The 72,089-nt window shown below is 39.7% G+C and overlaps 1 protein-coding gene across 1 annotated transcript; it reads left to right on the top strand.

Annotated features, from left to right (window-relative positions):
- Positions 1–42,098: 42,098 nt before the first annotated feature.
- Positions 42,099–71,796, top strand: LOC109029716 (knirps-related protein). The gene is made up of 3 exons (XM_019040304.2): positions 42,099–42,834; positions 61,965–62,042; positions 68,264–71,796. The coding sequence occupies exons 2-3, from the start codon at positions 61,965–61,967 to the stop codon at positions 69,299–69,301; spliced, it is 1,116 nt and encodes a 371-aa protein (XP_018895849.2). The 5' UTR covers positions 42,099–42,834; the 3' UTR covers positions 69,302–71,796.
- Positions 71,797–72,089: the final 293 nt, after the last annotated feature.

Here is a 72,089-nt window from a genome sequence, read left to right as displayed (position 1 = left end):
CTCCAAAAGTTAAATGCTGCTTTTTTAATTACCCGCTGACTGCTACAGATCTTATCTTCAAGCTTTAATGCTGATTGTGAGAGAAGATTAATCCCATTCAAATAACAGTCGTATTGTTATTGTTCCTGGGGCTTGAAATGCATCAAATAGCGTGCATCTATCTGCGTGAAGACCTTATACGTGAACAGCTCGGACATGCCGTAAATGTTCATGCTTATGGTGTTTAATTATACTTGCTGGTCAAATAAAATTTTAATATGCACCATCTCCTTGCATTTGGTAAAAAAACAATAAGAAGAACACGTGATGCACAAAGCATCAGAGTAATAACTTTGGAATAACACCTACATGGGTCGTTAACTACTTATTATGAGATTTTTGACATTTTTATTTGAGAATCTGTGGAATTATATTCCTAATATTTTCAGAGGCACTTCATTCTGACAGGTGGGTTTTATCTGGTATCAAGACTGATGGGCATGTCCACAATGTGCTGACACTCTCTAAACAGAATTTCTCCAGAAGTGAAGGAATTGATATCTACTTTCTTTTTCTGTCTGATGGATTCAATGTAAAAAGAATAAGATCTTTAGGATTCGAACGAAGTTCCCGCATATTTTTTAGCTTTTCAAGTTAAATTTTTCGCATGATTACGAAGTATGAGATAATCGCGAGTAAAATTATTTGTTTTTGATACATTTCTATTTCCTGAACGTTTTTCTTAATTTTCTCCTTAGAACTTTCAAAAAATATTTTTTCCATACATTTATATGTCTGTTTGCGCCAGAACTAAGTAAAAAAAAAAATTAAACCTAATTGAATCAAGCTGAAAACGAGACGAAGAGGTCTCAAGTTTGGTTAAAATCGTGTAAATAATAGATTGTTATCTCTGCAGATCTACAAATCAAAGTCAAAAACCATCCAATACTTCACATTTTTCATCTGAAATAATTCTTTTGAAAATACGCTTTTTTCAAAGATCTCGTTAATATTCAGCTTTGACTTTCAACGATCAACCTCTTCAGAGTTCGTCCCATACCAATGATCTCATGATAATTGAATCATTTGGTCCGAAAGTACGCCATCTTCATTTTACCAAAGCTCTTTTCTTAACAATGTTTGATCAAGTTCTATGATTCTAACCGCCACTCACCCGCAGAAAAGTTGTCTTATCCTCTGACTCTGGATGCTTCTTTTCTGTTGGAATTAGAGATTGCAAATGATGGGTCATTCAAAAGATGTGTCAAAAGGACCGTTTCATATAAAAATGAGATGGCGCGTATTTAAAGTTTACAATTGATGTGCCTTACAGTTTATCATTCACAGTGTATAATAATTATAAGCTCCGTTGAAGTTTGAAAAAATTAGCCTGTTCGCATTTGGACCGCGTTAAGCAGAAAAGAACCAAGCTACATCAGAGATTGCCAAATTTAATGAGGCGATTTATTTTTTATATGAAAACGGCTATGCGGATTTTTGTGCAAATTTCGGTGAATTTTCTGCAAAGCATGGAGCAAATTCCTTAAAATTTTCAAAGGAATCCGCACAAACTTTCTCTTGTAAGAAATTAAATTGGATGGTTAAATTTGGCAATCGCTGATGTGGCTTGATTCCTTTTGCTAAACGTGGTCCATTTGATGAACCCTATGTTGCCCGACCAATTTCATTGTATTTTAAGACGACGGGTTTAGATGGTATGTCGATTGAAAAAAGTAAGAGGTGAAACCAGATCTGGCACTACAATAAAATGAGCTGAAGCCAAGAACACACCGCTAATAAATCAAACAGAGGTGAAAAAGGCGATGGAGGTAAGAAATAGAGTGAGGATCTAGTTTTAAGTGACGCTCTTGAACTGCGGCAATAAAACACCGTTTCGGGTTAAACCCACAACAAACAAGAGCCCACAAGTCAGGAGGGAGAATGATAAAGTCGAGAGGGCAGAAACAATAAACACTTTTATTTTCCTCAGCTTTTTTCACCTCCTTTGCATGGGTTGGAATTTGATCTCTTTATTAAGGGTTGAATTATTCATATCACCCCGCTCGAGATGGGGCTGCGTCTGTTACTCCCGATCTTGCATATTTGCTCGAACAAACATGCCCCATAAATCAGAATTATTTTACTGGATTTTTACGGGCCGAATTTGAAGAGCCAGAGCGTGTGTGTTTTGTGTATAGTCTTGTGGCTTAAGGGCCTCTCCACAACTGGGCGACCAGGTGACCCGCATGCATGTTTACTTTGGAACTTGAACTCCACAATCACAGCCACCCCTTAAAAATGTCTTCTCTTGTGGCCAGGTAGAAACCTTTTCTCGATGTTGAAGATCTCGCTATTGATACCCTTGGTGCAGTGCAGTGGCGTGGCGTGATTTGCGATGTATCGATTTTTATGCCATTTAAACCTATGGAAAAGGATCGATAAACAGGGTGTTCGCAGCGAACACCTTAATAATCGATTCTTTACCATAGGCTTAAATGGCATAACAATCGATATATCGCTATCCACGCCACGCCACTGGTGCAGTGGAGTTGTCAGCGCGTCCGGTTTTTGTGGGCTTTGGGGATTACCGTGCGCAATTACCATTGTTAAAGCACTCCAACGTTCATTTTAATGCGGAACTTGGTGTGAAATTACAGGGACACTCCTTTAAAATAAGATTAAACTCCCTTTTTCTTTCAAGTGAAATTTTATTTTCTTCTCCAAAGGCTGTTCTCTCAAAATATGTCGCCTCAAGTATCCCAGTAACTCAAGGCAATAAGCCTACAAATCTGTCAGCAATTCGCCGTTATTCCGGATGACGAGCGGTAGCTTAAATATTTTTGCGACAAAAAAGTGATTGATGTATGGGAAAGATCATTGAAGTTCCGTTTGAATCATTTTGAGTTTCAATTAGATCAATCAGAGAGTTGTAGGTGGTTCTGGTAGACTTCTGGCAACTGGTAACCTCTGGTGTTCTAGGTAACTTCTGGAGACCTTCATCAAAACAGTAATTTTCTTATTCTTTGGGAATCTATGGGAATTTAGACGGGAACAAAACCGATGTAACACCGTACTGCACTTTAGCAACGAGTCCAAACGATTCAAAAGTGCGGTGTCTGTAAACTCTGTCGCGTCATTACCAAGTTTGTGCCTGAATCTTTAACATACTTTGGTTTGAAAAAAATTAAAGAAGATGGATTATGTAATTTTATAGAACATTAATGAAGCAACAGCCTACTGCCAATGTGGTAATATGGTACTGGTTCACTGTAAGGTGCCATAAAATAAAAGGGAAGGATGCGACGCTAGTGAAGATCCCTGGAAATAGTCTCAGCCGCTTACTTTTCTATCTCTTCGTTAGAGTCTCCCTACCGTGCTAAAGAAAAACGCCGTTTGAGCTTTTAGACGTTGTCAAATTTCCTTTAATAGAAAACAAATTGGACCTCCTCATCCTAAAAAGATCCATTTGCATAGGATTTGCATGTTACTTTTATCATAAGTACGTCCAATATAACTATGAATACTTTTCTCCAAATTAACTGAGAATTTTATTCGAAAAAAAAATATTGAATCTTTAAATCAAAACCTTCTAGGGATAACTCTTTTATTAGGGGGATTTTGCAACGTCCAAATTCTCATATAGCGTATTTCGTTGGCATGGAAACTCTTTACTCATGTGTTCTTATATCTTGATCGTATGGAATCGATGAATCGTGCATGACCTTATAAAAAACCTTAAAATCGGCATTTTCGATGTCAATTCTATGATCTTCCCCAAAATTGTATTTGTTGTGCCCTAACAAATGAATATGACACACCTTCCTTCGAAAGTTTCATGCAAGGGGGGAAAGGTCCCCTCTGCATATGACAGCGTTGCCAAATCGAAGATTTAAATTAAGAGGAGAACACCGTAACACAGAATAGAAAAGTGAGCGCTTCAGACTTTTAACCTATCTTTAAAAGCCTTGCAACATTTTCCTTTGTTTCGTGAAACTCCAGAAAGTATAACTGTAACCTACCTAAGTATATACCCTCCAGTTTCTTCTCTCAAAATAAATTACCCCAAATTTCCATAAAAACGAGGTTTTTCCTTTTTGTTGATGGTAGGCTATATCTTAAATACTGCTCTTTATGAATGGGTCTCATTGGATTCATGTAGGTATGCGTGCATACTCTATTATTACATATAGATTTACTCTGTATTAAAAAATTACACCCACACTGTTTTAAAAAATCCTTACGAGCTCAACTTAACAATGCTGATTTTCACCCAATTGTGAACTCAACGCTGATCTTAATTAATTGATGAACAAATTTATTCACTCGTCATCTTCAAGTTTCAAATGCAATTCGAGAAGTTTCGCCGGGGAGGAGGAAGAAATGACGAACGACCTGAGATCGTTCGCACGGCTGATTAAAAGTTCAGACTTTCTTGGACGCGGAGCCCGGATAATATATGGGTATAGAGTAGCGAGGTTTGAAACGACGGAGAGAAGTAAGAATCCATCCCGGGCATGAATGGGGCTGAAATATGATCGACTATTAGTACCAACTAAACACAATAACGTGGAAACTCATACGGCGTTTATTTAATGTTGGCCTAACCTTTGGTATCCACTTATAGATTAACTGGTTGGTGACATATGATTAATTTAACACGATAGATCTCTCTAAGTACGCGGCTACCGAATCCTTTGGCTCTTGAATCCTCAACCGCCTGCATTTGTAAATTAGTCGGTTTCGATCTCCCTCCCCCCCCCCCCGCCGTCCCCCGCTCTCTTCTCCCGCTCTCTTCTCCGTGGAGTTATTTTGTATGTTTAATCTGTATTAATAAGATCATTCAATCAGTGACAGGTTAGCTTAAGCGCTTTATGATAGTCGAAGGAAAAGTTGCTTGTACGTCGGTTCGGGATTAATCTGTTCGAGTCGGCATGAGGCATGGTGCGTGGACCGCTCCTTGAACACTTTGATTTATTCGCTCGAATTTGTTTTAATTATCCGTTATTATGACGAAATTCGGACCCATTTAAGAGCTGCCTTCGTGCTTACGGCCGAAAGCACTTGTCAGCCAATAGCCATCTTTCGGATCATCCAATTTGAAGAATCCTCCAACCAAAATCCGTACCATGTTGCCTTGTGAATACAGTATAAATCGGAATCAACTCGGCCAAAACATGTTTGTTTTGCATCTACTCATAGTTTATAGGGAGCTACGCCCCCTACCCGCACCACAGCCCAGCCCCCTGAGGCGCTTCGCGCCTCTAATATACAGGTTCCATTGATTACTCTCATGATTTAATATTGTACGGAAAGATACAGCAACAAAGTGATCAAAGCCTTTGAATGAAGGCTTATTACATTTTTTATGGAAAATATCTTGACGAATTATAGAGGTCGAAGTTTGCAATAGGAGTATTTGAATATCGCAAGTTTAACATATTTAGTTATTGTTATCAAAATTTCTCACGTTTAAGATTTCTCTTGAAAATCTTGAAGCTTTGTGCATGAAAAAAATCAAAAAAAGGAGGGAACATGAGGGCTACATCATTTGATTTGGTTTAACCTTCTATTCTCGATTATCCGTAGAATAACCGAGCTGGTTCTAAAGGAAGTATATTTTATTCAAACTTTTGACATTTTGGATACATGCTTTCTCGGCGATGCGCGTTGAAAGGGTCGTTCAAAAGAAATACATAACGCTGAACTGGATTTTTCAACTCCCTTCTCCCTCTCATGGCGCCTTTGGGACGCAGGTCCCGGTCGCTATCCCTCTATTTTATGCCGTAACGTACTCCTCGACCCCCCCGCCTCGAAGAACGTTACGTATCTTATCAACGACCCCCAAAAGGAAAATCAAAATTTACTTTTTGGACTCTTTTTTGTGAGATACTACACTGAAAAAAAAAAAAAAAAAAAAAAAAAAAAAAAAAAAAAAACTCCGGGAGTTGAAGCCATCCTTACGGGCTACATAGACATACCGTCCGCATTCCGGGCTCAGAGGCCGAAAGTTCCGGGTGTAGCACCCGGAGCAATCAAAACTACGGCTCCAGCACCCAGAACTTTCAGCATTTGAGCTCGGAACGGACGGTAAGTCAATGCAGCTAGTAACTTTTTATTCAGGTTATCTTTCAAAAAAATCTGGGAAAATACCTGTGAGCCAAGATCGCCTCTACTTGTCAAAGAAGTAAGAATTAAAAACTGCTGGACAGTCTCGTTCTACTCGAAGTATTCTTGGCAACGCGACGCTATGGACATAACCGGAATATTCGGGGAGTCTCGGAGCGGAGGTCGCCGGCGGCGCCGCGGCGCGGTGCGGTACTGTGACCGGACCACTAAATAATCCGAAAACTCATCATTTTTAATTTTTGCCCCGGCTACGATTGTGACTTTGAGCCCCGGGACGACGACTGCGTCGCGTCGCATCGAATCCGACTGTCACCGTGCGCCTGCGCATTGCCACGCGGGCCCCGACGCCCATAATTCTTGCTCCCGCCACAGCCGCAACCGCACCGCGACAGTGATCGATTCAGTTTTAGAGTTCACTACCACCGGCCCCCACCCTCCTCTTATCAACCCTGCTCCTTGACCTCTATCTATGATTACGCAATACGACGCTTTAAGCGTGGTGGATCCTCACCCTTCCTACACTGAAAGAAAAATCACGGGCTCTACAGGCCTACCGTGCGTTCCGGGCTCAGAAGCCGAAAGTTCCGGGTGCTGGAGCCGTAGCTGTGACTGCTCCAGGTGCTACTTTCGGAATTTTCGGCATCTGAGCCCGGAACGCGGACGGTATATCTATACAGCTCGTAAGTACGGCCGGGCTTTTTTTTTTTTTTTTTTTTTTTTTTTTTTTTTTTCCAGTGTAATGACACTTGAAAGATGTTTTTTTTTTAAATATTCCAGAAAACAATGACATTATTTAATCTATTAAATCTATGTGCAAGGAAGCACGCAAAAGAATTGTATTTATTTTATCATTTGATTTGTAAAGTGTCCGGAAAGCTTTTTCTATTTTCAAGGAGAACCCAGCCAGGTAGCCTCCGGTGTAAACCTCCTTTCAATTCTTAGCGGCAGCGTTTTCCAATTCACCAGACGTTTGTTTCATTTGCATTAAATATAAAATTAAAAATTATTTATTTTGATTTTCACCTAATCTAGGCTCTTAGACAACAAAGCAACAAAATGAATCCAAACGAAAAAAATGTTGTTCTTCCTTAAAAGAACATTCACGATAATCTTCTTAGAACTCAAAAAATTGAAGAAAAAAAGTGAAAAGGAACGGATATTTGGTACACACACTCTTAAAATATCCCTCTGTGATCTCGTTTTGAGTTTTTGTGGAAATGACGAGTACTTTCCAAGCTGCAGCGCACTTCAAACGCGATTTTCTCGGAGTAGAAAAATTTCTCATGAGCCCTTCAACGAAAGAAAGCCTCGATTAAGTTGACAATGGTATGAAAGGATCATTGTTAAGCGGCCCGTTGAAATAACTCTGGCAACGAGCGTGCTCTCGGCATTTTTCCATCTACTGTTTCGTCAACACCTCGACGAGTCGGCTATGTGCTAATTTACAATTGTCTTGCTTCTTCCGCTCTGCTTTCTGCCCCCTCACGTGCGCCGAGTTTGTATAATACCATGCCACTCGCTCTCGGAATGATGTTAATCAAAGACAATCCCCAGGCTCCTCTCCGGAGCATGCAATTAAGGACCACATTACATGTTCCCCCATCAAAATTTCATCTAAAATACGGCCATCTATTTAAAGATTTATTTTAATTCATAAGAAGGAAAAAGAAATTTTAAAATTTTACGAATTTTAAGTATAAATTGTTGTATTGACACCTTGCGTATTCATTTCCATTTTCAGGTGTTTTTTCTATCCTTTCGTTAAAGTCTCCTGGCTCATGATGTTTATTTTTGTCTTCCCTGTCTTCTTTTTCCTCTTCATCTTCTTCCTCTTCTATTTTTATTTTCTTTTTCCTTTTCATCTTTCTTCTTCTTCTTCTTTTCTTCTTTTCCTCTTTTTTCTTCTTTTTCTTCCCCCCGGCCCCCTCACGTGCACCGCGTTTGTATAATACCAAGCCACTCGCTCTTAGAATGATGTTAATCAAAGACAATCCCCAGGCTCTTCTAAGGACCAGGACCACTAGCCGCAGTGTGCAATTAAGGACCACATTACATGATGTTCCTCCGTCTAAATTTCATCTAAAATACGGCCATCTATTTAAAGATTTATTTGAATTCATAAGACAGGAAAAGAAATTTAAAATTTTCCGAATTTTAAGTGTAAAATGTTGTATCGACACCTTGCGTATTCATTTCCATTTTTAGGTGTTTTTTCTATCCTTTCGTTTAAGTCTCCTGGTTCATGCTATTTGTTTTCGTCTTCTTCTTCTATTTCTTCTTCTTTTTCCTCTTTTTCTTCGTTTTCCTCTTTTTCTTCTTCTTATTTTTCTGATATTTGGTTTTTTTCTTTTTCCTTTCCTTCTTCTCCTTCTTCTTCTTCTTATTTTTCTTCCCCTGGAATTCTAACGTATTGAGCCTAGTGAACTGATTACCTGCAGCAAACCCTCGGTTTTCAAATTAAATAATTATTTGAGGAGTTACAGGAGGATAATATACGTTGTTTCTAAACTGATCCAGAAATTTTTTTTCCAAATTTTAAAATGAAATAAATAATAAATGGGAAAGGCCACTTGGTGACGTCTCAGAGCAGTACATTTTCTCACTCATAATTTTTCCTCCCTCCAATTTCCCACATGAGAAAAAATTACCTGAAAAATATTATGAATTCTACTGATCAAGCACTTTCATTTGGAGCATTGCCATTTCCTCCTGCAAATTCTCGATTCCTGAATATCTCAACAGCCCCATTTGACAACACGAGGACGACGTTGTCTCAATGAGAAGATGAATAAAGCACTTGCCACCGCTGAGCCGCACGGCCGCACCGTGATGCGACGCCCCGCGCTGGCGCATGACACCTACTTAGTTTGGGCGCAGACGTACCTCACCACTCGCACCTCGCCCCAAATGATTGCATAGCTGCCGCGTGGATCCGTCGGAAACGACAGATACAGCCGGCTAAATGCACTTTTTATAGGTCTTATCACACGGAAATTCCGTAAAACATACGCTTTTTCTTCTTGGATGTATGACACTGCTTAGTGCCCTCGCGTTGTTTTTCTGCCGATGGATGCGCGAAAAGATGCAAAATACACCACAGCGCTCGGATTCAACTATTCGTGCTCCATGGATGCGCGTGTTGCATGGAAAAAATCGAAGGCGCCCTGCTTTTTCTTAAGTTTGCTCGGGCCGAAATCCAAGCAATACGCATGTTACGCCGCGCCGATCTTTATTACCGCAGCTTTGGCAAAAATACCAATTGAAGGACCTTTGAGGTATTTGCTATGGTAATTTTGCTGTCTAAAAATGTTCACTCGTTTTTCAATTTATATAAAAACACTGTTTGCTTTTTTACACAAAATTTCTAAAGGGTGTCGTCAGAAAACAAAAAATAACAAATGCCTTGTTGGGCAAAAAAGTAAATCAGACTTTCTGTGGATTACGAATTGTGATAGGAAAAATGAAACGTCGCTGATTGAGATACGGGGTTTGGTAATTTCACCTTCTTCATCAAATTATCCTCTGTTCCCCTGGGTTTTGCAGCTGATAAATGCCCGATAGGAGCGCACGTTTCATCACAGCGCCTGGATGCAACTATTCGCGCTTTATGGATGCGCGTGTAGCATTGAAAAAATTGAAGGCGCCCCGAGGTTTTTCTTGCTCGCACCGAAATGCGTGCAATACGGATGTTCCACCGCACCGGTACCTAATAATCTCAGCGGTGGCGAAGATACCAAATTAAGGACGTCAAATAAAGTTAATTTCTTGCGTTTCAAAATTTTCACCCGTTTTAATTTTTTTAATGAAAATACTGCTTGACTTATTAAATGTTTATTATCCACACGTCAAATCACGAACATGTGAAAAGCGAGGCATATTTTCTTATGTTTTCACCGTTTCTGTTTCTTTATCAACACTAAGTTGATCGGAAGTCCCTCCTTTTTTTTCTCGTTTAAGCAACACGAGATCCACTGATTCACTGATCCAGTGAGATAGTTTAGAACGAAAATATCTGCGCATGATATAGAGCCTATGGGCGCTACACGTATACGCGTGCGCTTCACGGGTCTGCCCCACCGTGTCACAGCAAGCCACAGATGGCAGCCTAATTTTAGTACCTCCCTTCTCACTTGTACTATTTCTCTCGCCGCCTTATGCATGCATCCATATCATGTTCAGGAATGACCGTTATGAAAACTTTACGATATTGCCAAACTTAGAAAAAAAAATCCGAGACGAAAAATAAATTACGCAAAATTGTGCGGTGGCAGTTATCATATTTTAAATGCCGAATTCGCGTCTTTCTCAGCACAGTGTCTGAACGGAAAATCAAATGGCGCATGTCATTTAAAAACTGAGTCAAAAATAGTAGCTCCTCATTAAAAAATGTATTTCAAATAAGATCGATTCGTAAAATCTCAAATGCCGATGAGGAAGTTCTTTATAATTTCAACCTAAAGCCTCTTTTGTCATTCATAAAGGCTATATTGATAGTTGTTTCAAGCTCAAAAACGCGTTTTAAGCTAAAATTCACTTCAGCAACACCTACTTTCAAGGCAATTTCTGAATCTCGCAACATTTTTTTAGGCGCAGATAATTGATGATGCACGGACCTCGTTTGTTTTCAAAAAATAGTAGCCTCGTCCAGCATAAAACGTGGTCGACATTCAGAGGTACACATAAGAAGGTGACACAGGGGCAACTTATTCGGTCGAGAAATTCCGTTTTTATCGTTACTTTTGGTTACTTTTTTTCAGTCAGACCAACCAAAAGATATGGTTAATCGACCAAATGTTGGTTTGATCGATCAAATGTTGGTTTGATCGACCAAATGTTGGTTTGATCGACCAAATGTTGGTTTGATCGACCAAATGTTAGTTTGATCGACCAAATGTTGGTTAGATCGACCAAAACTTACTCTGAGACACCTGAGGATGAAGAGAGTGACCTATTGAATCATTGTACTCTTTGTGTCTCTCGATGTCCCTCATATGTTGCGACATACGAGTACCTAGCGTATTGGACTTTCATGCATGCGATCCAGATTCGATTCCTGTAGCTTGCGCCTAATTTTTCACGAAGTGACAGATTTTGAATCTTAAGATTTGGCCAGAGTGACCTAAAGATTTGGCCAATGGACCCCAAAGAAAAACTAACAACAGGTCGCTCTATGTTCTACTTCCTATTTTAACTTAAAATTACTTTTCCTTACTGTGTGGGATTATCTTGAGCGGAAAAGTGAGAGGTCCGGAATGACACGAAGTGGAGCGTTGCAGGCAGGCAACAGCGCCTCGCAAAAGCTCGTCAGATGAATCGGTAAGTCCCAGCCGTGCTCCTCCTCCCCTTGGTATTGTGTCAACTATATCCTTTCTTTTTTCCGTTCTTCCCAGCTCCCTTGATTTTTTCTGAGGTGCGAGATTGCAGCGTGCTATATGCGTAGGCAGTCGACAACCGGCCGCCAGAGACAATTACTCAGCCTGGTTTTCCTTCTTTTTCGAAGCTCTGTGAATATATTTCTAGTCCTAGTTAACCAAGGTCGAATGGGTGGTGCCCCGATCCCAGTCCGGAGCACGATTTTCGCTCTCGCGGGTCGCTTTGCAATCTTTCTAATCCGTCCGATTGCGTCATCTGGGCTGGACTTCTGCCGTGCTCAGGAAGAACGCCGTATGAGCATTCCGGAGTTGTCAAATTTCCTCGAATAGAACATGCACTTGTGCGGAAAGTATCGCATATTTTCCTTCAGATGTTCAGATATTTAAGGTGAAATCGCGAACAAAGTTACCTGAAATATTTGGAGAAAAATATTCACAATTTCCCCGGTAAATTTGACTTTTATTGAAGGAAATATGGCAACATCTTAAGGTTTATACGACGTTTTTCCATAGCAAGGTGGACTTGATGTTTGATCTTCACTCCTTTTTTTTCTGCCTTGGCTTGTTGCAAGTTGGATGTGCCGTGATCCTCCGATTGTTCGCCTATCTCCACCTGGTGCAGAATCATTATCGTCACTTGGTCAGGCGTTGGATTTTACGCGACTAATTTGCCTCTCCAATCGTAATCATGAGCATATCTTATTTTAGTCTAATCAAATTGAAAAGCAAAAACCTAACTAAATCATGAATATTCATTGATATAAATATTTGCCCATTCGTATATCATTACTTATTTGTTTTTATCTTACTATGAGGTCATCCCCATCCTGAAACGCATGCTCAAGCCATCAAATCACGATTCTATGACTAGCGCAAGTGACCTCCAGAAAAAAGGAGGTTAATTTTGTACCATTCTCGTACCATTGAGATGTAGGTAAGGCACCTTTCAAAAATAAAGGAATTTCACTTGTCAGTATGTTGGAGTTTTTTAGAGAGCGTGCGTTGAAAATTCAGCAAAAAGCGGAAAATTTCGATACAGAACTAAAAAACTCCAGCATAAAGCTGAAAATCTCAGTACAATGGGAAAAAGCTCATATGAGCACAATTTTCCCATAAGAGGACTGCCCTATTCTGTGTTGCGGCCCGTGCGTCCACCGCAATCAGTTTGTGTGAATTTCAAGAGTATCACTCTTTTCTCAAACTTCTCTGAGTATCTAACAGGGATGCAGGCGTGAATTTATGCCGTGGTGAGAATACTAAAGTCGGACGTGGTGGAGAGTATCCCAACCTAACGTCACGTCGGCGACGTCCCAGGGCTACCGTGTTACAAAAAAGAGCTGTAAGTGTATTCTAGGATGAGCCTCGAGTCCCAATAGAGCGTGTACTAACCGCGGCTCATACAGCAATTCACTCGATGCCCTCTTCCGTAACACGACAGAGGGTAGGGTAGAGACTTGTGGCGCACTAATGAAGAAGCGCCTTCATTGCGCGTATTTCACGGCTGCTCTTGTGTGTGTGGAAGCGAGGTTTATTCGAGTGTGAGTTTCGAGTCCAGTGACCATTTGCGCCGGGCCCCTGGGCCCCCTGGCCCCCGGTCCTCGCTAGTTCGCGCTCCGTGTTCTGGAGGTGCAAAGTGTTGGCCATTCGTAATGTATTAGTAAGATCAATTAACCGGGATCCCAGCTACCGATATCTTGTCACGCATATCTCATTAACAGTGGGCAAATTCAACTCAACTCCACAGTAAATCTTTTTGTGTTTGTATCTACGTCTGCGGGTGTGAGTGTGAGCGTGCGAGTGTGGTCGTGTTCCTCCCCGGGTTCTCCCTCCTCCCCCTGCGTCGCCGGTAACACTCGTTTTTCTCAACCGGGTAACACCGAATCATGTCAGCCGTGCTGCTCCCTCCCACTCGTCCCCCGCCAACACGGGTGTGGGTCAGCCTACCTCTCCGCACTTGACCGCTGGTCATTAGAAAATTTTTCATTTAACGCTCCTCTCATTAGTTTTGCACATTTCGTGAATCTTGGTGAAATTCGCTTCCTGCCTGGGCTATGAGTTGAGTATGGGGCGAGGGCCCCGCACCGATGTTCCTTTATCGTGACAATTTTTTAGTGGGATTTGTGTTGAATAAACCTTGAAAACCCCGGAATAAGATACAAATATGACCAAGCCAATCAGTTCCTTCCTCTTTAGAAAAGTGTATAATGGTTCTACTTTCTCTCTTTCCTTTTTTCCTTTGTTTCTATTGCCTTCTTTTAATTTGAGAAAAAAAAATTGAAAAAGCGCTAAAATGTATGTTTCGCTTACATCCTCAAAATATCTGGAATTATGTGAGATGAAGACCTCGAGTGTTTCTCGTGCTAAAACAGGAAAAACAAGAGAAAAATGGAGAGTAATTTTGAACATTTTAAAAATCTGACTTAGTTTTAAACCTCAAAATACCTGAAAACTTTTCAGGTAAAGATTTTGTTGGTCTCCTACACCCCAAAAATAATGTGACATAAGAAGAACTTTATCCACTCAAATCCCCAACTTTGTCTCTCGATTGAAACCTGCATTTTGCCCCTGACGCAAATAGCTCCTCTCTGAAGCAAGTTTGGTCGACAGAGTCTATAGATAAATGGCCCGCTGATCATCAAGTCGAAATCAAGAATGCAAGATGCATTTACCAGTCAGCATTTTCAATAATTTAAAATTAAATGCGTAAATTATCTTTTTTACCTTCTTTATTATGGTATTTACACATGTACGTAGATTTCGATGAGCCAACGGTCTTGCCGTTTTCCTACAGGAAGTGCAGAGCACTCATCCAATCTTGTTACTCATCCTTCTGTATGCAGTTCTGGCAACCAAATATGCTTCGGACATGTGCTGGTTGCGTCAGGGGCGAACTGAAGGGAAAAGTCATATTTTATGTGGTGCTACAATTCACCAATATCTTAAAGTCTGAATATCAATATAACGCAAACATTTTTATTGTTGTTCAACCTATTCATGCAGATTCTTCTTCCGCTATTGGGACACAGGCTGCAAGGATAAAGTCTAATTTCCTTCTCGAAAAAATGTCCTCTGTTATTGAATTTCTGTCATAATTTCTTGAGACTTGGTTAAAGTATTTAAACAATGACGCAATTTTACGTAACCATACTGATCGCAACTGGACGGAACGATTATAAGTAAAAGAAGATGAATATTTTTGGAACACAGCGAGACGAAAAACACCAGCTTTTCCTTAAATATCATACACACCGTAACAAAATCAAACTGATTCAATATTACACTGTATTCTTTATTGAATACAGGGCGTCATAAATTCGTACCTTTCAAATCAAACGAACGGAGAGTTCAGGGAAAATGAGCGGCCAAAACATGACGCTTTGAGACGCCGTATCATTCTGAAAGTTGTTAGATATTTCATATTCACATTTGAGAGAAGCTATAATTGGGAATGCGGTGCCCCCTCGGTTAGTGTAGCATTTTTAAATTTATGACAGCGACAGGACCAATTTGAATTCTTCGGTTCGGAAGAAGGCTTGCCCTTTGCCATCAAACGGGGAGTAAGCACAAATCGAGCTCTGGAACCGGAACGATATAGTGTGTATGGAGAGGAAGGAGAACTGTTAAGTGGATTAATGAACTAGTTTTTTTTTTCTTTCTTCTTACATCGAAAATTAAAGGATGAAGACCAGCGAGTGATTTCACAAACCACTTCTTATATCAACCAGTGGGGGGCATCGGGCGAACCTTCCGTCGTCGTTTTGGGAACACGAAAAAAAGAAGTATTTTAAATTATTTCGATGGGAGCGACAGATAAAAAGAATGCATTTTCCGCCATGGGTCCCGTCACAGTGGATCGGGATTCACCATTTACATGCTCAGCACTCCTTTAGAAGCATACGAGCTCGCTCGATTTATGAAATTCTGATTCTCCGCTGATGATTGGAAGATAAGAGGAAGAAAAGAAATGACCTGAATGGCCCACTGGACAGCGTAAGAAATTAAGCACAATGACACATGCTGCTCTTCCAAAAGTTTACGTCGATCACGGTGAACACGTCAAAATGTTCCAAATTCAACTGGGGAGTGTAATCAGCATTTAGGTATTCTTTGTATATAAATTGAACTTTCGCCTTCCAAAAACCCAAAAACACTCCGTATCAAATTTTCGATGTTCTGTGTGATGTAATATTCACTTTAGTTACGATACGTTCACTTTAGTTAGTCACTTTTAGTTAAGTTTATGTCGATCACGGTGCACACGTCAAAATGTTCCAAATTTAACTAGGGAGTGGAATCAGCATTTTTTTGTTTATAAATCGAACTTTCGCCCGCCAAAAAGCCAAAAACTCTCCGTATCAAATTTTTGATGTTCTGCGCGATGTAATATTCACTTAGTACGCTTGATTTTTCTCGAAAACGTTACAGCTACTTCATGAGTTCTCCAAAGAAACTCCAAAAGAAAACAAGGAGAAACATCCAACATGAATATGTTGGAAAAGCGTGCCGAACAACTGAAATTTCGGAGACATGAGCTTGAATGAATCGCTGAACCAAGAGCTAATAATATCAGCTGTTTTGTTATGGCATTCTATCATGGAGTAATGCATAGGGCTCATGTTGTATAGTCAATGGGTACGAAGCACCCATTAAAGTGCGGCGGGAAAAATATTCTAGATTCAAATCGCTCTAGCGTAAAAAAGGGTTTTTGAAGGATCTGTCAAATGAAATAATACGGTTTTGACCGGAAAATATTCTCAAGGGTTTCCAATCAGCAGTTCATTCAGTTTTTTGGTAAAAGACCACCAGGGCTTGGCAGTATAACGGTTCAAAGACAAAAAAACGGGTCCGAGGAAAAAATATTTGGACGGCCCGTTGAATAGCATTGGTTTATCGGTGTGCTGTACTATGGTACATCCAAGTAATTTCAAAAAGCGAGCCCTACTGGCACGCTTAAAATTTACGGACCGGACGAAAATTGTTTCCGCACAGCTTGTCACCAAGTAACTCCTTACGATCACATTTCGTTGGGGGACGGAGGGGGAAAGGCAGCTGTAAAAATTTTAGTGGATTCAGAGCTTCACTGTATCAGTAGAAACAAAATTAAAGTTAAAAAGAAAAACCAATTATTTCTTTAAAAAAACATGGTTTGAGAGGGTTGTTCGAAAGAGGAATAAAAGAAGAGAGCCATCATTACTTATTCAACTAGGAGACCGTGCGTTCTCTTCAACGATCAAAAACTTGACCCTCTTAAAAAATTCTGTTTAATGGTGGCAAGATAGGTTCACCTGTTTGGCTTGCATTTTCTGCATTATATTTGCATTTCTCGCCAAGATAGCTTCATATTGGCATGAAAATATCCTCCTCAAAATTTAGGCAATGCCAAAAATACGTTGGAGGATATTTGGACTGCATTTTGCAATTTGGAACCAAAAATTCTGGCTCTTCTGGAAAAACACTTATGTGCATGGGGAAACTAATGGCACATACGCTGTTTCTTTACCGGGCTAGAATTTATAGTTCCAAATTGCAAAATGTAGTCCATTTGTTTGTCAGCTGGGCAGATTGCTCTCCATAAAAATACTCGTTTGCTCGGATGCGTGGTCCTCTCTTAACAGTTGCAAAGACTATGAATTGAACAATTTTATGGTAACAGGAACTATGTGCACAGGGATTGTATGGAACTTAGTTCATTTGGTCCAACGTCCAATTCTATGGCTCGAGGTCCTACATTTCTAAAACTTGCCGCAGCCAGCGCATAGTATAAGAAAATTATTGCGAAAGAGTCCCGGCGATGTGACTCCGGTATTATTAAGTCAGCGAATCTAGATCGTCGGTTAAGCGAGCATTGTTTAGCGATTTCCCGTCCGAGGCTGGGAATGGTGGCTATCGCCCGAAGATGGAGCACTAAGCGGTCCGCGAGGGACAAGTTAAACTGTAAAGTTGGCAAAAGGAGTGAGGGACCCATTAGTCGAGAAGCGACTGATAAATGAGGTGGCTCATTCAATATCCACCCACATGCACAAAGGCAAAGGCAAGGGCCCCGGAGCTGCGAGGACCGAGGTGGTTGTGCACTGTGGTCCCTGAACCCCTGGCCACTGGGCCGGACTCCGGGCTGTGACTGTGTGTACTCGATGGGTGGTCCTGGGAATGTTGACAAGCGACAAGCGACACATCTCTTCGGCACGGCGCGCGGCATTCGGAGGCAGTTGTAGCTGAACCGCGACCCGGGGACCGGGCAAGCGCAAGCTTACTCATCCAGACGAAAACATGCTCCTATTTCCGCTCCAGATGTACCGATGCAGATTAGTAGATTGGTAATTGGGCTTTAAATACTTGGAGCCTTGCATGTGCGAGTGGAAGGCAAGTGCAAGTTGTAGCCACCTTTTTATCTGATACTGATACCCATCTCACTACTGTGTGCAACTCGGACCTCGCGTCTCTGCCTGTGCGAACCTCCACTAACTTGAGTGTCTCTGTCTTCGATACCCTTCTCACACCTTGGCCTTCGTCGGACTCTTGTCTCTCGCCTTCCACGCACTCGTCCGCCTCCATCACTCCATCCTGACAACCCCTCACCTTCGCCCTTCACCCTTATTTCTATCAGGAGCCGTTCAAGTTTTCCGTAAGGCTTTTTGGGCGACTTCGACCCTCACTCTCCCCCTGTGAGTCATCAGTAAAGTGTAAACCAGCTTCTCAAATCCCTTTTTAAATCACTTATATCTGATTTGAACCCCCACCCTAATTCTCCCCTGATAAAACAAAGTGACAGTCAGACAAACAAACTGGAAAAAAGCATAGCAGAAAACCTGAAAAATTGCTGAAAAAGTTATTTTTATCGGAAATATTATTAATAGGTATTATTTTTTTCAAGTGGGAGGCTTATACAGGGTGTCCCAAAAGTCCCTTCCACCCCCTGTAAAATTTTACCTAATTAATATTTTGAAACGAAACTTTGGGGATGTTCATCGATCAATGTAAGCTACTTTTGGGGCCCTCCAAAATTTTCGGGGCCCCCCGTGGAGAGGGGCTACGGACCCCAACTTTTTTTTTTCAAATGGCAACCCCTATCTTGTGATACCTCATTCGAAAGAGCATAAAAAACTAAGAATTTTGGCGCAAACTGCAGATCAATATCTTAATTTTTGACCGAGTTATGATAGGTCAAAGGTCAAATTTGACCTATTTTCAAAAAATCATAACTCTGGTTCAAATTATCGTAATGAAAAAAATAAAACGGGAATATTTACCACATTGTAAGCACTTTTAAGAAAAAATCACAGAAATTACTTCAAACTAATTTTAAGGGGGGTTTCGGACCCCCAAATACGCCAATTCAAGGGTCATTCAATTTTCCCCCGAAATAAGCCAATTTCCCCCAGATTTGCCTCCACATTAGTTCAGTAAGGTCAAAATCAGTTCAACATTACGTTGGCAAGTCCCCAAATTTCGGGAAAAGTTAAAAAAAAAAAATTAAACGGTCAAATTTAATCACCTTTAATTTTGTTTTTTTTTTTTAACTTTTCCCGAAATTTGGGGACTAGCCAACGTAATGTTGAACTGATTTTGACCTTACTGAACTAATGTGGAGGCAAATCTGGGGGAAATTGGCTAATTTCGCGGGATAATTGAATGACCCTTGAATTGGCGTATTTGGGGGTCCGAAACCCCCCTTAAAATTAGTTTGAAGTAATTTCTGTGATTTTTTCTTAAAAGTGCTTACAATGTGGTAAATATTCCCGTTTTATTTTTTTCATTGCGATAATTTGAACCGGAGTTATGATTTTTTGAAAATAGGTCAAATTTGACCTTTGACCTATCATAACTCGGTCAAAAATTAAGATATTGATCTGCGGTTTGCGCCAAAATTCTTAGTTTTTTATGCTCTTTCGAATGAGGTATCACAAGATAGGGGTTGCTATTTGAAAAAAAAAAGTTGGGGTCCGCAGCCCCTCCCCACGGGGGGCCCTGAAAATTTTGGGGGGCCCCAATAGTAGCTTACATTGATCGATGAACATCCCCAAAGTTTCGTTTCAAAATATTAATTAGGTAAAATTTTAGAGGGGGTGGAAGGGACTTTTGGGACACCCTGTATAAGCGTGGACCTAACCCCTCTCTCCCACTCGAACGCTCCGTGATACGAGCTCAGACCCCCTCCCCCAAAGAGGCGAAGACGATTCGAGAACGGCCGTCTCATACAAGGAGACTTAAACGCCAGGGTAAGAATGTAAACAACGATTTTCAAGACTGCTCGCTCAGGACTCAGGCCACCCTTATTGCATCAATGCATTTGGTAATCAAAACACGCGGGATTAGCTGTACTTAGAGGTATGTTCGTAGCTTTTACCTTTTTTTTAAAAGTCGGCAGCAACATACGTAACGAGAGGGACTGAACCGGACTGTGGTAAACTCTCTGCTGAAATGCTGAAAAATTTTAAATAAACAGAAATTGCAGGAATGTTTCCGAGTTAATTCCAAGTGGGATATTGACGGTATATCTCGGTTTACGACGTTGCAGACACCCTGCCATACTTTTTATTTTAAACAGAAAATGACTCAACTTCAATGCTTGAAAACTTCCGTGATTTGTCTTCCCTGTTCGAAGAAAGCTCTCAAATTCTCAAAATCTTCAATGTGTGATATTGATATGCTCTATTTTAAAAAAATAATATCGGAGCGGGGCTTTTTAAACATCGCGAACGACATACGTGGTTTGGTAGTTCATCGTCGATTTTTGAATTAGATCGAGAATAAACAAACAGAAAAAAAGAAAAAAAAAACTTTTGAAACTGTTGATTGCCATTTTTTCAGCTAGACTCTGTGTGAAAACGATTGGGCGTGAGTTTGAAACGGCCGAGGGAGTCACGCAAAGACGCGGTCAAGCCGCGCGGCGAGATGGGGCGGCGCGGGGCGCATGCGCATTGGCGCGGTGTAATCGATCCGTCAAAGACGGCGACGGCACGCACTACGTGAGGATTCCGAGTGAACGCAGCTTCATCTGCATCGAATGATTTCATCATCGACGAGTCGTCTTTTCCCGAGAATCCATGCCTTCAAATTGGCGCGCGCCCCATCAGACATATCGCCGCCACTGCCGAACCACCCGACGCTCTCCCAGCTCATCTGCAAGCAACCTCCAATGCAGGTGTCTGTTGCCACACTGGAAAAAAAAACCACATTGGATCGAGAGTCCAGACTCTTGAAAACATTGACAAGAAAAAATACTCTTGATACAATCAGATTTAAGCTTGAATCAAAAGGAAATTCGCTCAAATTAAGAGACTTGGTTCTTGATTTAAGCAAAAATCCGATTGAATCAAGAGTACTTTTTTTTGTCGATGTTTCCAAGAGTCTGGACTCTAGATCCAATGTGTTTTTTTTCCAGTGTATATATTCTTAAGGCGCGCTCTTTCAACAACTCGTGTTGGATTTACCTGCTTGTTTGTGTATTGCTTTGTCTATCAATTTCAATAATCAGCCCGCTACTTTGCAAATTCACACGTCTAGATTACCAATGTCACTCATCTGGGTAGCTGCGTTTCTCGCATAGGTTCTTTTATGTCTACCAATGCGTACACATGTGTCATCTTTGGAGACTTAAACGCTGAGTAAGAAAAGTAAGTGACAATTTCAAAATTGAAATGATTACCTATTTTTTCTTGACAATGTTTTTAAGAGTCTGGACTCAGGACTCTAGATCCAATGTGTTTTTTTCCAGTGTTAGTTGCACTAGTCACAGAGTCGTGTTTTGATGCTTGATTCTTCTAGATTAGCTAAAATAATCAAATCGATCCAAACAGGAGCTTTGCATGTTCAATATTAATCGAGATATCGCGCTTTGAAAAATTCGGTTCATAACGTCATCCACCGCGGTAGTGACACCCTTGGTTTCTTCCACCTTCCTTTCATCAGTTAGGGAAACACACATTTGCACTAGTTACTCAAGGTGTAACTCGGACGAGAGCAAGGTCGAAGAAATGAAGGGTGTCACTACTGCGGTGGATGACGCCTTAGACCGAATTTTTTTCGGTTAATATCGGGTGTGATGCTCGTGTAACCCTTGAAGCACTGCTCTATGAAAAACAAATGAAATCAACACAGCATGAAAATAGAACTAGAGAAAGAATGCCCGTCGATGACGGAGCGGAGATACAATTATTCGTGCTTGGTGGATGTCCGTGTTGTATTTGCAAAATTGAAGGCGCGAGGCGTGAACTTGCAATGCTCTACGCTGCCGCTGCGGTGTCGTTCATAATCGGGAGAGAAGTTAAAAAATACAAGGCTCGAATACGTCTCTCGACTATCTTCGGCGGTGTTGCGCACATAGCCCTTAAAGCACCTCTACAGGTAAGACGAAAAAACGGGACCAACACAACATGGAAATAGAAGACCAAAAAAAAAGGAGAAGGAAGAAGAAGGGAAAATGAGAAGTTAGGAGGAGAAGAAAAGGAAAAAAGGACAGCGAAGAAAAGAAAATGAGGAATTGTAGGAACAGGTAGTAGAGTTAGGTAAAGAGAGGACAAATGAGGGAAAGAAGAGGAGGAGGAAAAGGAAAAGAGAAAAAAAGAAGGATTAAGAGGGAAACGATGATGAAAAAGAAGCAGAGGAGGGAGAGGAAGCACTTGCTTCTAAAGGAACATTGAAGGCACATAATATGTTGTTTCCTAAATGAACCTTCAATATTACATAGTTCCTTACGGCAAAATATGGTCTTTTGGTTGAGATAGTGATTTTTCATGTCAAGAAATTTGGCGACGCCTGAATGTTAATACGGTCATCTTCCTGAGCATAGCAGAATTACCTTGCAGATCGATGATGAAACCAGAAAAACCCTCTGTCCTCGACGGTGCAAATTTCCCGTCACATTCCACTGCTCTAGACGACGATCGACGCCTACCGATCATCACTATTGAACGGAATTTCTGAGAGATATGCAATCGCCGAGAATTTTATAAAAAAAAAAAAACTTGTATAAAATATATTTGAAAATATACGCTGAAGTTATTTTTTTTTCTCTTTCACACGTGCTCCCTCTTCATTAGATGAGGAATGCATTGGTGAAATGTGCAACACCGTAGTCTCTCAACCTCGCAACAATCGATTCGTTACATGCGAAATATAGTGAGGACGAAGACCATGCATATTGACTATGTATGTATATTGTGCATTCTATGTCGTTACACTTGTTACCATTAATATAGTACAAGCCGCAAAGTAAACGTCACCAGAGCAGCGACTGCGGTACCTCTCAGAAAGTCAAACAAATCGACTCTTCTCTTTTCGTAATGTAATGAGCTGAGCTGCCTTTTTTTGCACCTCAGCGCACAAATATAAATCTAAAAGCCCCTTTGAAATGCGGCAATTTTCATCCGAAAAAACACCGCTTCGATTGTGTTGTTTTAAAGGATCATCTCAAATTTGATTTCCCTAGAGGATGCAAACACTTGTTTTCGAGGCATATTTCAATAAGTAGTCTGGATAAAATCGGACTACACTTAATTCTTACTTGAAAATTCCTGGCTATACAGCATAAAGTATCTTCCAATTTAAGTATATATTTACAAAACAAAAATAGAAAAAAAAAATAAAAAAAATTTATCATCAAAAAGATTAATGGTAATCCATTGCAATGATGTCAGTCTCTGTCCCTTCAGCAGAACGCACGGCCGCAATACAAGTTTCCTGCGAGAAACCAGAGATTACCTGGACGTATTTCTGCTAAGTAGAATTATGTGCGAGTGAGAAATATGGGGTGGGCTCGTTAGTTCTCGGGCGGTAAGAATGAATGGGTACTATACAGTGCCAGTGACGTCAGCGGCGACGAAGCCACCGCCAAGCTCCTTCTCTCTCCGCTTCAACTCATGATCCCTATCCACAACACTCTTGTCACATGACCAGGGTCCATGCTGCCGTGCTAAGGAAAAACGCCGTATGAGCCTTAAGGCGTTGCCATATTTCTCTCAACAAAAAACCGATTCACTGGGATACTTTTAAATATTTTTCTTCGAATTTTTCAGACCGTTTCAATCGCAGTTCAATCTTAAATGTCTGAAAATTTCGAGGAAAAATATGCATGACTATCCTCAAAAAAGACGTTTTATCAGGAAAAGTTTGGCAAATCTCGAATTTTCATACGGCGTTCTTCCTTAGCAGGGCAGCACGGCTCATGAGTCCCGCATATACTGCCGTGCTAAGGAAAAACGTCGTATGAGCAATCGAGAGTTGCCAAATTTCCCTCGATAAAACATTTATTTTTGACAACATTCATGCACATTTTTCTTTGAAATGTTCAGATAGTATAAAGATAGATAGATTTAATTGCCTACAAAATTGTCTAAAATTGTTGGAGAAAAATATTCAAAATGTTCCTAGTAAATTCAGTTTATATCGAAGGAAACTTTGTAACGTCTGAAGGCTCATACGGCATTTTTCCTTAGCACGGCAGTATAGTTGGCGCATAGTTCCGTTTGGTGAATTTAAAATCCCGCTTTTCCATTTCACTTAGAGGATTCTCGCACTATTTTACATTAATTCTTATCCAACTCACCACGAACACACCCAATCTCTCCCCCCTGCCCCCCGTTGTTAGTTCTGTTTGGTAGAAATACGTCCACTTATTCCAACTTTGATGAAACATGCTGTGTTCATAATTTTAAGATTGAAGCGTGGCGGTGCGGGTGAGAGCTTAGGCCTTCAGTTTTTTACGTAATTTCCAAAATCCATCTTCCACACCAGTTCCACGATTCCGTATTCATTAGTCGAAGTGAGCGTGTAGCCTCGTTCTTCAGCCTAATAAATTAACGCCTGTCACTGGACGCCTGGCTAGGAGTAAAACACCGTGAATCCATTGATAGATTAAGGGAAGAGAGAAACGAAAACAGAGCTCGCTATTCCAGTGACCCTTTGCACTCTGCTCGGACGTAAATTAAGTTCATCTTACGCGTCGGTTATGATTTAGTTTTCAACATGATCGGACATCGTGAACGCTTGCCAAATTTCAGAATATATTCATGGGGTTCCGTGCCAACAACAAGTAACCGTGTGGCTTGATATGGACTCATTCATGGGAAGATGAAAGGACGACTTTCATCTATCTACCTTAACTTTGACGTAATATGCCATGCGAGATTTTATATTTTTCACCTGGGATTATTTTATTTTGTACAATAGGTATTTGCAAGGTCTGGTCACTGGAAAAAAAAATACATTGGATCTAGAGTCCAGACTCTTGAAAACATTGACAAGAAAAAATACTCTTGATTCAATCGGATTTTTGCTTGAATCAAAACGAAATCCGCTTAAATTGAGAGGCTTGGTTCTTGATTTAAGCTTGATTCTGATTCAATCAAGAGTACTTTTTCTTATCGATGTTCTTCAGAGTCTGGACTCTAGATCCAATGTGGCTTTTTTCCAGTGTACTGTTTATTTAGAATCGAGTAAATATTAACAGATGTAGAAAAAAATCATGTGTATTTTAACAACGGTGCCGAAGAAAACAAGGTACCAAATTTTCAGTGTTAATACTGAGGCAAAAACAACAAAACAAGTATAAAAATGTAAATAGTAACTCACAATGTGCCATATAAAACACTATAAGAACCCTTGACGAGATCATCGGATGGTGTGCCGTCATCAAGGCAAGGAATTTCGGCTGTCTTCGGACTCCTTTGGTCATTTTTTATTATTTCAGGCTGTTTTAGGCTGTAAAAGCATATATGCTTCGATATATTTTCGTTATTTTTTGGGGTGTTTTTGATGGATGAAATTTTGTATAAAAATAGGTTAGCGCCTTTTAGTGTATTTTTCGAAGGAAATACACTATTTTATAGTATTTTTTCTGCATAGTATAATCACAATGGACATGTTGAATTGAGCTAATTCGTGATATAGTGTAATCTATTTTGACGGGTTCAGAAGTTTTGGTGGATGTGATTCCACAATCCTAATAGACGTTAATATTTGTATGCAAAAAATAATTTCAAGTCAAGAAATCTCTTCTAAAAGTACTCTGCTCAACTTTCAAACTCGTACATAACAAGGTTTTAAAATATCAACTTTAATAATAATTACATTAGTTAGGCATAACTTATTTTTATCATAATTACAACTTGACACCACTCTTTGTTGATCGAGGATGTGAGAGTTCCTTCAGCATAAATTTAAAACAGGATAGACGATAAAACAAACTAAATTATCTTTACTTTATTGGGTGTAGATTTGAACAATTTATGTACGTGTGGCTGTTGTCTCTGAGCCGTGGGAGGCCAAAGTAGTTTTGCTGTAGGTGTTCGTATCGCTTTTCCAACGTTCAAATGACTGTGGGTGCTCTGAATTAGTTTCTGCCTCTTCCTTTGTGTTAAATTTCCCTGTCAGAAATTAGATATATCTCATCTTTCGTAACTGTTCCTGACTTCTGAGATTTATCGCATTAATAGCTGTCAAACATGAACTTTTTTTCATAACTTTTGGATGCTAAAAATATGACCCATCAGTCAAACCTCTAAATCTTCTTCAATAATCCTCTAATATAAAAGTTCTGCTACTCGAGACAATTCCTCAAAATAAGACAATTTAAGGAGAGTTTTTTCAATGTTCCTTTTCACACATTCCTTATCTACTCTGTGAGAAAAGTAAGAAACAATTAGAGGTGCCTCTCTGATATTCCGTAAACACTGAATACTTCACTTTCATGTTTCATCACTTGCTGAGTCAAGCAAAGAGCTGCAACATTCCAACACGGAACCGTCATATTCCGGCGCGGAACTCTCCGGCGCTCAAAATGCCAAAAATTTACGCGAAACTAATAAGACCCCGCGTAAGTGATAACGGAACGTAAATTTCTACTCCGCATGTTTGGAATTCGTTCGTATTCCGGAGTTTTCCAGAAAACTCTCCACATCCGTTTTCTCGCGAACGAGCTTGGACCCGCCCGGGCGCTATCTAGTGCAGTCTTTGTTTTCGCTCTAATGTGGCTCAATGAAGCGTGAACGGGTACCTCACCATCGGGACAATTATACATCTCCGAGGTGCATGAATGAACGGGAGGACGTATGAATGAATGAACGAACGAATGAATGAAAGAGTAGTGAGCGCGCTGGTTGTGGGCCAGTCCGGCGCGGTGCCGGCGAGACCACACGCGGAAGTTCCGGAAAACGGTCTGTCCGTCTGCTCCGGAGCGCCGCGGCGTCGCATTGTTCCTCCCCGTCAATGGCACCACCTCACCCCTTCAACCCTTCAACCACCGACCACTTGCTCCCGTTTTTCCACCGATTTCACCCGAATTATTTATCCAGGCATTATGCTTGGCAGCACCTCATCTTCCCCGAGGAACCGGTTTCGAGGTTCGTTTCATGAACGAGATTCTTGACATGAACATGAACACCGTGGGGTTTTCTCTCTTTACTGTGCTCTATATCTAGACTGTCTCCGAGTCGGTTTTACCAAATTCTCTTTTCGGAAAAATGAGGGATATTTCCCATTTCCTCATTAGATCGGTCCGATGACAGAACCGCAAAACTGATGTTCACCAAAGTAATGTAACTAAACAACCCCTGAGTAAAAACAGTTTTTAAAATTACCACAGGAGTTCCATATCGAATATGGAACTGCAAAAATGCTTAAATCTGAAAAATGTGTTTGAAATCTCCGCAACTGCTTCATTTTTATAAGAAGACCACGCCGACATCATGGCTTGAAGTTTTCACAAAATATTCTGTATAAAGAGAAGAAGAATCCCTGCAATTTTGAAAAAATGACGCTCATTAATTTCCGCGTGGAAAATAAAGTATGGATGATAGTCTTCATCGCCGCAAACCAAGATATGCATATCTGCAATTTCTTTATCCATATGAGCCCTTATTTAATATCAGTTACATCTAATAATGGCTTTTTTACCAGTAAGTCGGCTGCAAGACAAGGTGTGAAAAAAAAAAAAAACAGTCACATGTATTCTCTTCAAAATCTTTAAAAGAAATTAATCACCTGACAGAAATGTTTAAATTCGACCATGAATGAAATTTTGGCGAGTATTTTAAATACAAATCGAATGAAACACTGAGAAAAATTTCTCAAAGGTTCCATAAGAACGCTTAATAATTTTTCATTTGATTTTTATTCGAAACAGTCATGAATTCCCTTTATTCCAATGGGATTCTGATTGTTATAACCGAGACAATATGTATTCTGGCTGTCTTGAATAGAAATTTAATGAGGGAATGATTATCAATAACATTTTTCTCCATGAAGTTGGATTACACAAATAATGTCATTTGTATTGTTGCCATTTAACTAGTGTTAATTGTAAACACAAATATCTTATTTAAGAGTGGAAATGCAAACTTCCTCTTGTGTGATTCGTTTTCTTAGTAAAATTTTGATAAGAGTGTGTCGTGATGCGTCCATCAACTCACGTTTATCGGTGTGCCTATTTTTCTACCCATGCGTTAAAGTCTCTGAAGTGATTTCTGTATTTTGGCGTCTCTGCGCGATCTCTCGTGTGGTTCAGCATGAGCAAATTTTTACATTTTATTATTTTCGTTGGTAAGTTCTCTAAATAGATTCTGGCTAAACTAATTAAGAGCTCATATATCACATCGCTAATATGGGACTTTTAACCATCATTTTTTCTCAGCGATGGACAAGATTTTACCGGTTGTAGTGGAAAACTAAAGATTATATATTTCGTATAAAACTTAAAATTTCGATTTGCCACTTTTAATAAAACATTTTCCATGCACTAAGGCCTTATCAGCCATGAGCGGTCGCATATTTCAATTACTCGCATGTTCAGCAAAAAGAAATTTGCATTCGACGAACTGGTTTTGTGAGTGTTCAATCCAAGGATGTGACTAAAATTAAAACTTTGCGTGTTGATTGTCTTCTTTAATTTCCGCGACGCTAATCAAAATATTAAACAAGTGTGTTTTGGTAGCGGAAAAAAATATGAAAACTGTCCCATAGCACCTCCTGTGTATTTCACGTCAAACCAAAATTTGTAAGATACTTAAAAATACTCAACGCTAATAATGAATGTTTCGCAACGAACCCGTAAATCAGATCTGCACATCCCAAAAAAATTACTTGCCACTCGGTTCGACTTCTACCTACCAAATTACCGTTTTGTGATGAATTTTGAATTAGAAATTGCCCTCTCATGCGTTGATTGTTTATCTTAGATTTTCGAAAATTAACACTACATGCCCATTCCAACGTTACGTGAAGCAGTCCTAAATGCTTTATTTCAAGCTCAAAACCCTCCTCTCCTCCCAAGCGTGACATATGAATGTTCCAAAGTGACTTGCCGGTAGGTTTAAGTGAAATCTTCTCCATTCTAAAAAAATCTAAATATATGTATTATTAAAGACACTCACGAATTAGCTCCAGACATTTGGTGAAAATTATGAGTTCCCCGTTAATGAGAGACTTGCAAAATGTCCATGATAGAACTCCCGTTTCACAGCTCTCTGTATTTTGTGCGACTTGAAATATTCCTAGCCTCTTGCTCAAAAGATATTTATGGGCGATGACTGCCGTGCTAAGGAAAAAAGGCGTACGAACATTCGAGACTTGTCAAATTTCCTCCGATTAAATGTTCATTTAGGAACATAGTTATGCATATTTTTCCTTGAAATTTTTAGATGTCTTAGATTAAAGTGCGAACAATATTGTTCGAAAAGTTGGAAGAAAAATATTCTCAACTTCCACAGTAATTTTTTACTTTATCAAAGAAAATTTGGCAACGCTTGAAGGTTCATACGGCGTTTTTCCGTAGCAAAGCAGATGAGTCTCGTCATATTTTATGTTGATTTTAATTTGACGTTTGCTCGAAGCAAACCTAATAGTTCTGCCGAGGCTGTTAGCTCTTCTTCCTTTTATCCTCTTCTCCCTTTTCTATAAGCAAGGCGTTTCTGTCTTGTTTGGATACAGTCAATCGAGCATCTATCATTTTATGAAAAGTTGCGCCACTTCAAACACGACCTTTCTGCGTCGCCATAAAATTCTATGAAAATCAGTCCGCAGCAAAAATCTGACTAAATAGTCTGCTACGACAAATTGGTCCAAATAAAGTAAAACAAATCGACGTCAAAATAGAATTGATAATTTATAACAGTTCTAGAGAGAATGTCATAGAGGTAAAATTTTGGGCCGAGCCTTTAAGGTATCCTGATCATTGAAGCTGTATTTTATAGAAGTTTACTCACCAACGAAAATATTGGCTTAGTGGATGAGGTGAGAGGCTCGTAATGATCACTGGGAAGTCTCAAGCACTTGATTTTCTATTCTATATTAGAGTATTTTTAATTATTTATTGTTGAAACTACATCGTGAGGAATCGAAAAATTGTGAATTGCTCGGTAAAAAATAAGCGTAAAATTAGGTACTTCAGAGCCGATGAGTTAGACATACCCTCTGATCATCCTTAATATTTTATAAGTTACTCCCTGACATATGAAATTACTTTGTCTGAGGATTTCGCCCTCGAGAAGAATTTGCCACCCTTTGCGCACCAGCGTTACCCAGTTGAAATCTTCAAGGTACGATCGCGATATCAAGTTCAGTTCAACTTTGTATTAAAATATTTCAAACAATTTTTTTTTAAAAAACATGTCTAGGTTTTAGGTGTTTTATAAATTTGAATATGCCTGATTGGCATTGTTTCAATTTTACCATTTTTATCATTTATAAACACTCAAATTAAAAAAAAGAAACACTTATTCTTTAATGAAAAAAATGGCAATTAAAGAATATTCAGTCTGATTTGGCATATATTCAACTCTGTTTATAGCCAACATGAGAATAATTTTCTTGTAAGAATGGAGCAATTTTGTAAACGCGCTTTTGAGCAACACACGTCAACGTTAGTTTGCGAGGGTACTTGGTGCAAAAAACACTGACTGTGAGTCGTATTTTACCATTGTGGCATGAATGCGGCAAAGTTGTGTGATTGTTACAAAAGAATCAAGTAACCGCGATATGAAAGGATGTCGTAGCCACCAGATCAGTCTATTGGTGGAATACTTTGAAAACTAAAAAAACAAGTATCACAATGTTGCCGTTATTTCAATGAGTGTAAGACATTTTGCATGAACAGCTCACTGCGGCTTTTTAAAAAAAAGGCGAGCTCTCTAACACAATAGTGTCGACGCCTTACTCTTTTGATTTCCTGTTAACATCTCTATAGCATCCTTACTCTATCAATTTGTGCAGAAAATTTAATGAATAAAGTAAATCACAACATTGCCGCTCCATTCCAGCGAGAGATAAACATCGAAACGCTATGATGCTTTTATCAACTCCGCGGCTCTGCAGCGTTGGTTGCTGACCCCTACTGCTAACTCACGTTTACAATCATTTATACATACGAGTTTCCCAGTGGAATCTAATGGTTTGAAAACAAAGCTATCGGGAATCGAGAGGCATCTACCGGCTACCATCTGCATGCGGTATTACTATCACCTCGCCCATCTAAAATTTATCTAACTCCCGCTCGTTCAACTGTCCACTTATCCGTGTATTATTTTTCAACGATCACATTTCCAATTTTTTCCCTTTTATTTTTCCCGTTTTAGGTATGCTAGTGTGCTTACGCTCTCTCGTGGCTTTCGATCGCCGTCATTTCAGTGGCGAGCTTTGCGATGTATCGATTGAGCTGCCATTTGAAGCTGCGGGAAAATATCGATAAACAGGGTGTTCGCAACGAACACATAAATAATCGATTCTTTACCATAACTTCAAATGGGGATGTATCGAATCACGCGTCGCCACTGTGTTATTTGATCTTGCTCAGCAACCCCTCTCCTTTCGGCTTTTACCGGGCGACCCTTTTAAGCGACTTGTAGGAGTCTTTATACATTCATTGGCAATCTGATTGATATAGGTTAATATACGCATGTTCCTTCTGTTCATCCACGCTCCACTTCTCACCTTTTTCTAGGGGAGGGGGGTGAGAATGAAATTATACCAATGCCTTTCGCCGCGCACGTAACCTTAAATGCGTATGCCTTTTAAGATGGAAGTATACTTTTAATTTACTTGATTTCAGAAGCTAGGGCTGGGTCACGTGACTGACAAATGGTTTTTCATGTTCTATAGGTCACACTGAAAAAAATTCTCGGCGTTTTTACCAAGGTCCGTTGGTACCTTCACCATCTCACTTTTTTAACCATTTATTGGTAATTTTACCAAGACAGACTGGCAAGCTTAAATAAAAACCGGTATTTTTACCGTTTTTTTTCAGGTAAGATTAACACTTTTATTGGTAATCAATTCCCGGTAACTTTGCCATTTTATCTCGGTAATTCTACCACAGTCGATAAAAAATATTGGCGTTTTTACCGGGGTCCAGTAAAATTACCGAGAAAGTTCAATAGTTACACCGAGATATCTCGGTAAAATTACCAATTCCATAAATGGTAATTTTACCAAGAAAATAGGGGGATCAAATAGAACCCTGAATTCTCGGTAATTTTACCCTTTTCTTGGTAAATACACCGAGATTTTTTTTTCAGTGCATCAAAGCATATCGACGGTGAAACTGCTAAAATGCGTAACTTGATTGCGATGTTCGAACTCTTCGCTCATATTTTCTATTTTAAACGGTGATCAAACCAACATCGTGGCTTCAATTTTTCACAGATTATTCTTCAGGAAAAGAAGAAAAATCGCGGAAATTTTCAAAAAATGACGATCAGTAAATTTACACGTAGAAAATAAAGCATGACAGGAAGTCTCCAACGCCGCAAACCGAGAAACGCATTTCTGCAATTTCACCATCAATATACGATTCCAGCCATATACACCAAGGTGAAATGGTTCGATAGCAAGGACTTCCTGTTCGTTTACTCAGAAACAGGTTTCACGCCTCCCAGACGAAGAGACACTCCGTTAACTAGGAGGGTTTTACGTATTCTACTCGAGCAAAATCCATGACAATACTACAGTGGAGCTATTATCCTCTCCTTGACACCAGTTCACTTGTTTCAATGCATCAAGGCGCGAAGTCTAAGGTGGCAGAGAAGGGGTAAAGATATTTTGGCACATAAGGTGGTACATCCAGTGTTGAGGACAGGCCTACATTTTTCGGACTAAGACAATACAAAATAGCTCCGAGGAGGTATTCGATTCCCATTCATAAACAGGTAAATCAAACTGAATTTTCAAAGAAACCACACCGGTGTTCATTTGCTGGAAACTGTGGATACAGGATTTCCGCGGACAGATCCACGACTAACTGGACAACAGGAGTGACCCAGTTCTCGCTCAAATGTAAACGCAAAACTGCGTGTATATACTTGACTGATTTTTCTTTCTTTTTTTTGATGCTAAAAATCCAAAATGAGTGTGAAATAATACCCTGGGAATTCAAACATAAGTGATAGGAGTGAAATTTTTGACGGGTTCAAGAATAGGTAATTTCAATTGATACTTAGAACACCAGAATATTTTTCTCTAAATAATATTTTTTCCCCAAATGAGGCCTGTAAATCTATTTCAGTAACATCCGTTTGTGATCCTACAAAATGCACTGAGTATATCAAAATTAGGAGTGGATCGTCTCGGAAAAAAAATTGAGCCAAGAACCATTTGGACGTATTTCTACCAAACAGACCTATGTGGCGATGAGAAAATGTGGGGTGTGCTCTAGAAATCTGCATAAGAAGCAATGTAAAAGTGGGCGTGGTTCCTTTTGAAGAATTGGCAAAGCGGGATATTGCATTCTATCAAACAGACCTATGTGCAACTGAGTGCGGAACTCATGAGCCGCGGGCAGGGCAATAGAGCCTTGTGGACAGGGCTCATGAGTTAAAGAGCCCCGACACGACGACGTCGCCGTCTCACCCCCGCTTTTTCATTGCCGCTGACGTCACTGGCGCTTTATTATGCTCATTCACTCTTACGGCCAGAGACTAACGAGCACACCCCATATTTCTCACTTCCACATAGGTCTGTTTGGTAGAACTACGTCCATTTAGAGCTCAATAAGTAACAGGGTGGAGAAATGGTGCTGAGTTCACACAATATTAAGCTCAATGAGTTGAAAATTTTTTCCTGCCAGTAATACCGAGTCGAGACAAAATATTTAGTCTGAAAATCAACTTCAAGTTCAAACCAGCAGTGAAAAAACAAGTTTCTTAGATCCAGAGTTAAGACTCCTAAAAAATACTCTTTACTCAATCTGATTTTTGCTTGAATCAAGGGGAAATCAGCTTAAATTAAGAGGCTTGGCTCTGGATTCAAGTAAAAATCCGATTGAATCAAGACGAACAATAACGAGGTAAGGAATAAAACCACCTATCTACAAACTAAAAATTTTGCAGAAAGAGAAGAAAACTTAGTGATTTTTGCAATTTTTATATTAGATTTGAAATTTTTTCATGTGTCACAGCCTTATTACAGCGCTCTCCTGCAGCATTGGAAGTAACTAAAATCCCCAGCCTGCATAATTTATATTTTCTGAATGCGGCAAAGTCGCTAACTCATCTTTTCCAAATTTTTCCGTTGGGCGGTATTGTTCCTTAGCCATCGAAGAGTATTTTTTCTTGTCAAATTTTTTATCATAGATCTTTTATAAATGTTTTCTTTTTTTCTGGACTACACGGAAAAAACTTTAAAAATCCCAGCTATACTTTGGCTGATTTTGGCGCAAGAAATAAGAGCAGTCGCACCAGTCAGAGGTAAAGTTGAGTCTGCAAAAATTGTGCTTGGATCAACCATACCTCTGGCTTGTACAACTACTCTTATATCTGGCACCAAAATCAGCCAGGAGTATTGTCGGGATTGTGATACATTTTTTCCAGTGTATGGATCCAATTGACTTTTCCCCCAGTGGGCGCATTTATTTAAAAACTGCACATTTAAATTTATAAAGTCACTCTTCATACTGTTCGAGTTGAGGAGAATCTTCAAGCCGAAGAACCAATCATTATTCAGGGATGATCCACTTTACGCGAGCCGTTGCCGTTGCCGCGGTCGCGCGGTCGCTATCGCTCCATCAGCAATATCGAAGTTCCCCGCGTGCGATACTCGACGAGTTTTTATTAGATCCTCAGAATCACATACGGTCGCGCCGGGGCGAGAGATAAATAAATACCTATTCCACCGGGAGTTTTGTTGTTCTTTTTTCCTCCTATGTTTACACAACCACTCGATTAAATACTTACATAAAACGGAGGAGGGAATTGAAACTTTTATCCGATAATTAAACAATAAATTAGGATACGGATCAGCCGTAGCATCGTGAGTGCGCGTTCATGTGACGGGCGGAGGCGAGGAAGGGGGAGGGGGAGGGGGGCTCAAAGACCACTGGCATCTTCATCCCTCCTCCTCGCCTCCAGTCGTATCCCGGAACCGAACTCCCCCACCCAACTCAGGCGAGATAGCATCTTCGTCTGGAGGTAGCTTTTCCTTTGCCCATTTCAAAGCTGAGCGCGTCGTCTGGTTCAGCTAAAAAATTGGCTTTATTTATTGCTTTATTTGCTGAATCCCTTCGCTATGACTGTAGGCCGAATTGTATGGAACTATGAAAAAGACAAATGGTATGCCTCGAACATTAATGTAACTTCATGTTTTTTCTTGCTAAAAATTAACCAAAAGTTGGGAACAAATCAATGCTGAATTTTTTTTTTTAAAAAAAAAAAATGTTTTATTCGTAATCGTTAGAAAAAGTGACGAATCTTCAAGATATGACAGCTTAAAATCCGTGCAAATCAATACTCACTCGCATCCTCTTTAACTAACTAGGGGGGGGGGGGGGGTTGCGTTTCAGCACTTCATTGAGATCAATTGCGATTGAGGGTATTGATGAAAAATTCTCCACGCTTTGCCACCATTTTTTCCCTTTATCCTTCATTTATACATCAGGCACAGTTGAGATCAAAACTTTTTTCAAGCGTATCAGTAAGTATTGACTTATCAACCGATTTTCAACTGTAATATTTGAGCGATTTACTCATGAGCCACTCTGATTGAGATTTGAGAATTTTTTATTTCTTTCTTTTGTCTTTTTATGCTAAGAAGTTATTGATGAACTTTTCATTGCTTTTTGCGTGTATCATGTAAAATGAAGAGAAGGAAAATACATTTTTCACAGTTTAGTCTTTCATATAATAGTTATTTCACTGGCTCATACCAATCTTCATTAATATTACCTAACTAAATTTAAACATTCGGCACTAGTTTAACAACTCATTTTCCTTTTGCCATTTCCTTCTTACATCCTCTTTTTCACAGCTCGGTTTCAATGGGATAGCAACATTACATTCTAAACCTAAATTATAACATTACTAACCGGAATATTCAACACATTAGCTCGTTTTAAAAAATGATTTTATGCGAAAATATGTAAAACAATGCATACGAAAAGAGGAGGAAATGGAAGCATTGCGGTCTTGGCAGTGAAATAATTGCGACAGGTGACATTCTCAAATCGTTGGAGGTGACCAAGATGATATGATATGCTAAACATCGATAAAGCTTTGATAACAACTGAGGACGCGACACGTATTTTCCAGGTAAACGATGGATTCTTTGGAAATTCCCTGCATAATTGCTGCTTTAACACTCATTTCTTGATAAGACAGACGCTCGCTAAAAATCAGTTCTAATTATTTCCGAGGCCAGCAATTAATGCTGACCTTCTGTTTTGCCCTCAAAAAAGAAAGAAAAAAAGAAAAACACTAAAAATAATCCGCGTTTCCCTAAGTTGGCATCGCTCTTAAAATGGTAGGTCTGATGTGTTCTCATGCTAATAAACTCAAAACTCAATTTTTTGAAAAAGACACACGCGAATGACAAGAATTCATATAAAAATTATAAGGACTTTATTACAACATCTGTTCCTCAAAAGAAAGTTCAACGATAATGCAAAACTCCACTTCCCTGAGGAATTCCAAAATGTTGGTGGGACTCGAAAAACCCCTGTTCTTACATTTTAGAGGCTTAGTTACGATACTAGGGAGTGCGTTCCTCGACCGCTTCGCGGTCCAACCCCTCGAAGCGCTTCGTGCCTCAGGGGTTATGTGTCGCGTGTAACTCTCATGAGTTCATAATATAGAGTAAGATATGCAGCCCATAATTATTTCACTACTCAACATTTAAAAACCACACTGAAAAAAAAAAAAAAAACATTGTATCTAAAGTCCAGACTCTTAAAAACATCGACAAGAAAAAATACTCTCGATTCAATCAGATTTAAGCTTAAATCAAGAACCAAGCCTCTTAATTTGAGCGGATTTCCTTTTGATTCAATCTTAAATCTGATTGAATCAAGAGTATTTTTTCTTGTCAATGTTTTCAAGAGTCTGGACTCTAGATCCAATGTGTTTTCTTTTCCAGTGCATCGCTAGGATCAAATTTAAACGAGGAAAGGCTAGGGGTTAAAATCTACTATGCGTATTCTGAAATAAGGGCAATATCAACCTTGGATCAACTGGTTATTTTGAATAGGCGAGCAGATGTGGACTAACCGGTAAATAGCTCAAAACAGTAAAAACAAAGCGAAACACTAAAATTCCGACATATTTTCAAAACATTTTAAAAATCTCGAGGTATCAGTGAAAAGTTCCAAAAAATTACGAAGTTCCGAAATTCAGAATTAATTCCTGGAATTGGCAACGGTGTCCCCGTAAACTCGTTTTTTATTAAAGTAAATTTGGCAACCTCCAAAAGCTCACACGGCGTTCATCCTGAGAACGGCAGTATGGTTTTCGCACATTTGCGGATACGTTAGGACACGCGGAGCGAGCGCGGAAAAAAATCAAGGTGAAGTTAATGAGCTCTGTTTGGGTTTTCGCTCCTCCCTCGGTGGCGGTGACCATAACTCAGGCGGCGAATGGGACGCCGGGAGGTGTGAGTGATTAAAACTGGAGGGGGCGAGAGAGGGGGTCCGCGGCGGCGACGCGACGCGACGCGCGACGCCGAGCGAGCTCGCATGTGCGCGAACGGCAACGGCACGGTAGTGTCGTATACGCCGTCTCGTCACTCGACGTCAACAGCGTCCGGATTTTGAATCGTTATCGAATGAATTTAATCGATAAATTTCATGGATCGTATTTGATAGTGGTTTGATGTATCGTTTGAATTAAAACAATAAAATATAACCAAAAAAAAAAAGAAAAAAAAAAAAAAAAAAAAAAAAAAAAAAAATTGGAAAAGTTGGAAAAGTTGGAAAAGTTGGAGTAGCCGAAAATGAGAAAATCCCAAACAACTTCACTTTTCCTTGACATTCGGTACTCAAAAGAATATAAAAACTATCGCAAAAGACCCGTTCCCTTAGCTTTCTAAATTGATGACTTTTAAGGCTTTGTTTACACGTTGAAGCAATCGATATGGATTCAAAATCACCTGATGGATACATCGAATACGATCTGTTGCGAAGATAGGGGTTAATTGATCAAAATCGTTCGATAACGTATCGACAATCGACCTACCTGATGCCGGATGCAGGATGATGGATGATGGGTGACGAGTGACGTATGACGTTTTCGAAGCAAGCGCTGTGAGGTGAGGGCGCTTCAGTTGATCTGAACCACTTTAGAGGCGAATTTTCGTGACTGGATTTGGTTCAGTTTTTGGACCGAATTCTTGAAACAGACATTTTTTTCTCAACCCAATCCACTTGCCCGTATACCTCATGAGCAATCGGTTTCTGAACAAAATCCCACATTTTTTGACCCAACTTCAGACGTGGGTCGAGAGGTAAACAAAAATAAATGGTTTCACCGAAAAGCTCGTAGAGGATCTATTTTCCAAAACACCGTTTGTAATTATTTTCTATCGAGTATTGATAGAAAAGAAAAAAAAAAACTGTTTTCGGCGCCGATGGCCGCCGATTGAGGTGCTTTTTTAAACTAATCTGGGATTTTGTTCATTTTCTTCTAGTTTGGGTAAATAATCATTGAATATTCAATTCTAATTGATGCCAACGGTGATTTGACAATTATTTATCCATAAAATGTACCAAATTTAGTAGCGAAAATTCGCCTTTTTTGTAAGCCCTGTCAAAAATTTCCTCAGTGGTTCATTTGCACATATCGCAGAATCGTGTTGAAAATGACTTCAAGCTTATAAAAAAGAAAAAATTCACAAGATGTGTCCGAACGCCAAATTCTTACGTTCTACAGAATTAATGGAGGTATCGCCTATCAAAACACGTGGCATGTGACATTATCCAGCACGGTATTGCATACCGCGATTTCTACCACCCTGGTTTCATTTTGTTTCACGTCGATCAACCAATGAAATGGGTGTATCACTGCTCGACAAAAACAAGGTAGAAGACATCATGGTATACACTATCACGATGGACGACGTACTACACCGTATTTTTCGATGAGCGATGTATTCATTCATATTGGACATGAAAACACGACGTGACATACAATATCATTATGTTTTGTAATAAGATAAAACCCTCAAAAAACGATTCCGTCCCCAGTGCAGAACAATCGACTGTTGGCCCATGGTTGATAGTGAAACTCAATGTCTACCTTAAAGTCCGTATTGCAATGCTGCCGTGCTAAGGGAAAACGTCTTATGAACCTTCAGGTGTTGCCACAATTTCTTTGGTTAATCATAAATTTTCGGGAAAATTTGTTAATATTTCTCCTTCAATTTTTCAGATAATTTTGTTCGCAATTTCATCCAAAACTCTTAAAAATGTAAAGGGAAAATGTCCCTAACGTTCCTCAAAAATAAACATTTTATCGAAAGAAATTTGGCAACTCTGGAATGTTCATACGGCGTTTTCCCTTAGCACGACAGAATTAAGGTATACCTGTAAATGAACTCTTTGGCCCAGAACGGCTAAATCGATTCTCCATATCCCGAAGAATATGTGTAGCAAAGGTCATGATCCAATTGTTCTGCAAGAAATGCCGACGGGAATGAGTGCCGTGGAAAGGCCAAATTGATCCTCTCGGCGACAACTTTCGGGATAACGGCGCCAGTGGTCGGTGCGCGAACAGGGACACAACGTGGTGCAGCGCCTGCGGGATTTCCCCGCCGCCTCGCTGCGCCACCCTTCCTGCACGCCGGGTGCCAGGTACCGATTATAGTCTCAAAACATCTTGAATGGAATATTTCACAAATTTCATACACTGTCCCATCGTGATAGTCTCATAAAATTAGTTAAAATTAGCGTTAAATTGGCTCATATCACAGTCCTAAATGAGGAACGCCCTCAGCTCACCCTCTGTTAATTTTTTCTCAAAAATGCACTTTGAAAACAAGTCCACAATTCAGATACTTTCCTACTCTTGAAAAAATGTGTCATGACCATTAGCAAAATCAAAAATATTAGGATGAGACCAATACGCTGTAATAAAACATAATTAAAATGTATTACTTACACTCGGTTATAAATGTCGAGGCTTTTCGGTTGCACAGAACCATCATCAAGGCGTATATACAAGCAAAACAATTTCAGCTACATAATTCAGGAGACGATTGTAATTACAAACACAAAAAACTTTAATGCCTAGAAAAGTCAAAATGCACATACAATGACGTTTACTTTTATTCCCACGCGTTCAAGTCTCCAAGTTTATCGATTCTTCTTTTATTCGTGTCTTTATGGAACCGTTTAATGCGTTTTCCTTAAAACAAGGTTTTGGCATGGGAGAACTTTTTGAATATGATGCCTCAATTATTTGCTTTGAGAAAAATTTCATTCAGTTAAACAAGACTGAAATATTCTTCGCTATTTTTCTTTTGTGCATTAAAAAAAGAAAAAAAAAGAAAGAAAAAAAACTTGGTGCATCGAAGGAGTAAATTATTACATCAAGTAAAATTTTACTTGCGACAGCGAACGTAAACTTTTCGTCACGAAGAATGTATATTCAGCACAAACAAAAGTTTTCGAATTTGAGATTTCGATGGTTAACTCTTCTTAAATCCTAAAAAGTGAGTTGTAACCAATTTAGATAATCATATACGTGATTTAAATATATTAATTTGTCGTAGACGTCTTATCGAACCTGGTGATTTATTAAGTCAACATGTTTTTCCGATGACGCTTTTTTCATACCCACGCGTTTCAGTCTCCAAATTTAACATCGGTACATGCTTCATGGAATATTAATGGAGAGTTATGAAATGTAGGTGAGTTACCCTGTATTCGCTGATTAAACATGTAGGTATAATGAACTCACTAATTTGTTGCCATGGGTGTGCAAAAAATATAACCGTATGTTTCTTTCATGTAGTATCAAGTATGGAAATGTGTTCATTTTTAAAACAATGTTTATGAGCACTTGTTGAGTGGGTACAAATAAAGTATAATTAATTGTAAGATTGAAGAAAGAATCATGGTTGAATTTCATTACTGTTACTCCAAATGTTAACCGACTCAGCAAAAAAAAATCTATAGGAAACAGAAAAAACTGAATTCAACCGAACATTCTTGGTTGATGGAAAATATTTTTGGCGCACATTATACGCAGTTTCCAAAAAGAACCCCGAAGCAATGAGTATGTAACTTTCCGATTGGATGGTAGTAAACTACAATCGTTGTGAGACTTTATAGAGTTGGGTACTTCCCGATGCAGACAAAAATTCATCAAACCAAAATTCAAGAAAAAATGAAAAAAAAAAAAAATGCACAGAATTTTACTCTAAACTCTGGTTACTTATAATATACGCGATTAATCATATAAATTCTTCGTAAACGTCGTATTTTAGCCTCTTGTTTTGATGCCTAAAAAAGTCAATATCAATGGCCAAAACGCAAAACCACGTATCTCTTTTGCGCCATTCCACTCTTCCTGTCATACATCATTGTTCCTTTGGGTAACTAGTCATAGTCAGTATAATATCTTTGAAAACTTCCTCAATTTTTCCTCTGTCAGCAGAATACGTTGTGTAAATTTTAAGCTATAAAGATGACTTGTTTCTCTTTAAGAAAATAAAATAGGAGCAGAAGTTTTGAAATACTGCGATGGTGGCACGTGGTCTCGTTTTTCGGCCATCGATATGCTTTTAAGACGCTTACTTTTATACCCACGCGTTTAAGTCTCCAAGTTGACTGTTTGCACATGTTTCGTGGGAAATTAATGGAATGTTCTGAAGTTATTTTAAAAAGTTATCGGGTTCAGCAGTGTTCAACAAAATCTGTTAAATGACAGGTTAATTTGGTGTAATTTTTTAATGATACTCTCGTCCAAGGGATACGTCCAAGGGAAGAAAAAGTCAAAAAGACTAAACGTCAATATACACTTTAACAATGACGCTTACTTTTGTACCCATGCGTTCAAGTCTCCAAGCTGACTATTTGCACATTTTTTGTGGGAAATTAACGAAAGCTCTGAAAAAAAATTAGGTAAGTTATCTAATGCAACAGTATTCAAAAAAATCAGTTGTATGACAGGTTAATTTGGTGTGATTTTTTTTATAGATACTCTTACACACGCGTCCGGAGGAAGATCACATTGAGTGGGAGGACTTTAAATTGATCGGAACCGGAACGCCGAAGGAACGAGCCGCTGATTAGGACCCTCTGATTGATCAGTTAGGGAGCACGAGAAGGAGAGGGGGCGCCGGCTGGAAGCGGGAGTGAGCGAGAGAGAGCGAGAGAGAGGGACCCGCCGGCGCCGCGGCGACAGTCGAATGCTCACATCACCTGTAACCAGTAAGTTATCAATAGTGTAACTGCGGTGTGGTGCGGCACGGCGCTTCCAAGTGCGATGCGACTGGTGCATGTTTATTGAATATTGCTAGAGTCGTTTGAATTCTTAACCGGGTCAACCTGCCTCCGATACCCCCTCCCTCCAGCCTCCTCCGTGCCATCCCCTCCCCCACCCTCCGGGCACACTCTACTCCTACCCTTCTCACGGCGGCGCTCGCTTCTCCAGCCGCGGCGAGGGGGTTGAAATCGTGATCTTTTCATAATTGCTACACACCTTGATTTGTCGTCCTCCGTGTCGTGATCATTCCGTTCTTGTTTACTTTCGACCACGCCGGCCGGGCGGAAGCCGTTCTTCTTTCCCTCCGACAACGGGACCGGATTTTGTGGGATCAGCATCCACGTGTCTCCAGATCCTTTACAAGTGCCTTTATCATCGCTTACCATCTTCATTTTTTTACACGTGCTTTTGAAGAAAACATTTATCGTGCGGTTCTGATGTTCGATGTTCTGTTTATCGCAAATGGTGTTATTTTCGGTTGTAGGTAGTGAAATCACTGATGATTACTGTGCGGTGTGATTCGAGAGATTTTACGAAATTCGACCATCCAGGGATAGAATCCAGGACACTTAAGTTACATCTTCTACCAGCTAACTCCGTTTTTGTGGATTTCCGCTCGATGCAGTGACCATACGTCCCTAGAATCAATATTTTTGTTTGGATTCCACAATTTCTCCTACGAGGTATGTAGACTTATTTTCATGGTATTATGTGGTGTTCGTGATCTCTAATCAACACACACTGAGAAAAATACTCAATTTCAAATTCCTTTCATATTGAATGAAGTTTCTCTTTAAATAACTACGAGGTTTGGTTTTTTTTATCAAAATAACTGAAATTCCGTTGCATGAAATATTTGATAAACGTTTCCTTTGGCTCAAAAAGAGTATTTTCTCAGCGTAGGGTTGAATCCTTCAGGACCCTTTCATTACGATTTTAAATACACAAACTTATATAATTCCATTGATAGTTTCATATATTTTGGCCATATTGTTCTCATTGGCTAGTCTCAATTCTTACTCTACGGTTGCTTACCTCAATTTAAACAGTGACCCTAAATCGGGTTCTAAATACGCGGAAACTAATCATTTGCGCTTAAATATGTTCCCATTGAATAAATGCAAGCATTCCTCACAGAAAAATTTGAACACTAATGTAATGTAACAGTTTACAAGGCATCAAAAACGAAGAGCTGGTGGTATTAGCTATTTATAGGTAACACATCTGAAAGAAACTAAACTTCTTATCTCAAGCTGCAATTGGAAGCAAACCATTGCGCAAACAAGATATATACATTAGGACTCCCTCTATTCTTTAAACTTTTCGGTTTGATTTTAATTCATCAATTTGAGGCAGCCTGGTATTGAAAAAGAAGAATCGTATCTTCGATATAAAAAATAAATAAGTAAAATTGCAAACTATTTGAATATCTTAACAGGATGAATTTGGTCTGTTCGGTAAGTTCTCATAATTTTAAGTATTTGTGATTTTTTAGATTCTTGTGCGTTTTACCCGGTTAGAAAAAATTGAACAACTACAGGCACCTGATTTTTGAACCTAAAAATTTGTCTTCTTTCTGTGCTTTCAATTCAAGTATAACTATCAAAAGGGGGAAAATGTGTACTTCCTCTCAATTGATTTGCTAAGATTGACACCCGTAGTGAAAGAGCCTTGTTGAGAAGAGGAAGACTTGTGCTTCTTTTTAAATATTCAAGGATTTGGATCAAATATAATCCAACTATCAAAAGGGGGAAAATGTGTACTTCCTCTCAATTGATTTGCTAAGATTGACACCCGTAGTGAAAGAGCCTTGTTGAGAAGAGGAAGACTTGTGCTTCTTTTTAAATATTCAAGGATTTGGATCAAATATAATCCAAATGAAGGCATATGATGAGACAAAATTTGAGGCAAAACCGTAAATTAAGTATGCAAATGATTTCCGAGGATTGCGGAGGTTCTAGAGCAATATCAGAGTGTTTCTCGCGGAAAAAATTAGATAATTTCAACCATAATTTTGGCTGATTTTGGTGCCAGCTAGAGGTATGGTAAAATGTACTTACACTTCTAGCTGACACCAAAATTAGCCTACAATACAGTAGAAATTGTCATACTTTTATCCGTGTATTGCCACGGTTTCTGTTGAACTATACACTTTGATTCCCACGCATGTATGTGCCCTTCTGAGGGATGAGGTTCTTCATGTTCTGAACCTTCTATATCCTAAGATCTACGTAACACAGTAGAAGTTTTTCAACATTGCTATCTGACAAATAACATACTTTTGGGGTAATTAGAATGAAGGGATATTACTTTTTTTAAACCCTGACTGTACGGATATTTTTCCAAACAATGAAGAGACAGTGAAGAAGGGTGGCGAAAGCCGTATGAATGAATCCGCGCTCAGTTTTACCGCGTTTTTCACTCTGATTTTAGTGAAAAAATTGGGTGTCTGAGGCTATTTTTTTGCGTTGCACTTATTTTATGTATAGGTATTTTTGTTGGTAAAAGTATTGTCAGAGGGTTACCAAGCGTTTTTATATTGTTTTCCGTGTTTTTAATTTTTACGTTGGTGTTAAAATATTACCCGATGGAAACATTTTTTGCTATCACTGTGTCATTAAAAGTAAAAAAGAAAAGATTCCCAGAAAAACGACGAGTGGACTAATTTATTGGGAGAAAAAATAATATCAATGAGAATACACAAGGATACGGATTATTTCTAATATTTCCTGAGTGGGCGGTTATCGCATATAATTATGGGCAGTCCGCGCCCTTTTTCAATTAAATCATTCACTTCGATTCTAGTGCTCAGAATGTGTCACTTTAGGGATTTTCTTGCGGTCTGCTTTTTTTAATCCCTGGAAAGTAAAAGGAATAGTTGAAGTATTTGAACAATTTCACAGAAATCTGTCATGGGTATTCATCTAAAACGAGAAATTAAAAAAAAAAAAAAAAAAAAAAAAAAAATATAGATTTCTCAGCTTGACCGTAGGTAGTATCCAAATACATCCGACTGTGCTGAACATTTTCTTCCCTCAATCTTACACTGAAATTCATCAGAATTTTTATTGAGTCGGAATAATTCTGATTTTCAGTTTTTCTGGTTTTAATTTCTCGGCAGAATAGTGAGGATCTGTCAGACAGAAGATAGTTCTACTATTCTGTTTCGTAAAGTATTTGCACCACATTTTAGTGATTTTTCTTTTTTTACAATTCTATTTTCAAGTATACACAAAATGTGCTTTACAGAAAAAAGTATTAAGAGCAACGCAGGTTGTCCTTTGCACAAATTAAAGCGAAAACTTAGTCAAAACTGCCGTAAGAGAGGCGCAGATATGATCACACGACTACACATTGCCCCCTCCATAAACCCTTCAAATTATTCCATGCACTCAGGCTAAAAGAACATTTAAAACTCCCCCATTCTAATATTATTAGAAACTACATTAGATTTCAGATCAAAGAGTTGAAAAAAATGCATTTCCACTGGAAAAAACGCAGCACGAGGGTCTAGGTAAAAGTCATAAAAAACCTCATCCCACGGGTAAATGTAAGTTTTCAAAGTTTTGAAGGACGGGGCATGTACAGAAGACGGAGGAAGCACCACGGATTCAAGTACATGCAAAGGTGAATCAAAATGGATAGTTCAAAGAAGCTATGAAAATAGAATCGCGGCTTTTTCATTTTCTTTTTCATCTGAGGTTCATTTTTTGCTTTGCACCTTTCATCAAGTTTTTAAACGCATTTTGATTTTGGAATCGATGCTAAATGTCTCACGCATTATTATTTTGGTATCTTTTGACGTGCAGATAGATATTTTTGCGATGGTTCATTTTTTACTTTGTAAACCAGCGAATGGGTTGAGTTGTGAACGGTAAAATGTAGAACAATATAAGAAAAAAAAAATAAAAAATCTATGCTGTGTTTGTTTGTTTTTTGCTGGTCATCGATACATAATTGAAAATGAAAGTGGACTTACGTTATGGATGGCAAAATGGTCCTAGGAAAAAATCATGTTCAAAGTTTGTAATTAATCAGAATTTTTTAGGTGGAATCCTTCAAACATATTTAATGCATTATTCTACATTATGATGGCATCATGAGTAAACTAGAACTATAACGACGACAATCGCATAATATTGAAAAAACGCGATTATGGCGCTAAAACATCGAAAGTAAAATTATACAATTTTCCATACATTATTTTAAAATATAATGTAACATTATTAAATTTGTCATGAGAGGAGAGGACAAATTTAGGGTCATTTCTTCACATAATAGCCTCAATTTTTGGGGAAAAAAATAAAATATAATAGCTTCTGCATCACACGGTTGGTGCATTGAGTATTCAAATGAATAGAAAAGAGGCTAACTGTTTGATTATCTTTATAGAAACTCAAAGATCGAAAGCGTGAATTCGGAAAATGTCAACGCTTTACATTAATCTTTACACTAATGTAAGGAGTCTCACTAAAAAATTCCAACTGCCCGCTGAGTTGTTGTGAGACTTATTCGCGTATATTTGTCACAAGCAAATAATCAAATTTGACATTTTGTGAGATCCCCAGGCAAAAAGTCAAACATTCTCACTCAGATTTAAATTCTGAATATTCCCCTAATTTTGGCCAAAATAATCATTTATAGTCATAGGGAGGAATTATCTTTGAAAATTTGCATCATTCAATGATTGCTGAAATACTAACTCAAAAATTAACATTTGATTCAGAAGATACAGCATTTTTGGAATATAGTTTTTAAAATTTTGACGCTGAAAAGTAGCTGATGAGCATTTTTAAGAGGAAAACACAATGTAAACAGATGCTCTGAGAACCGAAAAGGAATATGTATTCATTCTATAGCTATGTTTTCTACACAGGGACGGATCATTTTACTTTTTTCATCACATTTCTCAAACGTTTAATTTTCTCGAGAGAAACAATCATTTCTGGGTGGATAGTACTGAATAAGGATTTTGGGAAATGAAACTGAACGGTAATTGTTTGATTAATTTCTTATAAAAATTGATGGCATCTTGATGTTCAAGTAAAGGTCTGTCAGTTTCGGAGAAAATATAATCAAGGGTTTTTTTTTGCCGTACACGGCTACGAGGGGCGATCTATCCTCCTTCTGTGAGTGGTCCTCTCCAAACCGAAACACTGCGGCAGTATAAAGTTCCTGCAATATACCGGTTAGGCAACTTTGTAGCGACCGCACAATACCAGCTCGTTGATCCAACTTTCGTCATGGAAATTTAAACTACTTCACTTTGGTTTTTCTCACTTTATAGAGTTTTATTAACTTGTTTGAAGGTCTTCTTAAACAGGTAAAATTCTCAAAGAATCGATTTGAAAAACATTGTAGGTAACAAGTGAGTTTTTACTCTAAATTGGGACATATGTTTCCAATATCTATCTCAAACATCTATTTTTTTTAAAAGCACTATTCTGATATTTAACGAAAAGTTAAATGGATAAGATATCCTTACTTGAGATACTCTATTATTTTTCCCCGAGAATCGACAATTTTGCGCGCGAATTTAGCGTGTAATTATTATGCCAATGCGAAACTCAATTCGTATTTATACATTAATGTGACCCAATCTGTGCTTTATTGACAGGTTCTATTCCATATTCTCCGATCCGTTGCATGTGATCAGCGTTGATACTTATGCCGATGATCGATGACTACCCATCACTGATTACCCACGGATGTGGTTGGTCATCATCAATCACTGTCTCGTCAATTTTATTTTAAGCATTCAATATCTGAAGATGCTCACACATTGATATGAGCAAAATTTTGAACATTATCTTCTGAAATGGGTCAACCCATGATGAAAAATTCCACCACTTTTTTTCCCTCCGTTTCATGAAAACTTGTCGGTACTAGAAGCAAACGAGGCATTCGATGCGTTAAATTTATCAATAGCGGATTTCCAGCAATGGTATTTAGAAAAAAGCTCATTTAAAGTGTTTGAAATTCTGCGTTCAGAAGTCATGAGAGCAAAAAAATTAATTTTTATTCCTTCGGCTCCTCTTCAAAAAAATCCCGATTACTGAGTGACTGAAAATTTCATTTAGAACACGGAGCACATTTGCCGGGATCTAAAATACTCTAAACATTTGCAAGCATTTTGCTACCGCGCTAAGGTAAAAGGTCTTATTCACATTTGGACGTTTCCAAATTCCCCCGATGTAATATTTATTTTTAAGGAGAGTTTATTATATCTACTGAACAACTAGTATTTACAGCGAGAAAAATTCGGGACATTACACCTTACATACGCGACAAAAATGGATCACTTCGGTTCTTTAGGTCAATACCGATTGCCGTGGAAGTTAGACAATTCTTACATTTCATATGTATTCATTGTGAATTATTATTACTTGCCCTACAGCTCTTACAAATGAACCACATACCTAAGAACATCCTCGGCAAAAAGACCTCTAAGGATGGCGGTACGGCTAAGATCGTTCGGTTATACGTATCATTTATTCAGAAAAATGTTTTATTTTGCAACCAAATCAATCGCGCAAAAAAAAAATACGGAAGAATCTAAAGGTTATTTCGGGAAAAATGTATGGCAGATTTTTCGGATAGGACAGCAGTGGACTAAAAGCTGAGTCGCATATGGCCAAATAATGCCGTGCGAGAAGAACTCCGTATCAGCCTTTAGACATTGCCGAAGTTCCTTTGATAGAAAGAATATTAGGAAAATCTGTGACCATTTTCCTTCCAATTTTCAGAGAATTTCCGCCACCAGCAGATCTAAATTCTCTGAAAATTTCAGGAGAAAATATTAATAAATAGTCACCAGGAGGCTTCGCACCCTGGCCGCTACGCGGCCCAACCCCCGGAGCGCTGCGCGCCCCCAAGACCCGCTTCGCGAGTCATTGGCATCGGGGGCTTTCCCACTAACGGACTTTGAACTCCCATACCACACCCCAGCCCATCGACCGTCTTACTCCTCTTCCTCACCCCGTCCATCGTGCGTCTCAAAAGTGATATTATTAGAATAGAGAGGATGAAACTGAGGGAAATTCGGCAACTCTCGAATGTTCATGCTGCGTTTTTCCTCGCACGGCAGTGTAAGTCTTTTCACCGAAGATGTCCTCAATTGTCCTCGGTGCAATGTGGCGCCAAGGCGGTGAAATATGCCGGGAGACCAATGATAGAGGGATTACAAATTGACATAAAGAGGCTGAAACAAGGGAAGCAGCCGGGGGCTTGACGTGTCGCGCGGTAAAATAGAATTCTACCCGCCGCCGCCGCACCGTAAATGTTGGTCGGAGAACAATGTGACAATGGAATGCGCCGCTGTGAAAGTATCCTCCCAGCAGCTTATTTTCACGAGTCCGAAGCCGAAACTTAACCTTTCCGCGAGTTTGCTGGTTGTTGGCTCTCGTCGAGCGTTGTCAGAAGCGCGGAAGATGCAATCGTTTCTCCATTTGTCCGCCGACGAGTTGCAAGCAGAGCACCCGAAGATGCTTCCGCCTGTATCGTTTAGCGAATATCGCGGGGAGCGTTGCAACGTGGGACTTGTTCGCGACAGTTTTCTCCATCCAGGGAGTTTTTTCAGTTTTGTTTTCGCATAGTTTGCCGGCGAGTATTTGGCGCAAACTTATGGAGCAGTGAGCGGTTGCGTCTCGGGATGGGAAGAATAATCGCAGAGCTACTGCTGGTTGCGCTTTGAGCTCTTATCGACGGATCGAACATCTTAAATAGTTCACATTGTAAAGCGAGGCTCGGTGGCATCGGGGGAATCAGCATTAAATCTACGCCAAATGAATAACTCGCTGGCGAAGATGCTCTGATCCTCTGCAGGGAAGGATCTCCAGGTCGTGAGATCCGAGATCCTTCGAGCCGTCCGTTTCGCCGAGCTCCAGATGAGGAGCAGAGCGAAATCATTATCAATATCCAGGACATTCCATCGCTCAACCTCTACATCCACGCTACGTTTGAGATTTCCCCTTTTCGCCATTTTTTGGTTTTGTTTTGTTTTTTATACGTGCACTGGAAAAAAAACACATTGGATCTAGAGTCCAGACTCTTGAAAACATTGACAAGAAAAAGGATTCTTGATTCAATCAGATTTAAGCTTAAATCAAAAAGAAATCCTCTCAAATTAAGAGGCTTGGTTCTTGATTAAAGCTTGAATCTGATTGAATCAAGAGTATTTTTTCTTGTCGATGTTTTTAAGAGTCTGGACTCTAGATCAAATGTGTTTTTTTTCCGGTGTGGTGTTTGAAACATGTGGTGGTTGATCCACGGGTTGTCGCTATAGGAAGCAAAGCTCGTCGAAGAACTCCAACCTTAAATTTCTTGTATGCACTCAAAGAATCTATTAAAATCTATTTTTAGATCTGGAACGTCCATTTATCCATCAAGAGAGAAAAAAAAACGTTCAAAATACCCACTGAAAAAAAACGCTGAATAAAAGTTTAGAAAAAAAAACCAAATAACTTAAGTTTGCCGCCAAGAACGATCTTTTCCTGATTCAAGAATAATGCAGCTTAATTAACACTCAAAAAAATCAATAGTAATCTCCTTTTAGCTCTAAAACGTGCATTTGCCTAAAACAAAAATGTTCAAAATACCCACAGAAAAAAAGAAAAAGTTAGGTTTGCCGCCAAAAAATATTTTCTCTTGAATCAAGAATAATGCTGCTTAGTTTAAGCTACTCACTTGCTCAGCTCGAGCAATTTATCTTGTTCACAGAGAAATTCAGCTTGAATCAAGATGAAAAAACTATTGGCAGCGAATTTAAGAATCTTCATGCTTGAGTCAAGCACCTTTTTTCTGTGTCTTTCTGCAAGCCATTAATCAAACACAAAAAATAAGTATCTTGGAAGTACTATCGAGTCATGATGACTTAAAGAAGTGCACCATTGGAGCTCGCAAGTTTTAACGATAGGTGTTATGTTATGAAGATCCATCTATTCTCAGTCACTTTCCTAATGTGAAACAATAAGTAAACGAGAATCGCATCTTTAAAGATGCTAATACGGTTAGCTACTTTTAAGAGAGGATCTTTAAAGAATTTTTCAATAGAATAAACTCTAAAACACAGGAGTGGATTTTAACTTCCTCTGTCACCCAACACTGGAAAAAAAACACATTGTATCTAGAGTCCAGACTCTTAAAAACATCGACAAGAAAAAAGTACATATGATTCAATCAGAATCTAGCTGATTAATCAAGGAGCAAGCCTCTTAATTGAAACGGATTTCGTTTTGATTCAAGCAAAAATCCGATTGAATCAAGAGTATTTTTTCTTGCCATTGTTTTCAAGAGTCTTGACTTTAGATCCAATGTGGTTTTTTTTTTCAATTGAAGTGTGTTTTAGAGCTTTCGAAGACTGAAGGGCAGCGTATTCCTAATTTTTCCCTTTAAAGATACAATTATTGATTAATAGAGCTACCTAACTATTTTTTAGAGACAATAAAATCGGCATAGTCTTTTTCTCGTGTTGCCCGATCGGGGCAGGTAGCCGCGGTGCATTATTTTTAAGTATGGATAGTTGGTCTCGTCACTGGTCTTATCACGTGACATCTGGATGACGTCCTTACAGTAGGTGAATTATAATCGGGCGCCTCGGCTTCCGTTGCGCTATCGCCAAACTAGTTGCTTTAAAAATTTCTTTTAAACGCTTCGCATTGCCACAGCTATACTGCCGTGTTAAGGAAGAACGCCGTATGAGCATTCGAGAGTTGCCAAATTTCCTTAGATAAAATGTGCATTTTTGAGGAAACACTGAAAAAAACACTCCGGCCGTGGAAGCCGTACTTACGGGCTATATAGAGATACCGTCCGTGTTCCGGGCTCAGAGGCCGAAAGTTCCGAGCGTAGCACCCGGAGCAGTCGAAGTGCTCCGGGTGCTACGCCCGGAACTTTCGGCCTCTGAGCCCGGAACACGGACGGTATCTCTATATAGCCCGTAAGTACGGCTTCCACGGCCGGAGTGTTTTTTTCAGTGAAGTTAAGGATATTTTTCCTTGAGATTTTCAGAATCTTCAGATAAAATTGTGAACTAAATTATCTGAAAAATTGGGATGAAAATATTCTTAAATTTACCAGGAAATTTGTATTTTATCAAATGAAATTTGGCAACGCCTGAAGGTTCATACGGCGTTTTTTCTTAGCACGGCAGTACAGAATCACGATTGTCAACGCCATGAAACTTCGTTTATGACATTTTGACATATCGTATCAGTCGGAAATCTCAAGGAAGTCAATCACCAGAGCACAGTTCTATTAAATACGAGTACAATCGACTGGTTGATAATATCTCTCTCATTGGTTAGAGATAGAGTGCTTACGTAGAAAAAAGTATTGCCCTACTCATGTGGCTTTCTGATTACTTTGTCAAAGATCACAAGTTCCGATCGTGAGGCACGATATTTTTCACGCAATGGCGTCATAAACTCCACGCTGGTTTTTCTTTGAGATTCCCTGAGCCCATGGGAATCCCGCTTAGGTCTCATCTCTGTTCTTTGGATGTTCTTGACTTTAATTGCCAAATCGATAGTTTTATCATGAGCGAGCAGAGCGCCAGAGATTCTTAAAATCTTTGCATCTTTCAATGCGACGATCATGGACCATCCGCTAGTTCAGCATTTAAAGTTTCGTCGTTGCCACTACAAATTGCTCCTGTGTCATTGACCCGCTATCAACCATGCATGCACTATTTTTCAATTTTTTCTTTTTACCCCCTCATCAATTAATTTGCGTCCCCCCACACTGAAAAAAAAACAAAAACAGATTGGATCTAGAGTCCAGACTCTTAAAAACATCGATGAGAAAAAGTACTCTTGATTCAATCAGATTTAAGCTTAAATCAAGAACCAAACCGGATTTGAAGCGCAATTTTTCAAGAATTTGAGCGGATTTCCTTTTGATTTAAACTTAAATCTGATTGAATTAAGAGTCCTTTTTCTTGTCAATGTTTTCAAGAGTCTGGACTCTGGATCCAATGTGTTTTTTTCCAGTGCATCATAGTTGTGGAAACTTAGTCAAACTCCCACTTTCCCCCTCAGCGGCACAAGTAATACATGAGCGGTCCTCTGGTATACAAAGTGACTCAAACGCCAGAGTAGGAAAAGAAACGACTATTTTCAAGGCGGTCCGCTCATTGCTAAGGTCGTCCTTATGCATTGTCCATAAATTAAGTTTTCATCAGCTATACGGTAAAATCTATAGTCGTTACTTGAGCAGCTCCTATCCTTAGGAAACCCCATATGGGTTACATTGAGATTGAAACAGGTTAAGGAGCTCTTTGAAATAGTGTCACTAAAGAATAAATTTAACGAATCCGCCGCACTGGAAAGAAAAACACATTGGATCTAGAGTCCAGACTCTTGAAAACATTGACAAGAAAAAATACTCTTAATTCAATCAGATTTTTGCTTAAATCAAAAGGGAATGTGCTCAAATTAAGAGGCTTGGTTCTTGATTTAAGCAAAAATCCGATTGAATCAAGAGTATTTTTTCTTGTCGATGTTTTTAAGAGTCTGGACTCTAGATCCAATGTGTTTTTTTTTTCCAGTGCGGACCAAATATTTTAAAGATTAGGCCACCGGCCGAAAAGCGGCAACAACAAAAGCAGATTCGCAGAGTCCGAGTATCGACGTTGATATATTTATTCACCGCTCGAGTTCGGGTCGGTATTTATTATTTCCATCAGGCAGAGCCGACGTTAAATAGTCAATTACGAGGCGAACTGCGACAGATATGAAATCGGAGAGCTTTCGTGAATATGAAACGCGGTCGGAGACGTGGGGACGAACAGTGGCGCTGACCATCACGTCACCCTCAACCACCCCCGCTCTCCCACCCCCCTCCGCCGCGGTGCCCGCCACCCCGCGACATGACGCGACCGTGTCGGAATCCGCTGCGACGCGCGCGCGTCGCGACGCCGACACGCGAATCGCCGCCCTCACTCCTGCTCCGAACTCCCCTCCATCGTAAGGACGTATCTTTATTTCCACGTGAGCCCTGTATTGCATATAAACCCATGCTTTCTGGGGCTCATGTGGAAATCGAGGTACGCCCTGGAGGAGCTGCGTTACGTGCTCGTGATTCGGATCCGAATTGCTCGTCTGCCCGCTTTGCGCAGCACAGTAGCAGGTTTGGGTACCTGCGCCAATCCTCATCTGCCTCCTTTGTTTCGCCAAGCTCAAGGCCAAAAATTTGGACCTAGGGTAACAGAGACATTTAGAGTCCCTGCACTTGTATCTATCCTATAAGCTTGGTGTCCAAAGGCCTTGATGGACGATTGCATCCCGAACCAATTCCCATCAGTATAGACCAGTTGATGACTGTTGGACACTGTGTAACATTCTTCTATTCCGCCGTGCTAAGGAAAAATGCCGTATGAACATTTGAGCATTGTCAACTTTTTGCAAATAAGACGTATATTTGAGTAAAGTTATGCGCGTGTCTCTTCTTGAACCTTCAGATACTCTGGATTAAACTGCTAAAAAATTTGAAGAAAATTTTTTCCGGTAAAGTTGTTTTTATTGATGCTCGTGCGGCATTTTTCGATAGTTCTTTACTAATCTTGACGTAATTTGCAAAAACTCGCCGATTGGAAAAGTCCTCACTTCGGCATCCATCAGTCAACATAAGCCGAAGTTTACGCTCAGCAAGTTGATCATCAATTGGACTTAATTTTGCAATTAGGAAGTACAATTTCTGACCCATCGGTAAAAACACCTATGTGCATAACGAAACTAAAGGCACATACGTTGTTTCTAAACTGAGCCAAATATTGTAGTATAAATTGCAAAATGCAGTCCATTTAAGGTGAAAAGTATCGTATACCTCTGAACTTACCGTTAGCCTTGCCAGATTACATTGTTTTGTTAGTTAGTTAATTTTATTTAACGACGATCAGCATCTATTATCAATGAAAGGTCTCTCAAATATATTGTCTTAGATCGGATACCTGAAAAAATATGCGAAGTGTGTCCTGAATACGTTTCCCCCGGGGGAGGGGGGGGGGGCAGTCCGGACTATGTTATCAGCCTGTGAAACGCGGTCGACTCGATTTTGATCCGTGGCCGAAAAAGTGAATACGGAGAACTCATCTTCAAAACCGCATTACTGGTGGGTGTCGAAAACTAATCCGCTCAGGATTCGTCTCGCACAGTGGCGTGGCATCGAGCGATACATCGATTGAACTGACTTTTAAACCTATGGGAAACGATCGATTAACAGGGTATTCTCTGCGAACACCTTATTAATCGATCTTTTATCACAGCTTCAAATGGGGAAATATCGATAATCGATCATTCATGCCTCGCCACTGGTCCCATATGATCATAACCACTGAGATTCCGCTGTGATGAATTTGCTCCACTCTAAAAGTATCATCACGCTGTAGTTGGCGCGTCGCGTCAGAAAAATGGACGCGACTCATCCTCTTTGTCTCATCTTTTTGATCCAACGAAGAATTTGCAGGTGTATGAAATATTGTGAATTCCATGTTTGAGGAGAAAGCACTGAGTGAACGAGCATGAGGATATCTTCGGTTTCTAAATTGAACAATGATTGCAGGAAATATGATTCAATAACCTAATCTGCCAAAATAAATTTCGAAAATTTCCATTAGATAATGTCACAAAGTTGTACAATTTTTTCTTTACACTATTTTTCTCCTCAATTTTCGATGTTGTTGTTGTTGCTCAATCGAACAGAATACGGCAATGTTGGCTCATTTAACTTCTCTTAAACAAAATGTAAGGCATTTTTTTCAAGCATATTATTTGGTAAAAAAGAGAAGAGGGCATCCTATAGAATTAACTAGAAACCTGTGAGAAATAAAAGGGGGAAAAAGTAGGGGCTGTTGGATGATTTGGGCATTTCTAATTAATTTTGGAACTACTCCAATAAATTAAACTATTAACCCAAATTTTGCGATACTACCACAGTCAATTGGAAATGCTCATATCATCCAAAAAATTGGAGTAGTACTATAATTTTAGGGATACCCCTTGTCACTTCTTTTCCCCACTGGAAAAAAAAACACATTGGATCTAGAGTCCAGACTCTCAGAAACATCGACAAGAAAAAATACTCTTGATTCAATCAGATCTAAGCTTAAATCAAGAACCAAGCCTCTTAATTTAAGCGGATTTCGTTTTGATTCAAGCGAAAATCCGATTGAATCAAGAGTATTTTTTCTTGCCAATGTTTTCAAGAGTCTGGACTCTAGATCCAATGTGTTTTTCTTTTTCCAATGCGCGTACTTTTGTCAGAAATAATAAAAATGTTTATGATGAGGAAGATTGTGGGACTAAATATAGCGGTGCGGGCCCCTAGGTGCTATATGGTAAATCCGGTCCTGGGACACTTTCTTAATCCGAAGAAGTCTCGGAGTATAACCTAAGGTTACGATTGATTTAACCAAAACTTTTAGATCATCCGAATCGCTTGGGTTCGAGATACGGCATCAAGATATTGAAGATGTCCGCTTTCCACATTGACGGATGTGAAGACGAGGATGGTGAACAGTGAAACCGGGAACCCGGCATCTCGCGAGCGCGAAGACCTGACGAACCGAAGTCGAACGGCCGGGATGGGAGCGGGTACGAAGATGGGCCCCGGTGGCTTGGGGCCCGGGGTCCGGGGTCGGCCGGGGCCCCGGCGGAGCAGGTGAGGGGTCGTTATCCTCCTCTCGAATGACATGAATAACTCCGATGTTTATCTGAAAGCGAAATGTGGAACATAGATTTTTATGTGATGAGTCCGACCGCGTCTACGTCCGCCGAGGGCCCAGCGTCGCGCCGCGCCGCCCCGCGAGAGTGCAACCTTTGACTGGTGATCGGGCTTGAAACCTGTCGTTGCCAAGAAGAACACCCACTGTGCCTCCCGTTCTCAAAATTATCTCAATTATCACCCGGCCCGGGCCTTCTAGAGCGGCAACGTTTCACTGGAGGATGATTCTTTCTCCGGAGTAAAAATTAAATAATAGAATCTGTGGGTTGATTGTTAAAGTTGATGGACAAAGCCATAGACAGAGAAGACATAAGAAGTGAATCAGTGAGAACGAAAACACACCGACTCGAAAAAATGAAAATAATCAAGACACACAAAACTGCACGGTAGGCGAAGAAGTTAGTCTAAGAAAAAGATTTTTGGTGTCGAAGGACAAATACTTAAGGACGCACTTTAAAGGTCCAAGATGCCCTAACTACAATGACCTTCAGGAAAATTGACTGCCTCCGATTAAAATTGAACATCCTTGAGTTACCGAGTTGGTGTGTTTTCGTTCTCACTGATTCAAGTATGGAGCGATCTTATTAGTTGAAATCGATGGTTCTCATAGGCTAAAGGAGAGAACGATGGACTAACTACACAGGTCTCTCGTGGGTTGCCGTCAATAAGTCTAGTACCTTCCTCCTTTGTCCATTGCAACCACCCTCTTCCACCAATAGGATCTCTCCATGTCATAAAAATGACTATAGGTCATCATTGTCTATCGCTTTGTCTACCAGTGCCCAAGACAAAGCTATGATAAGAAGGACATACGGAGTATGGAGCGATCCAACGGATTAATTTGAGTGGTTCTAATAGACAAACTAGGGTACGATCGATATATCTCGAAAACCTTTCGGTGGATTATTTTGGGGAAATTGAAAATTTCAGTCTATAAATAAGTCATTTAGGAAAGCTCCTGCCAAAAATCATTTATTCCAAAGTCTTGGCACAGAGTCAAAAGCATAGTTTTCAATTAATAATTAATATCGATACGAACGATTGCAAAATGAAAACGGTAGGATTTGACGACTTTAGCCATCGATACGTTCAATAGATCTATATCGAGTTATCGGTACGTTTGTAGATCGATGAGCCAAAGCTTTTCTCTGATTTTATTCCTGCAATACTTGTCAAGAAGAGCTGAGAGGTTTGGTATGAACATCGGTCATGGAGGTTTTGCTGGCAACGTCGAAACTGGAAAACCAGGCCTCTTTCTGACCCTATTTATTGTAGAATAGTTCACCGCTTGTTTATGGCAGTGCTAACACACCACAAATACACACAGCACTCACACGAAAACGAGGCACTTGCCAAACTGAATCAAGTTCCATGCGACTTAGGATTTTATTACAATAATTGCCTATTTTCTCCACTCCTCATTATTTCCACCGTCTGTTTTGGCTCCGTTCTTCTATTTTTATTGACGTCTATAAATGTTTTTCGTGGACTGAAGTACATGCTTTGTTCGAATCAGGGGTGGTCAAACAATTGATAACGCCCTTTCAAGTTATGTGAGAATTCTTGAAAGGATTTTCGTAACCTCTAGCGTAGATTCTGCTTCCAGGACCTGATGTAAAAGAGTTGAACGATTTTTCTGAATATAAGTAAAGCATACCATTTGGACTACATTTTTCAATATGGCATCACTATTTTTCTCTTATTTCTTGTCAATAAAACCTATCTGCATTGAAAAAATCGAAGTGAGAGAGGAGGGAGAAGAAGAAAATGAAGAGAAAGAAGGAAATGAAGCGGAATTCGAGGAGGAGGATGGAGAACAAAGAGAATGAAGAGAAGAAGAATATATAGAAGGGAAAGGAATAAAGGAGACGAAGAAGAAAATTTGAAAAGAAGAAAGAGGGAAGCATTAGGAAGCAGAGGGAGAGGAAGAGACGGAGAGCAAATAATAGGGATAAGAATTATATAAAAACGAGAAAAAAAGAGATAATCAAGAAGAGAAAAAAGCGGGAGGTAAAGAGGAAAATAAATATGGATAAGGAGGACTTTTCTGCATAGAAACATTGACAGCACCATAGCACATACCTAGTTCCTAAAAAAAATCTAGAATTAGTTCCATACCGCAAATGTAGTTAACTCAATTATCTAATTTGTATCCTAATCTTCAGCATTTTGAAAACTCTGGATGGCCTTGAGAAACATCGAGGAGAACATTGACAAATTGAGGATTAATTTCATAAAATATTCGTGTGAGGTCCTTGTTCCAATAAAAGTTCGAACCATTTCGGCTTAATAAATTAATTCAAAAAGCTGGTCACATAATTTTCAACTCGGTCGGAAATTAAAATCATCGCTCCGCATCTTCAAGACACCCCGACCTCAAAGCCAGCACGTCTGGCCACCACTGATTCGGGTATCGCTCGCGATATGTGGTCCGTTCCCGAAACTTGACGCTCCTAACTTTGCTTCAATTAATCGATCGATGATAAATGAGTCTCAACCGAAAAAAGGAGGACTCCGGCCTGGCTTTAAGGACGGACTCACGATCCGAGGATCTAATTTTGCAATTTTATTGGTGGCGGGGCGAACGTCATAAATTTGTGGGCGAGAAGGAACAATACACGGTGAGCGTTTACCACCATCAAATATGGGGCGCCCGAACATCCCGTGGATGTTTTAATCGTGTAAGTGGTCTACAGGACGCAGGCTTTTCATTCTTGGGAGCTTATGGCGGCAATAATGCACTTTCGGCGGGAAGACAGTACTCTTATACCCACCAATAAAACAGCACCCTGTGACTAGTCACTGGTGATTTTCGTGGGCATTTATCGTTTTGCGACAAAAAAGCGTAACATCAATGGTAGCCCTATGGATTTGTGTACTTTTTGTTTAAACGCGCGGGAAACTTAAGGGCTTTCGGCCAAATTTTGCAGCGTCTTGTCCGTGTCATCAAAGGGAGAGGTTCACGGGTGAAAGTGTTGGTCGGTGGGGTTATTACCACCTGTGAGGGAGTGCTTATTGGGGCAATTAACGGTGTCGTAGTTTTCCCCTTTGAAGAAAAAGAAAAAGACAGAGAAAGAGAGACACTCCCACAAAACCGTGATGCTCTAGCCTTTCCTTTCAAATTTTGTTATAGTGGGAGCTAACCTGAGCTGTTGACCCAGCACGAGTCGCCTTTTCAGTGGCACGTTTTTTCAAGTCTCGAACTTTGGTCTCGTTTCGAGGGAATGATCTTATTATCTTTCAAGAATTAAGTACATGCACAGAAGCGCGCAGACTATGAATAAGAAAGACAGGAAGAAAAAAATTAAATGCGCGCTCTGATGAACCGATTAAAGATGGTCGCGCATTAAAAAGTTCGTCGGACTGCGATGTTACAAATACTTATTTACGAAAAAAAAGTTTTCCCTCGATAAAACACAGAGAGGGGTGCAAAACCAAATGGTAGATTTCTGATCAGCTCAATAGAATGTGGTTGAACTATCAAAAAGTCAAACATTGACACCTGTCTCGTGCTTGTCATTGGCGTAGCCATCGGGGGGGGGGGGGGGGGGGCTCCATGATGTCTTACCGCCCTCCTCCGTATGACAGGCATAAACTTCCATAAACGTCATTTATCGTGATTTTGACAAAATTTTAATCTATGACTTCCCTCCCGAGGAATTTTAAACCATAAAACCCCTCCCCGCGCCATGAAAAATTCCTGACTAGGGACCGTCCCTAAATTACGCAACGTGCCAGGAGGGAGGGTTGAAAGGAGTGTTACGTTATTTTGTTTTTACTTGTAAAAGGATAGGGACCACCGTTGCAAAAGAGTTACAGGGGAAGATAGGGGTAAACAATGCAAAAAAAGTGCGTTACGTAATTTAAGGACGGTCTCCTACGGTTCTTCGAAAAAGATTGCCACCAATAAATTATTCAAGAAGATATTTAAGAATATCCGTTTTCTTTTAAAATCCAAACGTCAAAAACAAGAGCAGGATCCCCGTAAATCGTTCTACCAGATGTAAAACTGTGAACTCAAAAGCAGCATGACGGGCCGCTCGTGAAATGCTCTAGCTCACGTGTTGTGAACATTATGCATGGGAATGTGTAATATCAATTAGAGAAGAAAAGGAGAGTTCTCATACACGAATAAGAATTGGAATAAAAAGGTCATGAATGGAGTAATTGTCTAAGGTCAGTGGTGTGTGTCGCCACTATTGCAGCGGCGGCGGGCGTTGCGGTTGTCTAAGCACCGCTGTTGTCAGCCTCTTTCCTCGAAATCGGATCTCGGCTTAAATTTGGAGCTATTCCTCTCTGATAAGGCAACTCCACTCCGCGTCGCGGATATCCACGAGGGTTGGATGGTAGGGAGGAGAGAAGGTCGAAGCACGGCGGTGGGTGCCCGTAGAAGATGGATGATTTGCGAACGTCGCGAAAAACGTTTTTAGCCGCAGTAGGATTATTTTTATTTATTTATTTATTTTTCTTTAATTTGTCACATCGTGTTCTTTTTAGTCACACTTTATTTTTTTCTCTTTTGCCTGTATAAAGATTTACTATAGTCCGCAGTGATTATTTTTGCAAATTCTCAATCTTTCCTCAATGGAAATTTTGCGGTGTTTTACAGGTCAAAAATAGTTTCTAAACAAAACGATCAATTACAACCAGTCCAATGTAAAACACGCTACGCTTACGCGCGCTTACGTAAGCTACTTTAGGAGGGAGGCGGGAAGGTCTAAGTTTGCCCTAGGAGAGGTTTGCCTTATACGAGGAGAGAGTACGGTCAAGTTCAACTTACATAGCCCCCCCCCCCCCTTTTAAATCCATAAATAATATTTTTCGGTATAAATATTTCCTTTTAGTTTGATTGTAAGTTCTCTAGTCGTTATTTTAAACAAAATTCGAGGATCTTAAGTTATTCAGAGCCTACGTAAAAACTGTGTACTTTTACCTATACGCACCAAATAAGTAAGAGTTAAGTAGGGCCGGATATTGATCAAGGTCATTCGATATTGACACTTTATATTACCCTTTTATTAATATTATTATAGTAGCTTAAGGGTTACAATTTTGGGGTGCTAAGTCGCTAAGTATTTTCATTTTTTGATTTCAGATGAACCAACAATGTAAGGTGTGTGGCGAGCCGGCTGCAGGATTTCATTTTGGCGCTTTCACTTGTGAGGGTTGCAAGGTGAGTCGTGATTTTCATACGCTTCTTAATGGTTTTAACTTACATGTACAGGTGACAGTTTGCGTGATTTTTTTCAAAACCTTCACCACCGAGAATAAATAGAATCGCATTACGACGGCACAAAACACACTGCAAACGCATACAGAGAGAATGTTTATTATTCATAAGAAACCGAGAAAAAAAACTCAATATTCTCCTCATTTTATCGTTTTGTAGGCGAAGAAACATAACGTTTTTCCATGGTTGCAGAGATGACTTGAAAAATTCGATTTCTCACCACAACGACAGCTCAATTTCTGTCAAGATCGTGCTAATTTTGCGAGGGATGGAAAGATAAATAGTTAAAGTTTCAGTTAGAAGCATTTGCAGTAGCGGCGCTTAATCTGACTGATGACCCTTGGAATAAAATTGAAAATTATCTCATTATTGCCCTCCTTCACAGCACTCAAATTTTTAATTATTTTGATTGCTGATGCAGTTAAGCACTCGGGGACCAACTGAATTAAGATTTACGGTTATGTCAACAGCTAACCGCAAGACTGGGTAGGAAGCCAGTCTCTGTTACTACCGCAGAGGAAAGAAAAATAATAAATTCACGACCAAATAATCTGCAACTGAATTGCTCGAGTGAAGGTTAAAGAGACTATGTTTACCATTGAGCTATTACTTCATAATTCGTGCGAGCAATAAACTTGGTGATGATACGGATTGTGAGAGTTTAAATTGCAAGAGACAGAGAGTGCGGGTGGGTCAGAGCGAGGGAAGAGAGAAGACGACAAGTGCTAGAGAAAGATAAACAGAGGGAGGCAAGGGAGAGAGAAAGACGGGGGGAGAGAGAGGATTTAGAGGGGGCACCGGTGGAACTGTAAGTTGCGGGCTGAGAATCCAAGTGAGCCAAGGCAGGAAAGCTCTCCCAACTTCCGACCCAGTGAACTGGATGGTCATCTTCCTTGAAGGTCCTTTTACAAAACAACTCGTGTATTTTTAAATGTTTTTCCATTACAAAACAGTTTACTCCATTACTTCATCCACGACGATTTGAAGAAACGCTTCGCCGCTCTTGACGAATAATTAATATGGATTAATGTTCTCTCAAGCTAGGCGTCCAAGTGCCATGCCAGCCTGAGCCGCTCAGTGGGCATGAGAGTGAATAATTCGCAACATATGAACTTACCTTTTTACTTGTGCCACAAATTCTATTGTCCTTTAACCTTAGAAAACCCTTCCGTTCATTTAAATACCCATGAAGAACCGCGAACCCAGCTGCGAAGACTTGAGAATCAAAATTTTCAGGAAAACGGAGGCAAATGAAGCATGAAGAATTGGCAAGGCGTCGTCCTAAAAGGCGATTTTACGAAACTGACCCAAATGAAGCAAAAAATATTCTATTTATTTTCTATTTTTTATTTGAATAAAATCAAAGCTATCGTTTCACCCTTGTTGAGCTTTCTCTTGAAAGGTTTGCTAAAACCGTAGGTTCCTGAATAACTAAAGGTCCACCTAAAAATTCAAGATAAAGTTGTAGCTTTATTAAGTATGAAGCGTTTTCACAAATTTTACTATACAACTAGGAGGAACAAAATAAAAGTCATTTTAAATTGAGACAATTTCAAAAACACGGAACCTCCTGCAAACCACTATTAAATCCTAATCGCCGGAGACTTTAACGCAAAGTAAGAAAGATAGTCACCAACTTCAAATATAATTTCGGCTCAAAGATTCACGGTCATAACAATGCGTGGATTGAGAGACGCTCATTTTAGACGACTGTAAGGTACTGAAATTTTTTGAAAAATATGAAATGTAGCTTTCAGGGATGAGGATGCAATCCGCACTAAAACCTCCCGACGATGCAAAAAAAACAGCTCTTTTATGATTAACTCTGAATTCACATTTTTTGGCTTATAGGTGAGATACGAGTGATAAAAGTGAGAATGTATCACGCCCTATGACAATATAGACAGATTTTGATGATTCTCATGCGTTAGCTGAAAATTGACGGTTTCAAACATATTATTTTTTATCATATTTTGTATTTTTCGGAGATACATAAATATTTCACATATTTCGAAATTTCCCGGAACATTTTATAAATTTTGAATGTTTTCGGATAAATTTCAAAAATCTTGAATGTTTTCGGATATATTTCAATTTAAAAAATGTGCAGAGCCGTTTCATAAATTTATAACATTTTCGGAGATATCTCAAGAATATCTGCAATTTTTCTAATTATTTTACGAAGTTGGGAAATTCATGGAAATCTTTCTCGTAGAATTTCACGATTACAAATTATACGTTGATCTGTTAGCCTGACGGGAATATTTTCCATTTTTTTGTATGCGTTTCGTGGAATATTTCTGGGGAAGGAGCACTGCGCGACGAGCGACGAGCTTGGCGGAGCGCGGCGCGCGCGGCCGTCTCTAAAGCGGAGCTATGCAGTTGGCGCGCGTGGCGCATCGGACCCAGGCATTGTTCCCGAGTTCGCATGCACATGAACCTGCGACCGGCGGCACGGAGGCGCGCGAGCACGCACGCGCTAACCTTCACTTTCCATTATTTCGATTTTATGTGTGAATTTCCGAATCTCATTTCAGAGGATGACAAGGACTTCAATTTTTCCCGGGCTCGCACATTGAACTTGATCCACTTACCTCTATAACAACGGCAATCCGGATTGATCGCATCAATTCAATTGTCGAGACGCAGTTACGCAAAAAAGGACGGTCAAATATTACGTAAGGCATTTGGGCCGACTTTTTAACCAGCTGTTCTCTCCTTGTACGGAACAACCACCGTCAGACAATCACGCACCCCCTCTAAAGCTTCCCCTTAGTGAACCCCTCAAGAAGGAAAATGAGATAATGCAGAACCACAGACTGTCTGAAACACAAATCTATGGATCGTAGTCTTGAGATCGTACCCGTAGTCGTTCTTTGAGCAACTCCTCCTCTCTAGAAGCCACAAATGGGAGGTTCGAAGACCCTCAACGAAGCACAATAACGAGGAAAATTTTAACTAATCTCAAGCAAAATTCAACACTAAACTTCGTGAGGCCCTTACGATGGATTTCAATATTTTGCCTTTTACAAAAAGTGCAGAAAAAACACTGCAATTTTTTTTCCTTCTTCTGCTTTTTTTAAATATTTTTTTGAGGCAAAGCATTGTAATTTCTTGCAGGGGCCTTTTCCCCAAAGTTGAAAATTTTGCTTAAGATATTTTAAAATTGTCCTTTTTATGATGCTGTATTAAGGACCTCTTTAACCCTCGTAATCACACTGTAAACCAAACGGGGCTTCCTTGAGGGGATCAGTTTAACCCTCTACGAAATGAATTATTTTAGGTCTCGGCTTTGAGGGACACATATCTATGCTGTTTGTAAAAACATGAAGTCCCAAATTTTTTCCTAAAAATTTCATCACTTTGTGCATCATTTTTCAAGGAAGAAAACATCGATAGGAATTTGCAACGTCATGTCATAGTAAAGTAATTCAATTTTAAAAAACCAAAAAATGCATTAAAGAGCGGCCATGAGTACGGTCTCAATACTTGCGCAGGTGACCCAATCCTGACAAAACGGTTCGAACTCTGATTGAGCGCAGCGATGTATTTGTCAGCTCTGAAGATCAATGCTCGCGGGTTTATGGTCGATGAAAGAGTTGGATTATCGGCTGCTGTGTCTCTAGGTCAGAAAACGTGGCAGGCGCTGGAAATAGAAGGCAGTGGTGCACTGGAGCTCAACGGTGCGCGAAAAATCCGTCGCGAGCCGGTGCCGGCCGGCATAACTCCTTGCCCGGGTCAAAGTTGATTGAACAATTTTGTTCCCAATTAAAATATTTGACATTGATACCAGTGATTAGCCATTCTCAAAGTTTCATCATAAGTCAATTCGGGCGCGCCGTCCTGATTGCAATACTTTCCGGCTACTAACTCAAGACCCTCTACCGCCAGACCCCTCTCCGGACGATGCGCTCCGAGACGGTATATTGGGCGATCCAAAAGTCTCATCCTAAACCAGAGTTCTTGCCTCTTTCTAAGAAGATCCCCTTCACTTTTTTTTTATTTACTTATTTTTTTGAGAGGGGAGGCTACAAAAGTCACTTCCTTTGATCTAGAAGCACTCGAAAAATGTCGGGTCTATCTGAATTTTTTTTAAAAGTTACGAGGGTTTATGGATCGCTCTGTACTTCAAATACCCTATATTATTATCTTCCTTATCGAGTAAAAGTTATTTTCGGAAGTCAACGCTGAAATTCGCTTAATGATAACTCATGACCAAAGAGATAAGCAGCTCTAGGATGAGGGCCTCTAGACAAGTTATAAATTAAGGCAGTGCGTAACGCTTTTCGCTTTTAAAGTTTCGAGAAAAAAATGAATCACACAACGGGGAGTCTGGAACTCCTGAACATTTTTCGCTCTAAAAAGTGTACACTAAATGTTTCAGCAACGCTGAACTCAATGTCTACTCTCGGGAATTGTTTTCGCGGGGACTTCAACGCGGGGATAGAAAAGTAAGCTCAGTGTCATAGCATCGCTTCATAATACAAACATGTAATGACATTTTGTTTACTTTATTCAACACAAATGAAAGGTGACGACATTCAATATTAATCCATCAGTTTCCAGCAATACTCTCCCAAGCGCCATGCGACGTTTCAAAATTTCCGCCGCTATTTTATTTTTTTACAGAGAAATTGTTGGTCGAATCTGTTCGAAAATTTTCCTGAATTTCATCGGCAGCACAAAGAAAATTCAGTGAAATTTTCGGATAGTTTTGTTGAACAATTTCTCCTTTAAGAAATAAAATGGCTGCGGAAATTTTGAAACGTCGCATTGCTCTTGTGATGCTTCGGCCTGTTGACGATCTGTTGTTTTAATTTCTATTTTTTCAAAATCTTAAAGAATTTCTTTCCCTGCATGCTCGCTTCCGATGGAAACAGTTGTGTCGGCGCGCAGGCATATCGTTGATGATATTGCCACAACAGGTGAACCGGATGCACGATTATCTCGAGGCTTTCCGAGGCAGGGCAAAAAACGTATTGCCGGGCACGGCGACGGCGCAAGCAGCGCAGCGGAGGAAAAATTGTTAATGAACCTGAAAAGTCCGGACGGTTGGGAAACCAGGCGGCGGTAGTTGAGCCAAGCACCTAATGAGCTCCATGGGTTTTCAATGACACCCGAAATAGAGCGGAGCGTATCTGCCGCTGCCCCCAGCCGGTGCGCCTGGGCTCAGACGCCGCCGCGCATTGAATTCCTGTCTGCAGCGGGTGTCGGAGTCGCGACTAGACGCATTTTGTCCGGAATTAGTTGGAATCAAAAATGAATTGGCAAATTCGTTCGAAGATGCGGCGTCGGGCTGGGGAGAATTAATTCACATAGCGACAAAAAGTTCCCGGTAGTAGATCTCTGCCAGACGGTAAATTAGTCGATTCCGAGATGATGCGCTAATTATTATTTCGGACTTACGGTTGACCCAACTGGTCTCTGGATCATTAAAAAGATGTCCACATCTTGAGAGTCTTTCCGTGAACTAAATCATGGCACACTATAAACACGACAAACACTTGGAACGGATTTCACGGACGTTAGGAGTCGCACTCTTAGTCATTTCCTATTTCCATAGGATCGTCTACGTTTGGAGCAGTGGCGTGGCGTGCTTTGCGATCTATCGATTGATCTGTCATTCAAACTTATGGAAAAGGATCGATAAACAGCGTGTTTGCAGCGAACACCTTGATAATCGATTCTTTACCATAGCTTTAAATGGAGAAATATCGATAATCGACCATTCACACCACGCCACTGGTTTGGAGCTTTAATGTCCCAGTTTAGAGTGATCTCGCGGAAGGTCTATTTCAACGATAAACGTTATAGTTTTTTTTACAGTTTGGGGTCCTAAATAGGGGTAGGCAAACTTTGCAACATAATATATATTGTATGTTTTATTTTTTGGGGTGAAAAATCACCGAAATCAATCGTAAGGATCTATTTTATACGTCACGCTGATGAACTTTACACGAGTTAAATCTCGGAAGTGCGCCCTCTGACCACTTTGCTAATCAATTCTCTGAATTTCGGCCTCTGACCACTTTGCGAATCAACTCTCTGAAGTTCTTCACGCTTCAGGCGTTATACATCACACGTTAATCTAATGATTTTATATCATAGGATAAGATTATGCTGACATAGTTATCTAACGAGGTGTGTTTTTTTGTGTGTTTCAGTCGTTCTTCGGTCGCTCGTACAACAACCTAAACGCCATCTCAGAATGCAAGAACAACGGAGGCTGCGTCATCAACAAGAAGAACCGGACCTCCTGCAAGGCCTGCCGGCTGCGCAAGTGCATGTCCGTCGGCATGAGCAAGAGCGGCTCCCGCTACGGGCGCAGATCCAACTGGTTCAAGATCCACTGCCTCCTCCAGGAGCAGCAGCAGCAGAGCATGAGCAACAACAACAATAACAACAACACAATCAGCAAAGGCGACACCGCGGTGGAGGAGCCAGACCGGAAGCAACTCCTGTCCTCGAGCATGTTCCAGCAGAACATGCTGGACCCACGGCTCCACATGCACCTGGCCGCGGCGGCGATGCACCGCTTCACCAGGGAGGAATCCATGCTCGGCCTGGACGAGTACAAGAACGCCTCCCTCACTTCCGGGTCCTCGCCGTCGATGAGCTCACCCGACTCACACGCCTCCGATTCGTCGGCGGAGACGACGGACTACAAGTTCAGGCGGAGCCTCATCTCGCCCGTCACCAAGGCCACCCTCCCTAGTAGAGTCCCCGAGCTTGGTTTCCCTATTTTCCCGTCTTTCTACCCGGCATCCTTCGCCAGCCACCCCAACATCAACCTCATCCATTTCCCACCGCCCTTCTTCTCCCACTCCAACTCCTCCCCCTTCAAACCCACCTTCGACGCAGAACCAGACGAGAGTAAGAGGAAGCGGGAAAGGCATGAAGTCACGGATCCTAAGAGTGTGTATACGAAGAGGAGGATCTCCACGGAACTGGATGTCGAGGAGATGGACCAAGATGAGGACACGTCTGCCACGCTTGTTGACTACCACCAGGAGCAGCCCATCGACCTGACGACGAACCGTGGTGGCAGCCGTAGCGGCTCCGACTGCGGGTCGGTCGCTAGTTTTAGGCAAGGCTCCGTGCCGAGCCCGCAGAGCGATATCAATGTCGATGAGTTTGTCGATGACGACAATTTGAACAACAACGAGAAAAAGCACCCGCTCGACCTCACCGTTCGATCATGAGAACGAGTTCTTGGACTTCTCGCTGAAAAGTACGCTGTTGTCACCGGTGGAAATGGACGAGTTTTTACTGATACTAACGTTGAAGTTTTGCTCAATTTATGCTTACTTTCAAAACACAAACTGGAGCTTTTACCAAAAGTGCAACTCACATTGGCGAATCCAGCAAATTGGCAACATTGTTTCTTTTCCCCATTTGAACCTATGGAAATGTATCGATTCTTGGAGGGGTCAGGTGCTTCGACAAGAATCGATTATCAAACATAGGTTTAAATAGAGGAAATCCGATGTTGCCAACTTGCTGGATCCGCCTCTGGTAACTGAAGTTTTAAGATTTCCCCTACTTTACAAATCAAGAACCATAAGGCTTCAGCCTTAAAATAATTAACACCATCAACTGCATCGAACCAAAATCAAATTGAAGTCAAATCTGTACAAAATTTTTATTTCTACGCGTTCTATGCCCAGTTCAATCCTTGTTGTATAGTTAGAAATTGTATACAAAAAGTTGATTCTCAGTAGATGATTCTACTGGTTAGTCATTTGTAAGCAATCATTCCTTGGAATTGTTTAAAACAATATCCTCTTAGTGACGATTTGTAAGCTCCTTTCGAGGAGAAACGTTGAAATATTCTTTTATCTTCTGTTCTGTCCTTTTCATTTTCTTATTTTGTGTCAATTTTTCCATATGAGTGACTAATTAAGCGCTTACTGCATCTTTTACTGCATCAAGTATGCGATACGAAGTAGAAAGTAAAAAAATGTTAACTACTTGAATAGATAGTTTAAGGTACACTTGGCATTTTCCAATGCATTTACAGGTCGGAGACGAATTTATTTTTAATTCCTCGTAAATTCAATTTTTCATGGAGCGTTGTATTTAAACTAGTGAAAGTGACTTACCTTCTAGTGAGTTAGTGTATATCTATAACGTAGATTAAAAATGCATGAAGTACGTTCTTTTTTGATCTCGTTTACTACTTGAGAATGTTATTTAAAGAAGTGCTAGACACACTTCGAGGACTTGTACAAATAATCATTTCTTGAATTGTAAAAGTCTAAAAGTCGTCCATGTTCATTTCTGATGAAAATCAATTAAATTAAAAGTATTTTATTAGAATAATATGAATGACCACCTATCATGGTTTGCTATAAATTTGGTTTGAGTCTGAATGACAGATCATGACAATGATCCAATATATTTAATTAAAGTATATTGTAATTGTAAATATGTATATAAAATATTATGTTTTTAATATAAACCATGGGGCCGAATTTTATCGATGATACTTCACCGAAGTTTAGCATGTATACGTTTGCGAGTCAAAACAGCACCACCGGCCAATCAGAGGCGCTGAGGCGGACTCTAGATAGTTCGTGATCCGTCTTAAGCATATTTACATTGTAATTGTATATATTGTAGGTAGTCCAATTTTTTCGACAAAATTTGGCCCCAAGGCTTTGGAAAAAGCACAGGTAACTAGTCAAACCACAAGTTAGAATTATTTTAGTTATTAAATTGAAAGTTTATTTAGTGCAATTGGGTAAAATATGATTCTTGATAGTTAAAGTTACGATACAGAAAGTTGCAAAAGCACGTATAAAAGTATTTGCTAAAAGAACGTATTTTATATACTTAGATTCGTCCAAATAAATAAACCAAATGATTTAGATGCAAAAAATGGTTGCTGAGACGATGTTGAAATGTGTCATCCGAAGTTACTTCGATTTCTTTTTATTCATCTGAAATGTCAATTAGTTTCTAGATGTAGTCAAAAATTGTGAATAATGCCATTGCCATGAGTATTAAATATGTGTGTGACCCGCCTTACTTTTGATATTTCTGCAAAAATGACATAGGGAAGTTCAGATTAACGTTTATGAAAGTGTTCCATTTTTTTCAATCTCCTTAGTTTTGATGAAATGATCAATTAGTTTTTCGTGTACCTATTTGGACCAAATCATTGAAAATAATGTCTTAACTGTGATTAAATATCTGTATTACGGGATACCTACAAGTATTTGTAACCACATCGTACGTGAATATACTTAAATATTATTATCAATTTTTGTGTCCTCCCATGATATTTTTTTAGTGCGATTGAAAGTTGATTTTTCTCCTTAGAAATCACTTAAAATTAGCAAAATCATTTGAAATTAATGTAAAATGATACGTGAGTTAACACTGCACTTTTTTTCCAAATAAGTGCTTCTGTGAATTTTTCATTGAAAATCTTCTTATTTATCTTGTATTCCCCGAATATTACGTAAAAAAATGTTGGTTCTAAAAACATACAAGGCATCGCTGGAAACGTAAAAAAGGCCCTTGGTGTACACAATTGCCAAAAATTATGTGCTTGAAATCAAAAGGAAGATTATGAGCGTAAAATTATCAGTCTTGAAGTATTATCCCTTGTGGTAGGTTGCACTTTCTGTATGTTACGTGTATTCACAAATGAGATCTTTGCATTACTTTAAATAAATTTGTTTTGTTAAAATATTCATGTTTTCCTTTACCCTCGCTGATCTATTATGACCTCTTGCGAAAAATTCTGCATTACAATCGAGATACGTTAGGAATAAAAAGCGAGAACTAAAAAGATCCAACTGAGTATCTCTGTTGAATTTTCAGGATTTGCACTAAGAATTGAAAACATACAAAATGTGCAGATCAACTTTATGGGTTGAAGAAAATAAGTGATTAAACTTGGCGGGATTTAACAAAATCCAAACGCAATTTTAAAAAATAACCTTAGATGCTTTCACTATGAAATTTTATTCTCACTTCTAC

The sequence above is a fragment of the Bemisia tabaci genome, chromosome 2, assembly GCF_918797505.1.
Source record: "Bemisia tabaci chromosome 2, PGI_BMITA_v3".
Lineage (NCBI taxonomy): Eukaryota > Metazoa > Arthropoda > Insecta > Hemiptera > Aleyrodidae > Bemisia > Bemisia tabaci.
The sequence above is the reverse complement of the archived record's forward strand: the minus strand, read 5'-3'. Positions and strand labels throughout refer to the sequence as shown.

What these genes read in the sequence shown, in the direction of transcription:
- LOC109029716 (XM_019040304.2), top strand. Translation starts at nt 61,965, where the DNA reads ATGAACCAACAATGTAAGGTGTGTGGCGAGCCGGCTGCAGGATTTCAT. An exon ending in TCACTTGTGAGGGTTGCAAG is followed by an intron (nt 62,043 to 68,263) that starts GTGAGTCGTGAT and finishes TGTGTGTTTCAG; the next exon opens with TCGTTCTTCGGTCGCTCGTA.